The sequence below is a fragment of the Pelobates fuscus genome, chromosome 6 (assembly GCF_036172605.1).
Source record: "Pelobates fuscus isolate aPelFus1 chromosome 6, aPelFus1.pri, whole genome shotgun sequence".
In the NCBI taxonomy this organism is placed as follows: Eukaryota; Metazoa; Chordata; class Amphibia; order Anura; family Pelobatidae; genus Pelobates; species Pelobates fuscus.
The window spans coordinates 295,473,665-295,540,885 of NC_086322.1; the positions used below are offsets into that span (position 1 = coordinate 295,473,665).

General features: G+C 40.3%; 1 protein-coding gene across 2 annotated transcripts; it reads left to right on the plus strand.

Annotated features, from left to right (window-relative positions):
• Positions 1 to 4,468: 4,468 nt before the first annotated feature.
• Positions 4,469 to 60,694, plus strand: PMEPA1 (prostate transmembrane protein, androgen induced 1). 2 transcript variants are annotated; one of them, XM_063425643.1, is made up of 4 exons: positions 4,469 to 5,280; positions 55,403 to 55,557; positions 57,624 to 57,677; positions 59,233 to 60,694. In XM_063425643.1, the coding sequence occupies exons 1-4, from the start codon at positions 5,178 to 5,180 to the stop codon at positions 59,776 to 59,778; spliced, it is 858 nt and encodes a 285-aa protein (XP_063281713.1). In that variant the 5' UTR covers positions 4,469 to 5,177; the 3' UTR covers positions 59,779 to 60,694. The 2 variants fall into 2 exon arrangements, with proteins under 2 accessions (XP_063281713.1, XP_063281714.1); XM_063425644.1 differs by having other exon boundaries at positions 59,236 to 60,694.
• The last annotated feature ends 6,527 nt before the right edge of the window (positions 60,695 to 67,221 follow it).

Below are 67,221 nucleotides of genomic sequence, written 5' to 3' on the forward strand. Positions count from 1 at the left end.
ACTTACTGTATAATGTATCTCTTACACTCACTCTGTGGGTAGGTGGGTACTTACTGTATAATGTATCTCTTACACTCACTCTGTAGGTAGGTGGGTACTTACTGTATAATGTATCTCTTACACTCACTCTGTGGGTAGGTGGGTACTTACTGTATAATGTATCTCTTACACTCACTCTGTGGGTAGGTGGGTACTTACTGTATAATGTATCTCTTACACTCACTCTGTGGGTAGGTGGGTACTTACTGTATAATGTATCTCTTACACTCACTCTGTGGGTAGGTGGGTACTTATTGTATAATGTATCTCTTACACTCACTCTGTAGGTAGGTGGGTACTTACTGTATAATGTATCTCTTATGGTCACTCTGTGGGTAGGTGGGTACTTACTGTATAATGTATCTCTTATGGTCACTCTGTGGGTAGGTGGGTACTTACTGTATAATGTATCTCTTACACTCACTCTGTGGGTAGGTGGGTACTTACTGTATAATGTATCTCTTACACTCACTCTGTGGGTAGGTGGGTACTTACTGTATAATGTATCTCTTACACTCACTCTGTGGGTAGGTGGGTACTTACTGTATAATGTATCTCTTACACTCACTCTGTGGGTAGGTGGGTACTTATTGTATAATGTATCTCTTACACTCACTCTGTAGGTAGGTGGGTACTTACTGTATAATGTATCTCTTATGGTCACTCTGTGGGTAGGTGGGTACTTACTGTATAATGTATCTCTTATGGTCACTCTGTGGGTAGGTGGGTACTTACTGTATAATGTATCTCTTACACTCACTCTGTGGGTAGGTGGGTACTTACTGTATAATGTATCTCTTACAGTCACTCTGTGGGTAGGTGGGTACTTACTGTATAATGTATCTCTTACACTCACTCTGTGGGTAGGTGGGTACTTACTGTATAATGTATCTCTTACACTCACTCTGTGGGTAGGTGGGTACTTATTGTATAATGTATCTCTTACACTCACTCTGTAGGTAGGTGGGTACTTACTGTATAATGTATTTCTTATGGTCACTCTGTGGGTAGGTGGGTACTTACTGTATAATGTATCTCTTATGGTCACTCTGTGGGTAGGTGGGTACTTACTGTATAATGTATCTCTTACACTCACTCTATAGGTAGGTGGGTACTTACTGTATAATGTATCTCTTACACTCACTCTGTGGGTAGGTGGGTACTTACTGTATAATGTATCTCTTACACTCACTCTGTGGGTAGGTGGGTACTTACTGTATAATGTATCTATTACAGTCACTCTGTGGGTAGGTGGGTACTTACTGTATAATGTATCTCTTACACTCACTCTGTGGGTAGGTGGGTACTTACTGTATAATGTATCTCTTACAGTCACTCTGTAGGTAGGTGGGTACTTACTGTATAATGTATCTCTTACACTCACTCTGTGGGTAGGTGGGTACTTACTGTATAATGTATCTCTTACAGTCACTCTGTAGGTAGGTGGGTACTTACTGTATAATGTATCTCTTACACTCACTCTGTGGGTAGGTGGGTACTTACTGTATAAGGTATCTCTTACACTCACTCTGTGGGTAGGTGGGTACTTACTGTAAAGGGATGTCTTTTACACTCACTCTGTAGGTAGGTGAGTCATTACTGTATAATATATGTATGATACTCTCTAGGTAGGTGAGTAATAGATACAGACAGGAGAGTTGGGAGTACTATATTAGAGTATGGGTGTAGGGGCTCCTAGAAAGACCATTATTTGGGGGGGGGGATGACCCTTCCTTCCTGTAGGTTACTAAATGGGGGTTCAGTAGGTTACCCCACATTGACTAAACTGAGACCAAGCTACTGACTGACATTGTTTAACCCCTTGTGAGGGTGTGAAGGGTTAACTGGTCCTTCCTTGCTGTTCTGTGTGTTGTGACTACATAGACTGAGAGCTACATTGTAACTTCTACATCCGATTCCTGACAGAGGAAATGACACTATTAACCATGTCAGTGCCTCCACAAATGGGTCACATTCCAAACACCACCCTTCTTGTAGCAAATCAAATTCCGTTTATATTATTGCCAACACAAGACTAGCCTGTGGCTATTGGATTTGTGTTCACTTCCTTGTTCTGGTTAAGTGTTTTGGATTATTGAAAGTACCTTAACTCACATTTCAGAGACTCTCTGTGAATATTATATGGGGGTGAATCTCATTTAACCCTTACCCTGCTGCTTTGTTATACCCATAGCAACATGGGGGGTTAAACACTGGTGTTTGGGACAGTTACAATATATGTTTTCTATAATAAATTAGATGGTGGTTTGGATTGCTTTTCTAACTAAATTTAAAAAATAAATCTATATTTGTGTTTTTAGAAGACAAATCACAAATTATCCTAACGAATTTTCTTCTAATGCATTCTTGTTAGACTGTTCATTGAAGAAATAGTTTTTTTTCCCCTACAAACCCTGTAACAATAAACCTCTAATTGACACCAATAAACAAGGGGGCATGTGAAACATGCCTGTCTTTACTTAATATTTGGAAATGTAATATATTCTAACCTTATTCACCATGGCAACTAAATACATATCAGAATCATTTAACGTGAAGTGATATGCTGGTTTAAGTTAGTGAAGGCTGGCACTGCATTTGTTTTGTGGACTACATTACCCATAATGCTCAGTCAGCCTACAGGCACTACAGATATCTGTGAACTATACTGCCCATGGTTCTCAGCAAGCCTACAGGCACTGCAGATGTCTGTGAACTGAATGTCTCTGTTAATCCTCAGGTAGCTTGTGAAATGTAGGTCACCTAACACATGCAGTGCCTTTAGGCAGCTTGAGCATCATGGGTATTGTAGTTCTCAAACATCTGCAGTGCCAGGGGGATTTGAATGGTGGAATGACTCTGCAGAATTGTCTAGCTCCCTGTGTTGGGTGAGTTACCTGCTGTAAACTGGTGGAGCTATTTGTTCAGCGATTTTATGATAGAGTTCCTTTTTTTAATTATTTAATTTTTTTTTTTCCCCCATTATTATTTTTTTATTATTATTATTCATAATAAGACTGTGATTTCTAATCCTGCAGTAACATTTTTTTTATTATTTTTTTTTTACTAATTACAGAATAATTTAGACTTGTCACATTCTATAATGCTTATGCTTTTATTTTTTAATTTTTTTTTAAAGTGGGTTGCATTTTTTTTTATTTGTTAATTTATTATCCTTTTTTTTTTTTACAAACTCGAGTTAAATATGATTTTGACAAAGCCATGGCTATTTTTTTAACTCTTTGAGTGCCACAGTTTTGTTATACCCCTTTCTAACACCCTGTAGATTATTATTTTTTTTTTTTAAAGAATAAATAAATAAAAGGGGATTCATTGTTTTTACTTTATTTTCACAAGTCTCTGATTTCTTTTGTTGTCGTGGAATGAAACCCCATAATATTTCAGTTGGGGGCAACCTTTGCAATGCATGGCTGGCAATGAAGGAGTTAAATGATCCATGGTAAGGGAGGGGGGGTTGTCTAGCATAAAAAATCCTAATAGATATGTCTAGACAAGCTTTGTAAATTCCTGTTACTGCAGAATGAGAACAGATGTAGGGGAATACACACTTTGTTTGCTACCTACACACACACACAGAGTCACACTCACACACAGACACACTCATCTGACCATCTATTACACATAGGGTTTTACAAGAAGTTACATTTATTGGAGTGATCACATTTATTGGAAGTGTAACCTATGTACCCAGCACTGTACTCAGTCTGTACATCCACACATACACACACTGACAGATACAAAGTATCACACAGAGCTCTGTAGGACAAGTTGTGACAATCAGGACACTTCCCTGAGTTCTGATGGCTGGGATTTAGAGGTAATTTGAATACCTGGTAATCTGTTCTGTTTATGTAATAGGTTTTACACACAGCTCTATGTTGTTGCATAACAAGCAGATACATGCATGTGTCCCTGTTGTTCTGAATTTAGTGTGTTTAAAAAGTTTCCCTCATCTATAAAATTACACAAAGTTTATATATATATATATATATATATATATATATATTAAGTGCAAGGCAGTTTAAAGCCATATTCCTAGTATAATTTAATACATACACATCACACAGCAGATATATAATAATATATAAATAAAAGGATAATGAACCCAGTGAGCTGTCACTCTCTTTGTATCACTGTTAGACTGCTAGCAGTCTCTTTCCCTGCCCCCCCCCCCATGTGTAGCTGTGACAGCTTGTTACTGTATTTATAGGACAGCAATCACTGTGCCCATTCTCCCTCTGCTGGGCTGTCTCAGGGTACTGTCCCTTTAAGAGAAGTGGGCGGCTCCCTCCCGCCCAGCAGCGTCCCTTGATTGTGCGGCTCCGCTGTCAGTCAGGCTGGCCGGCCCCGCCCCCGTGCGGTGAAGGGCAGTCCCAGTCTGGCGCTGACGTCACGGGCTGTCTGGCTGCCTGGGGTTGGATCCAAGTGAAATGCAATCTCCTTGGACTTGAGAAGGGGGAAGGAAGGGGAGGCTGAGTGAGTCCTCACTATTCTCTGCCTAGCCTGGGAGAGTGAGCACAGCACAGCCTGGGACTCAGAGCTCTACTGCCTGAGTGTGAGTGACTGAAAGCTCCACTGACTGAGTGTGAGTGACTGCTCAACAAGCTGAAAGCTCCACTGCCTGAGTGTGAGTGACTGCTCAACAAGCTGAAAGCTCCACTGAGTGTGAGTGACTGCTCAACAAGCCTGGGACTGAAAGCTCCACTGAGTGTGAGTGACTGCTCAACAAGCTCTGGGACTGAAAGCTCCACTGCCTGAGTGTGAGTGGCTGCTCAATAACCCTGAGACTGAGGGGGACTGCTCTACACTGTGTGAGTGACTGTTTTACAGCCAGGGACTAAGAGACCACTCCACAGCCTGGCTGCTCTCCTACCTGGGACTGAGTGCTCACTCCACACCTTGAGATTGGCTGACTGTGAGTGTGGTCACTCCATTCTCTGTGAGTGAGTGTGAGTCCTTCAGATCCTAGCCCATCCTGGGACTTGATACAAAGTAACCAGCCCAGACAGCAGCTCCTCTCCCCCTCTCTCACCATGCACAGCAGCTCTCCCTGTACAGCTGGACTCCAAGCGCGTGAGTGTGAGTGAAGCACTTTCTGGAGGAGAGTTTCCTATTTAATGTATAACTTGATGGGTCTGAATAGCACAAGCGGAGCTCCCCAGTCCAATGTCTCCTGCACATGTAACTGCAAGAGGTCCTTATTTCAGAGCATGGAGATCAGTGAGTATCACTTTAAATCTTATTGTGTACAAAATACTGTGAATCCCCCTTCTCCCTGCTGGATTCTATCTACTTTTATTCCATGGAGGGTGCAGGGGGAAACTAAACTCTCCAGATCACTCCCACAGAAGAACTGTGTAAAGTTTCTGCAGACTTTGCTGTACATTGTGAAGTATAGGGAGGGAGGAGGAGGGGGGGATGCTGGCTGTACATTAAACCCCTCTCCCCCTCTCACTCCTCCTAGCCCAGATCCTCTTCCAAAAACTGTTCAGTGAAGGCACAATGAAATGATACATTGTGGTTTCTCTTATTTCATTTTTTTTTCCAATAATTGCAATACTAGGCATTATTATATACTAATAGATCACTGTGCAATTCATATGTGTCTACTGTATTGCTGAACAATTCTGTCTATTGTTTGATGCTAGGAGCACAACACTGCATTGTTTTTTTTTTTATGCTTGATAGAAATGAATCAAAAGTGTTGCTTATTTTTCTTGATTACGGATGAGATATCTGTATATGGGATTTGGGGAGGGGGTGATAAAGGGGCTTTGTAACCCCCACATGTCACTTTAAACTAACCACTTGGGTGTCTGATCAGAGGATCATTATTGCACTTTGTATATTCCTCAATGTCTCAAGAGTTAACCCTTCACAGTTGTTTACAGCTCTAATGCCAGCAGCGTTCAGAGTTTAAAAAAACAAAGCAGATGCTGCTTAAAAATGTAAAATTTAAGAGTTGGCAGTCTGATTTTAGGTTTTTCTCAGAATTGAACGTTTCTGGCAGTGTCGAAAAGGGAGAAAGTGCATTTTCTGCATTGCTTAACGTTTACGTTGTCCTCTAAAAACTGTCAACGCAGTTCAAACTCTCTGTAATCTTTACCCAAGAGCTTGCAATCTACCAGTTTGTCTAATGTGCTTTGTAGCCTTCGTCACCATCAACAAAAAAGTGTTATGTAAAATGAACTCTGTGTGCTTAAAATGGGTTGCCAATAAGTCGAACGTAGACCTTTTTATTGTTACTTGTGAGTGTACAAATAACAGTTGTACATTTTCTTTGATTACTTTTTCATTTTGTCCCTCTCGTACCACCACGTATAGACATCTCGAAGACTGTGAAGAATTTGGGGTTCTTTATTCACCGAACTGAGGATAATTGACGGGAAAATGTGGACATTTTAGTTCAAAATAACTATCCTTTCAATTAGCCTGTTTTAGCTTAAAATGTGCAGTCCTGTTTTTGGTTCTCTTTAGTTCCTGATTTAGGGAATAAACCCCTTTTGCCTCTATGCTGAAACTTGTCTGAAACTTTCGGTGCTTTTCTTCGTACTTGACTCGAAAAGTCCCCTCCAGATACGCAGTATTACTCAAATTCTGATTGTCTTTTTTCCCCCTTTTTTATATATAATCCCATACTGTTTTTATTAGAAAGACACCCTAGGGATTTCCTTGCATACCTTTTCCACCCAAATGCAATTAAAAGGTTGCTCAATATTTGTAACAGACTCCTAGCAAACTCTTGCTATTATCCCTTTCCCCCCTCCTATGCTCGTTTCATTTTGGGCTCCGAAAATGCGTCCCTTTGGGTTAAATCAGGATTTAGTACTGCTGCACTGAGGTGCATAGTGACTGCACCAAATATTTTGGAGCTGAGTAAATGACTGTCATTGTCAGTCTTAATCAAAGGGGACAGGAGGCTGTAAACCCCTTTTGGCAATGTTTAAACTCTTTTACTTGAAATGGGTTTAAGTAACCTTGAATGTGTGCATCTAAACAGCTATCCTTACTACTATTGAACTTGCCATTGCCCTAACAAGCTTCTCAAAGTCCGTGATCCCTTTAACATACACAGTATGACTTTATTATGAATTTATTAAAAAAAATATATATTTTCTGAGCCGGTCACAATTTGAATACATTTGTCTCCCTACATACAGATGTCCTTGTAATATATATATTTTTTTCTTCTTTCTTTTTGTTGTCATTTTTAACAGTGTTCTTTAAACAATATGAGGTTAGATTAAGCTTGTTGGCTTCATTTTTTTTTGTTCTAAATGGGAAAGAACCAAGTATTTATTTAAGTTGGAACTGTAGCTACCTTCAGAGATGTATTTATTTATTTAGAAAATTCTTAGCAACGCACATGAACCAGACACACTGGGGCAAGAGTATAATTACTGTTGATTTTAATAGGGTAGCATTTATAAGAATTCGGTAAAAGACGGTTATGTTGAAGAGTGTTTTGGGGTGGGGGAGAATGTCAAGAATATACAATTTGGCTGCATGTAATGTATTACATACATTTTTTTTAATATCAGACAAAAAACACCATTATTTTAATGAGAAGTCATTTAATTTGGAAATGTTTAACGAAATCAGTTGCGTCTGTGTAACAAGAGCAGGCTATAGAGTTTGAAAATTGGGCACATTTTAAGGTTTTTAACTAATTTCTCATTTTTTGGGGAGGGAGGGTTGGGGGGGGGGGGGTCTGCAGATCCCATCGCTGCATGTGTTACCTAGGCAGTATATATTTTAAAACTGTATGTAAGGTTCTATAATTTCCCAATTATTTGTCCTTGTATTGGTCTCTTTCAGTCCCTTGTATGTAGCCTATTTTGTCGTCTGAGCCTGCAAAGGACCAGCAGCTAATAGGTTAAGCTTGACAGTGGCGGTGAGTCGGGAGTCTAGACTTGCTTAACCATTTCGCATAAAGAAAGGACACCTTCATTGTATTGTCCACTGATGACATGTTATGACAAGAGTGATATAGGTATACTTAATGTCCAAAACCCCAGTTGTTGGTTTTAGTGCATACATCTATTCATTAGTTATGTCTAAGTCTGCACTACTTACCTTTCTCAAAATATTGATGGATATAAGGAGATCTGCCTATATAGTTGTTAACAAAAAAAAATGCTCTAGACTGGTATTTACTAACCTTGGCATCCCAAATAGATGGAAACTACATTTCCCATAATGCAAACTAAGGATCCTAAGCAATATAGTCCAGAGACACCTATAGTAGCAAGTTTGGACATTATTGCACTTTTTATTTATTTTTTTTTTTTTTTTTTTTTTTGTTAAGCAGAGTCTCATCTCAGGTGATCATCAGAATCGGTTAAGCCAGTTTTCTCTCTGCTTTGTAACTGGCACAAAAAAAAAAACACACCTAAATGTGTCTAAGAAGCACCTTTCACAGTAGTAAAAAATAGATGTACTCTGCGGTGGAAGTGATGATGACTCCACATTTTACTTAGTAAAGACGCAGGAAAAAAAAAAAAAAACAGCCCAACCATATTTAGCAAAATTGAACACTGCGCAGCACAGTCATTTAATACTTGTTCACTAAATTGTTGGCGTTTTTTGTAAATATTTTCTGAAAATACATAGAAACAATTCACAATTCCAGTTGTCATCTGATTTAAATGTTGATTTATAGAACTTTGCTGCTGTTTTATGAACTGATTTTGGTGTACCCAGGACACTTGCTACTTGTACCCCTCAAGAACTGTAATTTCTAACTGTTGTTGAAAGGTTATCACTATAGGGGGTTTACATTTTCTGACTAATGCTGAATAAATGAGCCATGTCTGGGTCAATTTTTGCCTATACCATTAACCAGAGGACAAGAACTAAATATCATTATGCCTCTTATCTGCTGTGTTTAACCTCTGTTTAAAATCCTTAACTGCTGTTTGGGTTGGCTATGTACTCTGTCTTAGAAATGTCACTTTCGTTTAAATTTTATCCAAATTGAAGGATCTGGGATGCTAAAATGCATGTTACATGATTTTGAATTTTTTTTTTTTTTTTTTATATGGGTCATGCGATGTATATATGCCCTGTGTACCCCAAAATCAACCAGCTCATTATTTCTGTTTTTTGTTTCTCTGTTCTGCTAAGGAATTTAAGTTCCTGTCCTGTTTTCTGTCGAATAAAACCCAAGCATAATCTAGAAGAATAAACATGGATTTTGTGGCACAGTGATCATATTTGATATGACTATTAGATTGTTTTATTGCATATGAGAATAATGGTTCTTTATTTTGATGACTTTGGATGTTCAAAAGTTTTAAGGCTGGTCATGATTCCGGGCATCTTTGGAAAATGTATTGTTTTTTGTGGCTTTGTTGGTTAAAGTATAATCCTGAAGAATGTAGTTATTGATAGCCATCCTTTAAAATGGAGATCTCTCATCCTTAAACGCTAAGCAGGGATGAGACTTCTTGCTAAATGCTAAAATCTTGCACCTTACTCAATACAAGTATTGTTCTGTTGAGCCTTCCAGCAGGGAATAAGTAGAAAATATGATTATTCTCCCTCAAAAAGAAAATGGTAAATGGATTCTAAATATCAGATTCTTTTATTTTTTTATTTATTATTAATTTATGTATTTTAATTCCACCTTCTCTGGAGACATGGAGAGCATCGTAGTCTGATCAACTCCTCTTTGACAGTCTCAAAATCTGCAGTGCCCTAGTTTACCGTCAGACCTCTTCTAGAAAATTAGTTTTGTTCTTTAAGTTTTTTGCATTTTTTTATTTTTTAATATTTTTTTTTTATTTTCCTTGATGCCCCAGACAAAAATACTCCAGACATTCTTAAATTCTTCAATAACATTTGATCCAATCACCTTTGCTGGAAAGCTATCCAGCGCACCCACGCACTGTTCCATAAAACATTTTGTGTTTACATTCATCTTTCTCAATCCGATTCTCTGCATTTTTCCAAGCCTGGCTTCTCTCTGATTGCAACTTCCCAAGAAAATGTTTACATTTTGTAAAAATCTCTTTAAATGTATCTCTGCTCCGAGACGTCGAGGTGAACCCTTTCAGCATCTGAGTTCCAGGTGCTTGGAAACATCTGGGCAAAATCTGTCTCCAGCCCAACTATGCCGTTTTTAATCTTTTATATAATGCGAACACTAAAAACGAGACAATGACTTACCCCCCTCGCCTTCCCCTCCTGTGACCAGGCAGGTATACCTGTCTAATGTGCTGTGTCATTGGGCAGTTAAACACACACCTTTGCTCTAGAATAAAACCCTTGTCAATGTGTACACAATCGTGTTTGATAAACCGTTTTAAAGAATGATAGGTAAGTCATAACAAAAGATTACACTGGTCCAGATATTTCCCGAATCCCATCTGGAACTTCATGTCTGATGGCTTTGAATGGGTGTCGGGTCCCTTTAAGTCTTGCCTGATCCTGTTTCATTATTCAGAAGTTGCACCGTTTTTCATAGGGTTTGTTTTTCATAAATATGTCTGTGGTCTGGACAGGATTAAATCTTTAAATGCAATTTGAGGTTCCTTGCTGAATTATTTCTGGTCTTCCTACTTTCATTTAAGGCTAACTATCTCCTTCTGCATGACACCTCTTTAGTTAAAGGCAGAATCATTTTTTGTATTTTTTTTTTTTAAACTGCTAAGAACATTTTATAAAAAAAAAGTAAAATAACATAAATGGAATTTTTTTTTTTTTTCTCTTTCCCTTCTGAAATCGAAAGGGACTGTATTTTAGTTGAAATAACTCCTGGGGTCAGACGATTACTGATCTCTGCTGTGTGGTAGTCTATGTGTCTATGCTATTATAGCTGAGACAAATGTTCTGTGCACTGTATAAAGTTTCAGAACACATTTTTACTGCTTCTTGCTCAGATTTTAACGTAGCCATTTATAGGAGGACCGGCTAGAAGTTTCAATTTGGTTATATCGGGATGGCGATCAGTACTGCTTGGTACTGTGCAGTTACATTTATTACGAGGTACCGAATCCAATTTTTAAATCTCTGGTTGGACTGTGATCTTCTAAGATGAGTTTGGACAATCTGACCTTGTTCTAGGAACCAGCCATGGTCTTCAAAATTCTACAGAAATCTTCTGTATGATAAAACGTCTCTCTTTCAACGTATCCTCGGGAAGAATATCTTCCTTCCCAGTTTCTTGGAAACGTGTGAGCAAAGTTTGTCCTCAGGCCCAGAAACTGTGCAGATTCTTATCCTAACTCAACCAGAAAACCAAAAGTAATACAATGATCGACCTCACCTGTAGCCAAGCAGGTATATCCTTGAAATGTTCTATATCATTGAGCATTGGCATATATACACTTTCTATTGCGTTATAATGAAAGCATTGTTAATGTGTGCACAATAGAGCTTGGTAAACGATTTCAAAGATAGGTTATAACTGTGGCCAAGACATTTTCCAGACTACTGATGTCTGTTGGCGTTGAACTGAGGTCAGTTTAATCTTGCTGGCTCATACAACTTTTTATATACCAGTTTTGGAACTCTGGAACTAAAGTCCCTTAAGGCAGTTTGTGTGTACTTAAAGGGAAATTCCATTGCCAAATAATTTAATTAAAATAACTGTTTAGTAGATATACCAAACGAAAGCATGTATGCATTTAATTATGCTCTTTTGTATTGGGGGTTTAAAAACAGCTTGAAAAATCTGCAGATCTCTTGTCTGCTGCCTTTGCAAGCCCACCCAGACTTTCTATGACTGTCCAATCACATACTTCCCCATGCAGCTCAATGAGAAGTCTTTGCAAGGCAGGTTCTCTGGGCAATTGCTGCCTCTTGAGTTTAGCTCCACTGAGCTAAACAAACCAGGAAGTAACAGGAATGCACTTTTAAGCTAAAGTGCTCTAGGTGTGTGGAGTGTTCCTTTACGCACAAGTCTGATGCAGAACCTCTTGAGAACCAGCAGTGCCAGTTGCCATTCTGTGGCACCAATTTCCAGTCATGTCTCTTTCCTCGTCACCTGACCTGATCACAAATAATAGAGGTGGCTGAAGTCTCCTGCAGTGGAAGATTCTATGTCCTGTCTCTAAGCCTGTGCCCAAAACCAAGGAGAGATTGGCAACCCTAGGAATGACCTGTTCCTACGATAGACTAGTACTCCCATTACGCTTGGGAGCCTGCAGTTGCCTACTGTTACAGCATCCCCGAAAAAGTATGGTTAAAACCAGCAACAGACTTTTCCCTGTAACTAATTTTTTTTTTTAAAAGCCTTTCGTTATCCCTAAAGTTCTCCTAGGGAATGTTCTCTATTCCCCATTCAACGAACGCCACCGATTTTCTATACGTCTTGTAAAGCACAGCATGTATAAGATGATGCACGCGGCTTGTCCCGGAAAGCCTTGGATATTTTCATCCTGGCGTCCTTTAGAAGCTGTGCTTCAGTGTCTGTTCTGCAGTCTAATTTTAACACGGAATGAACACAATTTGGAACAGTGAAGCAAACAAACAACAAAAAAACAAACCTGATCTCATTAGGAATGCGTGAATATGTTCTTTTTTTATTTTTTTCTTATTTTGAGACTTGTGCCGCGATTTGACCTATTGTTACATAGTTATTGCGATAAGCTGTTATTTTGCCCGATTCTGAGAAACTGAGGAAGTTTGCAGGCAGTAAAAGTTGTACGGTCACACACACACACACACACACACACACACACACACACAAAAAAAAAATTACGCTAATGAGATTCGATACAACCTTTGAAAATACTTGTATTTCGTTAATCAAGAAAAGATGCATTTAAAAAAAAATCTAAAAAAAATTAAGTTCAGTAGCGCTTATGTGTGAATCGAACTGTATTTACCACACTGACTTTCCCAAAATAGTTTGTGTTAATGGCACTGTCTCTTTAAAAGTACAGCAGCTTCCTAATAGTGTTTGCATTTGTAATTCTCCATTGGATTTATTTCCAGCGCTTTGCGTGCAGTAGATACGTTTTGTGGGTCAGGTTAAAGTGTTGCTAGGAAAACCCTCTTGTGCCCACAATAAACGAGCGAAACCACTTCTCTGAGCTCATTGGCTGCCGCTCAGACCTCCGATACCTGCGTACAGCCAGGATACAATTTGTATTGGTTTTTTTATTGATTACCGGCTACCCACCAACTTGATTTAACCGCTGCTGGCTAAGTAAAAGAGACGAATGATAAATGCACTGTGGGCCAAGCTGTTCTTGGCACACAAAGGTACAAAACCTGGTTAATTTAGAGAGAGATGAAAGACAGATGCCCGTAATTAGGATTATTACCCTGACTATCAGAACATCTCTGTGCAATAAACATCGTGGATGCAAATATCCTTTAGCTTTATTTTAAAAATACATCTTATTGTCTTATACAAATATTCATATTTCCGTCTGAAACTTAGGTTATGCAGGTCGTTGTCGTCCCCCCGTCCCAAGCTTGACTCGAGTCTGATGACTTGCTGAAGCTCCCTGTTTAGTCCATAAGCCTTTTTTGTGTTTTTTTTGTAAAGCCCTCTCTGCCAGTGAAAGAGGTTAAGGCATTCAGCCATGGTCTGGGACGAGTTATAGCTTGTAAAAGAAACTAGCCATTCAGTAAGGGTAAATGGAGTCACTCTGTCTCCCCCCTATTTTACTTCTCCATCGAAACTACTAAAAACAGATTTTCTCTGCCAGTTTCCATCTGACAAAGACTTCATAACTTGATTTGACCCTTGGGGGGGGGGGGGGGGGGGAGGAAATGGTCTGATGTCCTAGGGTAGGGAACAACTAAAGAATAAGTTGCTATTTTTGGGTCAGTCCAAAAAAAATATTTGGATTTAATACAATAATGGACTTTTATAGTTCATATCAAACCATTGATATTTTGATGAGAAAAACAAGAAACCCAACTTATAACATATACCACAGTAGGGTACAATGGAAATTAGCAGAGAACAAGGTAAAGGGGGGCCGTATTCTATGAAGTTTGCTATCTTGTTCCCAAATCTTAGAATCTTGAGAATCTAACCTTGTTGGATCTTTTATTTATTAATTAATACATTTTATTTTTTGCTTAATTTGTTTTGCAAACATTAGTCAGCTCCAGAATTTCCATTTTTTTTGGTTAAACATACATCTACATGGAGATATGCCGAGACCTCGAAAGGTGTAGATTTCCTTATGATTAGGAAGTCCAACCTACTACTAGGTACACGCAAGGAGCACGGATATATTAATAAATTAACAGAATTAATTATTAGCTTAAAAATCACTCACTGTTAAGGTTAGTCTAGACAAGACAACTTTTAATGTTGGAGAAAAAGAAGTTTGGTATAACATACAGTTTTCTTTCTTTTTTCTTTTTTCTTTCAATATTCAACTTTTTTTTTTTTTTTTATATATAATTTTATTTTTTTTTAAACCCTAGAAAGCTGTGTAGATACATGGTACAGTTGTTCAGCAGAGGTGGTAGTCGATTTACAATGAATCAATGTAGTCAAAAGGACTTGGGTTGATACACATCTGTTGTCTGCGGGCAACAAAGTCAAGTATAAAACCTTGTGGTTTTAAGTTGGAAATTGGCAGACTTGATGTGGTCCTATTGGTATTTATTTACCCTTAAAATCTTTTGGTTCTATGTATTTTTTTTTATTTTTTTTTTTCTCTTCCTTTTTCTCTCAAATCCAGTGTCTCATTTTATTGAGCCTTGCATCTGGCCTTTTTATAGGGGCCCAGTAGACTAGTAAAAAGCCTCCAACCGTTACAGCTGTTGACCTCTCTGGCTGGCCCACATGTCCTCACTTTATAGACATTGCAATCACATCTGTGAGAAGGTTGCTTGTGACGTTTAAAGGTCACAAGGGAAGGGCTGCAAACCAGCTTCCAGCATGCCTTGCTTTCCTTTTTTGGAGGATAAATATTTCACAGCATGCATATGGTCCCTTATCACTTCTACAGCTGGAGAAAAAGTTGAACCTAGCAAAGATCCGAGTTGGACTGGCAACCATGGTCTACCTTGGTCTGGGCTTGTTCTAGTTGTGTACAATTTATAGATTGACATATTCCCACAATGGTGCTTAATGCAATTAACTTAAAGGGACAGTATAGGCACTCATACCACTTTATCTCTTTCAAGTAGTGTGGGTGCAGTATTCCTTTCTACTTAACCCTGCAATGTAAACCGTTTTAGAGAAACGGCAGGGTTAAGACAGCCTCTAGTGGCTGTATACCAATCGGCCACTAGAGGCGCTTCCTGGCTCTTCACAAAGTTGCATGTCCAGCATCTTCAGAATCCCCATAGGAAAGCATGGATATATGGCTTTCTTATAGGGAAAGTCTAAAGTGTGCGCGGTGCTAACCGAGCCTTGGGTTCCTTCATCGCATTGACATTGGAGGAGGAGGAGACGGAGTCGGGGGATAAAAGGGATTTTAACCGTTTTATCACCAGGTGGGGGGCCGAACCTATAGGTAACTACAGAGGGGAACACTATAGAATTAGGAATAAAGTTTTGTATACGTAATGCTATAGTGTTACTTTAAAGTGTTTCTGATGATATAAGCCAATCCAAGTGCACACGTGCCTCATAGAGCTACAGTGACTGAATCTTTCGAGGTTCTCAACCAGGAAGTCCCTCCAGTGGCTGCTCGAGTGACAGCCTCTAGAGGTGGAGTTAGGCAGCAATGTTAGCAATGACTTTTTTCAGCTTGCAAGGACAGGCTCTATGCCCCAGAAACACTACTTTAAAGGGACACTATGGGTACCAAAATAGCTTTTAGTTTAATGAAGCAGTATTCGTGTATAGATCATACACCTTCAGTCTCACTGCTTAATTATCTGCCATTTAGGCACATACAGCCTTAGTAGCACCTCCCTGTATGTGGCTTACACTGCCTTCCTAAACACTTCTGATGTTTAAACTTTTATTACATAGTCTGTTTAATCTATACTTTTTTTTTTTATCTCCTGCTATTTTCATAGAGCAGGAAACAAAACACTTCTAAAGTAAGTTAACATCTGACTGGAAATGTTTTTTTTTTAAAAAAAAAATATATATTTATTTTTTTAAATGCAGGCTGTGTCTGTCACAGCCAGGGGCGGTGTAGTTAGACTGTCATAAAAGTTGTGAACTTTGTGGAATGGGGCTGTTGTGGAGTGCACTGTTCTTCATGAAGAAAAAACCTCCTGTATTTTGAGGGATTCTGAAGAAATTCTCGACAAAGTTTGTCTATAACGGGCGATTGAGGGGACACCAGAAGGTGTTTTCACTTCATCTCTGTTTTTACAGAGTAGCAGTGTGAGTGGGCATTACCATCTATGGAAAACCTTACGATGCACCTGGCCTTGTAAATTGACCTTATGTTCCTTGGCTGTTCTATGACCTATTAAATGGATGGCTCCCCAAGATGTCTTCTTACAAAATTGTGGATTGCAACAGACATTGTGGGTTGAAGATATCCTTTGGTTTGTCCTTATGTAAACACATACAGATACATAAAACGGGTTGAAAATGACTCATCTGACCTTATTGCATTTCCACTGCTCATGGGTCTAGATTCGTGGCTTCCTACTCCAGGTTGTAGGTCTGTGTTTGTTGACCTTGGATAAAGCGGTTTCCGAATGTCAGCCCTGCCTTGAATTCCAGCTTTGTAAAGTTAACAATGTACAATTTGTGTCTAATCTCTTCTTGTTGGTGAACTCAGACTTGATATCATTTGCTGAGATTATTGTGGAGACTGTTCCCACTAATGCATTCATTTTGCTTTTTAATTTGTGAATGACGTTTCTGCACTTTTTGATCCCAACTATTATTTGCTTTGTATTGCTTTGAAAACTTGCATAACAAAATGCTTTTACAGCTGATACATACAAATGCTAACTGGTGGTCTACCACTTGCCTCGCGCCTTCTGCAGCTGCATTTGTAGTTTCTATATAATTCAAAATTCATAATCTGCTTTTTGTTCTTTGTCAACCACCCAGAACAGTTGGAAACGGACAACATAACTACTACTGCTCATTGTTTACCTGTACAGCAAAGACCGTCTGAGAGTGGTGTGGGTAGGATAGCTCAGAGCTCTCTTGCTGGGGGGGCAAGAACAGACCAAGATATATCCATCTCCCACCGCCTGCATTCCAAGCACAGAGGGTTTAAATTTCCAATACATTTGATGCAGTGTAACTAGACAACTCAACACACTTACTGCAGAATATGTGGCAAGCTGCTGTCACCCACAACTCCTCTTTTGCTTGTGGCCCGGGGTGGGCAATTATCCCCCTTACCAGCCTTCATCTGCAGATGTTCATTTAAGTTCTACATCTAAAAAGATGACTCTGCACCTTTCCTGTTAGATCTGTTCGGAGTTTGCAAACACCCAGGAAATTACTCGATTTACCCCATGGATTTTATCCAATCTATGCTCCCAAAACAAGAACGCTCACCTATTCTGTAAGACGAGCCTTGTACATTCCAAAGTAGAATCTACACTCTTCCTACCCAATGGGTGTGATTCTGGCAACACTAAAGTCTGACTAATTCCCTTTTTTTGTGAATGTGCGCTAGGTTTATTGGATATAAATAAATGTAATGTCATGCGGTAACTTGATTTTCTTTTATTTGCATGGTTTTCACTATTCGTCTAGTTTTGTAAGACTAGTCTGACGTTCATGCCCTGGCAGACCGATTAATTAAAAGACTTTATTGTGTAGGATTTTTTTATTTTTTGTGTGTAAATAAATGTAGCTTGAAGTACCAACTTCGAATTAGTTCATGGCCTGCCCAGGAAAGCGAGTTTAAGAGAGACCCGTTCTATAGAGTTACAGTGCGCTGTGCGTTTTTTTTTTTCTTCAAATGCCATGGGATGTGTGTTCTGAGCATTGATCCAAGGGCCTTCTTTCGTCATCTTAGATAGGAGCTGTGTGAAGGATCCCGCCACTAACAATCAACAACACTATATTGAAGAGAAACCCCTGCTTTGGTGCTTCTGGAGCAATTTAATAGTTGCCAATCAAATAAAGTATGGGATGGTCTGCCGACCCCCAAAGGAAATTTAAACAGGGGGTTCTACATGGACCCAAGTAACCTATCAACTACACACAACCACCCACCCACCCACCCCTTTACATTTAATGGCATTAAAGTTTTGGGGGTTGTGATCCTCCCCTTCCATTTTAATGGGACCTCCCAAATATCTGTTCTCTTTCATTTTTATACAAAAAAGTGGACACAGCTGTCCTAAAAGTAAAAAGGCTGCCGTAACAGTTAAGTAATGACTTGCCACCCCCCCACCAACCGTTGCTTGAACTGTAAAGTTCTATGGGTTTGTTGTAAAAACAGGATACATTTTAGATTTGGATTTCTGCCCCTCGGTGGACTAATAGCAGGTGAGAATGTTGGGTGTGGTATGAAATGGTGAGTTAATTCCGCTCCATTAACTGTACATCCGGAAGCACGGTCTTAATTTCAATAAATTTATTATCTTTATAAACTCAACCAATCGTAATCAACATTCATTATTTTCACAGCAACGTCTTTGCCGCTCAACTATTTTTTTTTTTTTTATATATTTTTCTTTTATCAGATGTTTCGATCACGTTTTATGAGTCACAAAGGGTTTACAGAACACGTAAGAGGTTAAAGTGACATGTTACATATACTATAAAATCTACAAACACTGGGAAACAAAAATACACACATACTAAAGTGGGGAGGAAAAAACAATCTCTTAACTCTTGGTATTTAATGAGTTAATGGTCTAATTGGGACATTAAAGGTTTCCGATATCATTTCTAAGCCTCTAATCACTTTCCTCCTCACACTTCTCATTCCCTCCGCCTCGCTGTCCTACACGAGCCACTGTATACTGTAGCACAGAGCAGCTGTATTCTGTAATAATTCTGCGTCCCCGTGAATCAGCTTTACATGACTTTGTACAAACACGTCTGCTTGTCTTTGTTCCTAATACTTTGTTTTCTAATTGATGTCTGCAAGAGCCCAAAGGTTTCTTCTTGCAGAAAGCAATGATTCATTTATTGGGTGTCTGCAGCAGGCCCCAGCTATCTTCTCTAATTCCAGAGCTTGAGATACAAGCCAAAAGTGATTCACCCTACAACGCCATTGGTTGGAAGCTGAGTCCGCTCTGATTTGGGGATGGGGAACGAAGTTTCTTGTGGTGAACTGGCCCACGTGCACTTACTTCTGTTTGTGTTTGTTGAGAGGAAATATGGAGTGTATTGGTCACTGGAATGGGAGCAGACATATAGGAGGGGATTCGTCAAAAGGTTTATTATCCGAAAACTGACGCAAAGGTTGTGCAATCGGCAATGGAATGTTTGTTGATTAATTTAGTTTCCACAACATGCACCATATACAGAGCTGTCTGTTAAGGTTTGTTTTTTAAATCTAGGTTTGGATACTCTACACTTTTTTTGTATTTAAAAAATAAAATAAATTTATTTGTATATTTTAATTATCAAAACCGCACTCTTTCTTAAAAGGCGTAGACGAGGCATATCATGCAAATTAACAAATTTCCTTTGATCCCCTGGTAGCATGAAATGTGGGCGCACATGTTTTGCAGAGGGGACATGTGAGTCATACACCCCATCTTTTGAAACCAGAACATGGGTTAGGAATGTGGCTAACTGTAGCCATCTGTAAACGCGGTGTTTGTAGGATTGGAGTTATGGGATAAGGGGCAAGCTCATGCCCGAAGTGGAAAAAACAAAAAATATGCCAGAACAACAAGATATATTGGGACTGTTCTCACAGATTTGGGACACGTGGGAGGTATGATAAATGGATTTGCATTAAATGCCATCTGAAAAGCACGAAGTGAAATTTTATTAATTATTGTTAATTAATACCCGTATATAATAACAAAAAAACTATTATTAAAAATAAATAGCACAAGTAGATATGTGATAGACTACAAAGGACGTGTGATGAGCGGTCCTTCTCAAACTGTGCTCATTCCGATTTGTGCTAATTAGTATGGATGCCTGTTGTGTTTTTGTCACTGAGAACCAATCGGGTACTTGCTCCTCTGTCTACAGAAACTGTAGATCAGCTTGTCCTCATAAATAAAAAGTTCTCTCTTTAGCTTTTAAACTCCAGCCTTCTTGTGGCAGCTTTCGGAGATTCGTCAAAGCAAATATCGTTTTCTCCTATAATTATACCTTTCAGTCTTTTTCTAAGTACAGGACATAATACAAAGCTGCCGTCTTTCCTGTTTTTGAATGTAGAGTCAGACAGGCTTATTACGTGACCATTTGTAGATCGTTTAACCCCTTAAGGACCAAACGTCTGGAATAAAAGGGAATCATGACATGTCACACATGTCATGTGTCCTTAAGGGGTTAAAGGAATGTATGCAGACTGCTTGTTCCTTTTTAATGCTAGTTTTTGTAATGCAATCTCTAATATCGCTGCTTGTTCCTACGATAGATGATTAGCCAGTGCCAATGTATGGCCAACCCCCGTGAGCTATATTGTTAGTGAAATGTGAAATGCTCTGTTTGAAGGAATTAAACCTTGTCTAGGTTACTATGTGCCCATCTGTGTATTAGGTCGGTGTTTTGATACAACACACATCCTACTTTTGCCCAAATGATTTATCGCTTTGAGATGATTAGTTGGTTTGTTTTTTTTAACACTATTTAAAGGGACACTGACTCCACTACCCAAATACAAAATAAATAAACAGTGTTTAGTAGATATACCCCAAATGAAAACATGCATTTAATTATGCATTTTTTTTCCATTGTAGGTATATCTAAAAACAGCTTGCAAAAGCTGCAGATCTTTGTAAGCCCTCCTCTTCTAACCCCGCCCAGACTTTCTTTGGGTGTCCAACCACAGATTTCGGAGTGCAGCTCGATGAGAAGTCTTTGCAAGGCAGGTGCTCTGGGTAATTGCTGCCTCTTGAGTTCAGTGTAAATAAGCGAACCAAACCAGGAAGTAACAGGACCGATTGTCTGCTTGAAAAGCCAGGGGGGTGTAACCAGTATAATTTATAAAAGGGCCAATTTCTATTGAAATCTGCACTTTTTCCAGAATGTAAAAAATAGGTCACACATAAAGCTTTTCAGCAAGATGAAGTGCTTTAGGGGTCTGGAGTGTCCCTTTAAGATTGCAAGTGTTCTTTCGTATGCCATTTACTTTCATATTTTATACTTTAATTTTGAATTCAGCAGTTGTTTGTAGACTCTATGCAGAACCCTAAAGGCTTTCCACAGACTGCATTGTGAAAACTCTAAATTTTTAGACCCCACTCTAAACTCTGAGGTTCCATATAGTCTCTATGATAAACTCTGCAGATCTCTGTAGCATCCGTGATGAACTCTGCAGATCTCTGTAGCATCCGTGATGAACTCTGCAGATCTCTGTAGCATCCGTGATGAACTCTGCAGCTCTCTGTAGCATCTGTGATGAACTCTGCAGATCTCTGTAGTATCCGTGATGAACTCTGCAGATCTCTGTAGTATCCGTGATGAACTCTGCAGATCTCTGTAGTATCCGTGATGAACTCTGCAGATCTCTGTAGTATCCGTGATGAACTCTGCAGCTCTCTTTAGTATCCATGATGTACTCTGCAGCTCTCTGTAGTATCCGTGATGTACTCTGCAGCTCTCTTTAGTATCCGTGATGAACTCTGCAGCTCTCTTTAGTATCCGTGATGTACTCTGCAGCTCTCTGTAGTATCCGTGATGAACTCTGCAGCTCTCTGTAGTATCCGTGATGTACTCTGCAGCTCTCTGTAGTATCCGTGATGTACTCTGCAGCTCTCTGTAGTATCCGTGATGTACTCTGCAGGTCTCTGTAGTATCCGTGATGAACTTGGCAGCTCTCTGTAGTATCCGTGATGTACTCTGCAGCTTTCTGTAGTATCCGTGATGTACTCTGCAGCTCTCTGTAGTATCCGTGATGTACTCTGCAGCTCTCTGTAGTATCCGTGATGTACTCTGCAGATCTCTGTAGCATCCGTGATGAACTCTGCAGATCTCTGTAGCATCCGTGATGAACTCTGCAGATCTCTGTAGCATCCGTGATGAACTCTGCAGATCTCTGTAGCATCCGTGATGAACTCTGCAGATCTCTGTAGCATCCGTGATGAAATTTGCAGCTCTTTGTAGTATCAGTGATGTACTCTGCAGCTCTCTGTAGTATCAGTGATGTACTCTGCAGCTCTCTTTAGTATCCGTGATGTACTCTGCAGCTCTCTGTAGCATCCGTGATGAACTCTGCAGATCTCTGTAGCATCCGTGATGAAATTTGCAGATCTCTGTAGCATCCGTGATGACATTTGCAGATCTCTGTAGCATCCGTGATGAACTCTGCAGATCTCTGTAGCATCCGTGATGAACTCTGCAGATCTCTGTAGCATCCGTGATGAAATTTGCAGATCTCTGTAGCATCCGTGATGAAATTTGCAGATCTCTGTAGCATCCGTGATGAAATTTGCAGATCTCTGTAGCATCCGTGATGAACTCTGCAGATCTCTGTAGCATCCGTGATGAAATTTGCAGATCTCTGTAGCATCCATGATGAAATTTGCAGATCTCTGTAGCATCCGTGATGAAATTTGCAGATCTCTGTAGCATCCGTGATGAACTCTGCAGATCTCTGTAGCATCCGTGATGAACTCTGTAGCATCAGTGATGAACTCTGCAGCTCTCTGTAGCATCCGTGATGAACTCTGTAGCATCCGTGATGAACTCTGTAGCATCCGTGATGAACTCTGTAGCATCCGTGATGAACTCTGTAGCATCCGTGATGAACTCTGTAGCATCCGTGATGAACTCTGTAGCATCCGTGATGAACTCTGTAGCATCCGTGATGAACTCTGTAGCATCCGTGATGAACTCTGTAGCATCCGTGATGAACTCTGTAGCATCCGTGATGAACTCTGTAGCATCCGTGATGAACTCTGTAGCATCCGTGATGAACTCTGTAGCATCCGTGATGAACTCTGCAGATCTCTGTAGCATCCGTGATGAAATTTGCAGATCTCTGTAGCATCCGTGATGAAATTTGCAGATCTCTGTAGCATCCGTGATGAAATTTGCAGATCTCTGTAGCATCCGTGATGAACTCTGTAGCATCCGTGATGAACTCTGTAGCATCCGTGATGAACTCTGTAGCATCCGTGATGAACTCTGTAGCATCCGTGATGAACTCTGTAGCATCCGTGATGAACTCTGTAGCATCCGTGATGAACTCTGTAGCATCCGTGATGAACTCTGTAGCATCCGTGATGAACTCTGTAGCATCAGTGATGAACTCTGCAGCTCTCTGTAGTATCCGTGATGTACTCTGCAGCTCTCTGTAGCATCCGTGATGAACTCTGCAGCTCTCTGTAGCATCCGTGATGAACTCTGCAGCTCTCTGTAGCATCCGTGATGTACTCTTCAGCTCTCTGTAGCATCCGTGATGTACTCTTCAGCTCTCTGTAGCATCCGTGCTGTACTCTTCAGCTCTCTGTAGCATCCGTGCTGTACTCTGCAGCTCTCTGTAGCATCCGTGCTGTACTCTGCAGCTCTCTGTAGCATCCGTGCTGTACTCTGCAGCTCTCTGTAGCATCCGTGATGTACTCTGTAGTATCCGTGATGAACTCTGCAGGTCTCTTTAGCCTCTATGTTGAACTATGGAGTTGTGCATTAAACTCTACAGCCTTCATTTTAATGCTGAACTCTATATTGCTCTATAGTCCCCTTGCTGTTCCCTTCGCAGGTCTCTGTTCCCAATCTGTACCCCACATCGTTCGGCTTTTAAGTTTGCTTTGCTCTATATTTTTGATGCTGAACTTGACAAAGGCTACATAACTGGAGATCCTGCCTAGTCGAGAAGAGTTGCTGCTTGTAAGAAAATGGGTTAATAATTTTAAGTGAACATCGCTACTCTTTGGGAACTCAGCAGAGCAGATCTTCTCTAAATGTAACTAGTGCAGAGACTGAAAATGCCGGTTTGGAAAAATCAGGGCTCCCTGCTGGCATTTTGTGTACATATCAAAGTGTTTTCGCGAGAATGTCCACTCAAGAATAACAAACTTGAGTTTCCGCTCACGCGCTGCAACAATTCTGCTTTTGACGGCGACATTGTTAGATCTGTCGGAAGGAATAGTACTATTATAATTTCAGATTTCACATGGCTCCTTTCTAAGGCTCTCAGTGTATTTACATCAATAACTCGCATTCCTGGCTTTCACCCGCATTGTGAGCAAGGAGAAAGATTGAAACGGGACATTCTTGTGCCAGTCTGTCCCCTCCCACGGGTAAATAAGAGAGCCTGGGAAGATGCTTTGGGCACTGTGAATATAATCTTGAGTCTTTTATTTCAACCATGATGCGTCTTTCTGTGTTATATTGAGGAGTTAGGATTTACGATTTAAACTTTAAAACGTTAAATGTTTGCCTTCGGATTAGGTATTCCTATGGATGCATTACTTCCCAAAACTTTGCAATTACATGTTCAAACAGTACATGGGAAGGGAATGTGTTCCTCTAAGACACTGATGCCTCCGCACTGCCTATATCTGGAAACTTTGTTTCCCATAAATTTTCATAGGATTTAAAAAAATAAATAAAAAAAATGTGTGTCTCTCAGAGCAGAGTCCTCTTGCAAAGATCCAGATTTCCTCGGTAGGGGTTATGGTGCCAGGAGTGCGCAGACGGCCTACAATGTAAGTATTCAAATTGTTTTGACTTCTTACCTTAAGTTTGCCGGGTGCCACTGCCCAACGCTCTCCTTCCTGTCTGAGAGCCAGAAGCTCCTGTCGGGAGCCTTTATTAGCTCTCTTGAGAAAATGCATGCAGCGCAGGACTGGCTCATTGGCCGAGAGCATCAGGTGATCATTCGTAGCCAATGAACTAAGCCCTGCACTGCAGAGAAATTCTAGCTCCATATGGGGCAGGCAGCATTGCCTGTGGAACCCCAGGTATGAAAAGGGTTCTAAAAGGTTTGAATGCTTATATTAGAGTGCACCAAATCAATCCTGGCACCATAACCACTACAGCTGTAGTGGTTGTGGTGTCTGCTCTAAACTATATAGGAAAAACTAGGATAGTGAGTCTGTATTTCTGATATTGGGCTGTATTTCCACTCATTTTTGTACAGTTTCAATTTGGAAAAATAGCATGGTTGAGCATTTGTCTTGAATTGAAACAAAAACGAGGTGTCTGGGTCACTGTCGTTCTCTAGCTGGACTTTATTCTGAGGCTCTCCTGGGATAAAAGTACTTACATTTGTGAGTTTACACAAATATTGATGACTTACTCCACTGCATGGCTGGTGCAAACTTATTGTGGCTGAGCGTTCCTCCAGAGCGATTAAACTGTGTAGAAACCAAAATGTATTCTTCAACTTCTGTCTCTTTAAGACGCAGCACGGAATCTCATTAATTGCTTGTTCCTCTGTCTTGAATTTGCAAAGTGTAACATGCATTAAATAGCTGTGGTTTAAAGTCCAATTTTACTCCCTCACAATGTTTAATTATCAGTATAAAAATAAAAGCTTCCCAAACGACATTAAAAAAAACGGCGTGAGAGAGCAGGATTTGTTTAGAGGTTGGTTTTAATGACTGATGATCAGTGGAGCCAGTTATTTTTTATTTTTTTTTGAAGGGTACCAAACATAGGACTTGATTTTCACTGATTTATTTTAATGTTTCAAAACCAGCACAAAAAAAAAAAAGGTAGCGACAAGCAGGCATTTGTCAGAAAACTCCACTAAACTTCAGAGAACTTACAAGTACCCTAACTAAGTTTTAAAGTTACGGAAGAAGACCACCAACTATAAATTACAAATAAAATCCCATCTCCACCTTATCCCGAGCTATGCATATAAACCAAATGATCAGCATGATCAGCACCCGCAAATCATTGTATCACATCATCGATCATGTCTACAACATTGAAAGGTCTGTGCAGGTTTTTTGTTTTTTCCAAAGTATCTCAGAACCCTCAGACCCCTGTAAAATGTGAGTCCTGTAAAGTCCGGCAGTGGTCAACATTTCAAAATGTTCCTGCTGCTGCAATTCTCCTGAATTCTCCTGGTGATTGTGTAAAAATAAATGAATCTAGTATTTCCAACAGACCAGTATTTGTATATTCTTCACTCTAAGAGAGATTTTTATTTAACGTTATGCATTGTCCCCTTCTGCGATTTCAGTATGACTTCTGTTTCAAGATTAGCCGCCCACACATCCTGCATTTAATTTTGCTTTCAATTTTGCCATCACATAAGCATATTTTTCGTTTCCAGAAAACGGAACCTTCGTGAAACACTTCTTCCTTGCCGATAGGCATCTACCTACCAGCCCCACTCCCTTTGCTCCATAGCGGTCACTACGGTTGAGTGTGCATCTCACGATCAGTCATTGGTCCAAATTCCCTAGCAAGCCTTTAAAATTGTTTATATCCACAATTCTTGTGCTTAAAGCCAATCTATTTTGTCTAGCAAAGAAATGTTTACATTGCCCCATTATCTGTAATATAGACTTTGGATCGAGTGATATCCTAGTGGCATTTATCAAACACATGGCTGAGTTGAGTCCCTCCAGTCTATTTGGGTACAGACTGATCACAGCCTCAGTTTTTGGAATTGAGGCGTGTATGCCTTTCTCTGTTGATCTTGTAATAGGGTTATAGAGGCTATTGCTGGATAATCCATTGATTGGGCTCTCTCTCTTCTCAAGGTAGTGTAGCAGAAGGTCCACTGTGGAATAGGGTGGTGCTAGACCTTCCGGTAGCGGAGATCTTTCTTTTAGTAATTTAGGGTTTATCATAGGGCTAGGTACATACTATAAATGGTTTCTTTTCAAATAATTTTTATTAAAGTTTTACATATTTGTATAACAACAAGAATATAAACATTGTATTGGGGGTAGGAAGGGAAGGGGAACTTGGAAATATAAATGGTTTCTGTTACTCTAAATGTTTAGATAAAACCCGCTTCCAATAAATTCCTTGACCTACATATTGTGTCTTGCTTAATCACCTGACGATGAATAGGTGAAATCATAGGACTCTTTTGGTATTTTAGGTAACTCGTCCCTCTAGTTTTAACCCTGCAGCTGAAAATATAGTTTAATCCAGCCCAGGGATAGGCAACCTTCGGCTCTCCAGATGTTTTGGACTATACCTCCTTTGATGCTTTGCCAGCATTATGTGTGTAAGAGCATTATGGGGGATGTAGTCCACAACATCTGGAGAGCCGAAGGTTGCCTATCCCTGATCCAGCCTATCGTGGCTGTCTCACTGACAGCCGCTAGAGGTGCTTCCGCGATTCTCACTGTGAAAATCACAGTGAGAAGACGCTGGATGTCCATAGGAAAGCATTGAGTAATGCTTTCCTATGGGCAGTTTGAATGCGTGCGGGGTTCTTGCCGTGCATGCGCATTGGGACCTGACGTCAGCAGGGGGAGGAGAGTTCCCCGGTGCCGAGGGAGCCCGGTGCTGGAGAAAGGCAAGTGGCTGCCTGAAGGGGTTTTAACCCCTTCAGGCCAGCAGGAGGGGGGGCCCTGAGGGTGGGGAGGACCTAATGACCATATAGTGCCAGGAAAACGAGTTTGTTTTCCTGACAATATAAGTGGACCTTTAATCTCTGTTTTACCCTTTGATACAGCAAACATTTGTATTTCTTAAGGTAACATTGTATCGAACTTGTATCCCTATGTATAATTAAACAAATTGAGGATATTTAGTTTCCCTACCTATTTCGGTGTGTCCCTCCCCATGAGAGGGTTTCAAAAGATAGTTTTACTTCCCTTTACGCCCTCGCCACACTGGTCTCACCACAGCCACTCCTTCTTCCTGACCTTCCACAGGCCTTAGATAGGCCGGTGCACATGCGCGGCAAATTTCAACACTGTTTTCTAAGAGCAGGATTTGATTGAGAGCCGAGTCTGACTGTTCTCACAGTGAAAGCTCCTCTACTGGGTGTTAGAAGGACAATCTCTAGAGGTATGCCAAGGAAACATTGCAGTTTCCACAAAACTGAAAACGAAGGGTTAAAACTGAAGGGCCTCTGAACCCAGACTACTTCATTGTGATGACTTTTAGTGGGTCCTTAAAATAAGAGCTTTAGGATAGAAAAGGGAGTCGGAGGACTTTGGGTCTGATCTAGTCTTCTGGCCGTTTTGCTTTTACATACAGGAACATTTTCCATAAAACACACAGCCATCTGTTTTATGCATCATCTTTCCAGAATCCTAAATTATAACTGGGTCACCAGCCAAAATTCTTAAATCCTCTACACACCTCAGCCTGGCCTGACGCATCCCCCACTTCGCTGTCTGAATTCACTCCCCTGTCTTCGAAGGGAGGGGAGCTGCATTCTCTACCACTACCTCAGCCAAGCATTCAGTCATATACTTTTTTTCCTTTTTTTTTTTTTTTCCTCTCTCTCTTTTTGACTGGAGCACTTTGTATTAAACCTCTCTGTGTGACTGGGTTTGCAAGTTCAATGTCCCAAGCCTACTACAAAGCCGTCTTGCCAGCCTTCGTTTGCTGCTGTGTAAAACATTGGGAAAGTACGATGAATCGCAATTAACAGATACATTCGCTTTACTGGTTTTGTTATTTTATCGTTCATTCGTTCCCCAGCTAACACTTTTGAAGCATATACTCAGATAAAATTTCAGGCAGAAGTTTTAATAAGATTAGCTTACTGCTGGTGTTTTCATTTATGTTAATTTTCATGATGGCTCATTTAATCTCCTGTGTCGGTGCTGTCACGTTTTCAACGCAGCAGTTGCTCACCACAGTTTTCGCCAGTGACTTGGCTCGCAACGCCAGTTTGTACACAAGTTGCAAATGCCCCATGCAACGATTTTGATAGACTTGAAAGTGGGATATGGGTGAAGCAGTTATGTCACACTTATATGTACAGTAAAAACCAAAGGGAAAAAACCTGCGCTCTTCCCAAATCCTTATGTATAATTAAACAAATGGAGGTTATTTAGTTTCTCCAATGGCCATTAGAGGAAATGCCCACCTGCCACGTCAAGGCAAACCTCTCAGGTGGGTCCTACACTAACCATTCACCTTGCTTCCTTGAGCAAAGATATCTCTAATGAGCAAAAGATATCTCTAATGAGACAGAGAGGGCTGCCGCCCAAGAGTAGTGGGAGTTTGAGTGCATTACTATTTGTATTTGTATTCACTTTTGTATCACACAGCTGTTACAATGCTGCCGCCCATCCTATGTCTTGCCTATTAAGGGTTACTAAGCATGTAGGGGTGTATATAAAAAATACCCCTCTCTCTCATTAGAGATATCTTTGCCAGAAGCTCAAGGAAGAAAGGTGAACGGTTAGTGTAGGACCCACCTGAGAGGTTTGCCTTGATGTGGCAGGTGGGCATTCCCTCTAATGGCCATTGGAGTAACTATTGGAATAACCTCCATTTGTTTATTATACATAGGGATTTGGGAAGAGTGCAGATAACTCTTTTCTTTGGTTTTTACTGTACATATTAGTGTGACATCACTGCTTCACCCCTATCCCACTTTCAAGTCTATCAAAATCGTTGCATGGGGCATTTGCAATTGGCTCACGCTGTCTAAAACTAGTAAATGATTTTGAAAATATGCGCGTGAAATGCTCAGTCTGCTATTCTCTTAGAAGGCGACCATGATATTTTAGTCTCTCTAACTGATACTGGTGAGAATGACGTAATCTGTTAATCTTTGTGTATCAGAATTCAAAGTATTCAGTCAGCTGGGCGGAAGATCTAATCGGAATTGCTGAAGTAAAAATCCCAAAACAAAAAGCGTAAAATGCACAGTTACCACAGTGTGATTGGGATTGGGTCAGGCCAAAAATATCCTCCGCTTGCCAGCCAATCGCATGCTGAGCGTTAAAGCAGTTTAAAAGGGACAATGGCGGTTTCTCGGGATGTCGTGCTCAATTGCTTTTTGGACTTTTCTCTGAGCAGAAAGTCACTGCTGTGAGGAAGGAGGATGTCTTATTCTGGCGCCGGAGCCCTTTCTACAATTGCAATTATTTATATAGCACCAACATATTCCCCAGCGCTGTACAATGGGAGGGGGACGACGTCCCTGGACCATGAACACTGACTGCACCACAGTCTATTAGGTTTGTATAGATTGTGCGTCTCGTAATGTAATCACCAACTTCAATACTCCGGGTTAGCAAATACTGGTTCTGTCTCCAAGAAGTTTCACTGTGTTTCCTCTCTCTTTTCCCATGGCTGTATTTTTGTTTTTTTGCTGGGGATGCTTGTGGGAGCAGGACAGCTGGAGTGGTTATGGTGGTTATGGATTCAGCTCCCCATATCTTACCGTTATGGAAGATACAAGGGGACAAGATTACTTATTCACTGGGGGCATTTTATGCGCCAACCGTTCCTCTTCCCAACAAGTGCACGCCTGATTTTACAGTGTACAGATTCCGTGTGCCATCTGTGACAGGAATGTGTATGGAGTAACCAGGACACCAAATCAAAATGGTATCCGATCAATTTACATTTGAATTGATGATTTTTGGCATAAAAGTTGTAAACTTGAATTGTATTTTCACCAAAAATGTGCACGAATAGTCGCTGATTGGTGGATAAAATCCTAATTTGACAAGTGATGGTATCATTGAATTGACGGTATCCTCATTACCAGCAGTATACCTACTAACCTTTTAGAACCTTTAGAATAATGGCCTTTGTACCGTGGGATTCTAAATATAAATGTAACTTTATTTGAGGTAACACTACAGAGATCTGGGGAGACATTCTATTATTTTTTTATTTTTTTTAAATTCTTTATTTTTGCAGTGCTTATACTGGTTACAGGCATACATATGGTACCCCAACGGCATTCCATATGCTGATTTCTAAACATTAGTTACAGTGGGGGGTAGATAGACAATGCACTTTTGATATTACATAAAGATAACAAGCTGATAAGTGTCGCTGTAGTTTTGAATTGGCATTTTTTTCCTTCTTTTCAGTATTGGTTACTGTGTAGCGATGAAACCTGATTGCTGACTCTTGCATTGAGCACATTAACTCTGCTTTTCGTCCATGTTGCTTTGAATTACGTCTATTTTGCTCTTTCATGATTCTTTAAACTAAGAAAAGAATCAAATCTTGTCTTGTGAAGGACTGGAAGTTTAGATTGATGAAACATTGTGTAGATCATTGTTTGGAGGGAATATCGCTGATTTGCTGTCATGATGCACGGCTAACTCCTTTTCTATTAGGATGGTTGCTGAGCATCATGGGATTTATAGTTCCACTGCAGCTGTAGATTTTTCTGATTACCGTCGATTGACAGCCAGTTCAATTAAAGTTTAAAACCCGCTTTGCCTTTTCTGTTTGTACTAAAGGAACACTATAATGTTAGGAATGCAAACCTATTATTTACCTTTTCCCAGCGCCAAGGCCCACCTCTCGCGGTGTCATCAGGGAGGCATGGCTTCTGGCGATAGCATTGGAGACGTGATGCGCATGCGCGCTGCGTGCAACCAAACCTCTCCATAGAGATTCCGCATCACGTTTCCTCGATTAAAGGAGCACCAACTAGTTTTCCTGGCATTATAGGGTTATTAGGTCCGCCCCCCCCCCCCCCGCTCCCGCTGGGTTGAAGGGGTTAAAGCACCTTCAGCCTCTTACCTTAATCCAGCGCCGGGCTCCCTCGGCTACAAATGTGCATGCGCGGCCAGAGCCGTGCGCGCAGTCAAACCGCCCATAGGAAAGCATTACTCAATGCTTTCCTATGGACGTCCAGCGTGAGTGTAATGAGATTTTTGCATTGAGGATCGCGGAAGCGGCCTCTAGTGGCTGTCAGTGGCTGAATGAATGCTTACTGTGTTCTCATTTTATACACTGTAGCTAGATCCTTAATCCTCCAAATAAATTGAAGAATCCATCTGTACGCTACGTGCAGGTTAGAGGGACGATTCATCAGGAAATTCCAAGTGAATGATCAAGGGCAAGCTTAAGGCCTGTGTACATGGAAATATAGGAAAATTCAATCAGAACTCATTAAAATCCAATCTGGTTGGCCATAAAGGGCTCGTTAATTTACTATACGGGATTACGTTAATTATTTCCCTCCTTTTAAATATGTAAATATAAATATATATCTGCAGACACTCCGTAACCACCTGTGAAATATTCTGTGACTCTATGTCCATCTCTCAATGCCCTTGCCCGATATTACATGGCGGCTCGTTTATACGGGATACCCGCACTGTAATTTCGAAGGAGAGCCAGTGCCTGAGAAATGTGTAAACTAAAATGAAGATTTACTGGTTTTCGGCACAAAGAACATTTTTCACTTCTCCTATGGCTGTGCGCTATGCAATTCTACGGGCACTACGCAATTGCTATGGTAACTGTGGTTTGTTCGGCCTATAGATAATATATATATTCTGAAAACATTTTAAATTGCAATGACTGCCAAGTGAAGATGGGGCGCAATTTCTGAAATTAAACTTCCGGCCATCAGATGCGCTGCATGTATGAAGAAGGTCCGTCCAATAAACTGTATATGGACTGTGCCATCGGTTGGATTTTCTGCGTTTGCCAAGCATTTACAGGCTAAGCCGAACTAGCCACTTAGCAGATGAAACCGTTGCAGGAGAAGGGTGAAGCTTTAAAACTCATGTGTGGCTTTCCTGTGGGTTTAATTCTATTCAACTGCCTGTTGTGTACCTTTCCCCCAGGGTAGAAACGTGAATACTTTAGTTTGTGAAATTTGTGGCTGCCTCTTCTAATTTGCCATATTGACACTCCTTTCTGATTGTGGTCTTGGTCTCACAAGAGATTTTATGAAATTTCTAGACCAGTTCAGCAGTCTAGCAAATGGAAAATGAGATTAAATTCGCCCTACCACCACCACAAAAAAGACGAGTAGTGTCTTTCATTTTGTAATATTTTTGTCTTTAAATATAAATATTTTTGTCTTTGTCTCTAAAAGCCAAGGCTTTTTTTTTTTTTTTTTTTTTTGCATTAGCTGCACGGATGCAGCTCGAGAGTCGTGGGCAGCAAGGCCACAGTGCGCAAATCTGTCAGCATCAGTTCGCTGTGTGTGTAAAATAGGCGCCGGCTTTTTAGACTGGTGGAGTAAAACCTGGTCATGTGATGTAGCAGTCACATAGGAAAGCATTGATTCAATACATGCCTATGGTGGAAGTTTGAATGCCCACACCGCGCATGTGCATTGGGTCCCCAATGCTCCTCTGTCATCATGGGAGGCGGAGAGGTGAGCAGCGACAACTGAGCCTCAGTCCTGGGAAAAGGTGAGTAAATCTCTGTATTTTTATTTTTTATCTCCTAATTTTTATGTCATACGGGGGGGAGGGGGTAGGGAGCGTTATTTAGAGCTAGAGAGAGGGAAATTATAGCATTCGGAATACAGATTTTCTTTTTTTTTAAACTTTTGTTTTATTTTTTTTATTCCGAACACTAGTGTTCTTTTTAAGGTTTGTGCAAATGTTCTTATCTTTACTGTTTTTGTTCCATTCTTGTGCTAGATCTGTTTGTATAACTGTCTTCAAATTGCAATGACTTTATCGTAACCCTTTTGCATACTACGGGACATTACATGGTCAGTAACCTGTATTATGCTTGATATCTTCGGAGGTTTGGGATTATGACTTGATTCAGTTCCAATAAAGGGACTAAATGTCTACTTTAAAAAAATAAAAATAATCTGGAATCCCATTTGTCACTCGCTGCCCAGTTCTGTAAAATAAAGCTGGATTGAGCTGTCTGATTTTAAATCGTTCCTCATAACGGCCCCCGATACAGAAGAGCACGTATTAAAAATAACTGTTTCTATTACTCACCGTTTGGCTTTGTACTAACCCACCGTAAGCTGCTGCTGTTACGTGCAACCCACCTCCAAATTTTAGGAATGCGTCAGTGCGATTTGTAAAGCCTCCTGCTGTTTGCTGCCTGTCTGCTTTGTCCCGTGCCCCAAATTCAGCAGGCTTCCTTTCTGCTGCAATTCAGCGTCTGTGGCAACGTCGCAACCTAGAATTTAACGACGGGTTGCTATCACTTTGTCTGCCTGAGTCTGCCAGTTAGTACCTGCTGTAAAAATCCACATTCTGCTCGAGCCCTTGGCTTTCTGCTCTCTTTAAATGACCTTAAACTAGCCGCACGCAGTCTGACACCCCCCCCCCCCCCCCCCCCCCATCCCTTTTGTTATGTAAGCCTATGTACGCTTGGATTGAGGCTCTCTGTGAAACTGCAGGTTTTTGTCAGTACAGAACTATTTAATAATTCCTTGGATTTTGAGACTGTTCACATGTATTTAGGCTTAGGGTCTTAGAAACCCCCCCCCCCCTATTTTTTTTTTTTTTCCAATTCGAAAACTTTTTTAAGGGTAAATTCATTACAGATGTGAATGTACCAAAAAAAGGGCATCTAGTGTCTTTGCTGACAGAGAACGGCTATAATAAGTATTCTGTTCTAGAAAATTACTGGCATGGGTGCACTCCGCCCTTGTCAGAGTTTTTTTTATTTATTTATATAAAGGAACCACTAACCGGAAGACAAACTAAAGTCGAGAAGAGTTTACTTTCTCTTTCTAGACCCTTTTTTGTTCGCTTTTCCATTCGCTTTCTATTTAATTCGCATTTTCTCAGATTTTATATATATGTGTGTGTGTGTGTGTGTGTGTGTAGATATACATATCATCTACTCTCTTACACCATTCAACCAGTGTACGAAAGAAAATGTAAAAACTGACTGGATTTCCTTGACTGTAGTTTTGGTCGTCTTGTGAGTTCTTCTCTCTCACCATGTTGACTTTCTTACTTCCTGCTATCAGCCGTGCAAGACATAGGATGTAAAGTTGTGTTTGTGTTTGTTTTTTTTTGTTTTGTTTTTACGGACGATGACTGGTCCTTCCAAATAGCAATGATGTCATGGCATCTCATCACCCAAACTCCAGACTGACAGGACACACATCTTTTCATGCTCCCTGAAAATGATTAATTAAAAATTGCCTCATCTGTCTGGTCAATGCTGTACTGAATCCCGAGGACAACGTGTCCCTAACAAAGCACTGAGGCCCTCTTTGTGCGGTTTATGGTGACGATGTGTCTCCTGCCACGAAAGATTAACCCTTTTACGTAAGGCCTTTCAGAAGATATTTTAAAATTACAGTAATGTTGGCCTGTGTGCGGGCATAGTTATTTTTATATACAAAACAAATAATCACGGAAAACATATAAAATGTTAGACTTATCAGATGATTCCATTCAGATTGTCGTGATGTTCTGTGTGAGAATCTGTGACACAACGGTGAGTGCAGGCAGTGGGCACCACTTCACTTGGCCGTGTGTACGCACCACACCTCCACCATCTTATTTTACGCTTTACCTTGATGCTCCGACTGTCTGGATCTGACGGGACAGTCCGGCTAGTGACCCATTTTCCACTGCCCTGTTTTTCATCTGGTATCCCAGAATTCTCAAACCGCACAGTGCGAGAAGGATGTTAAACGCAATTCTGGACATGCAATGCCGCTACAAAGTACCTCTGCTCAAGTATTTCTGCGGCTTTGCGTCAATGCCAATCACTCACCTATCCAAATGACCAGCGGCATGCAAATCTTGCGTGTGTTGTGTGGATTACTCGAATATAAGGTGTTGCAAGACCAGATAGAATTGTTTCTGTCACTCCCCCTTTCTTATTTTATGGAACACGGCTCACAATTCCATTGAAAGAACTCTCTAAAATCATTTTAATTATCTTGTTTATGTTTTAGACACGAATTCATGTGGTGTTTTTTTTCATTTTAACTTTCTGTTCATGCAGATGCTAATTGCATATTACCCGGTGTTTTTGCCAGCTGTAGTCTTTGAATAAAGTTTGCCATGTGACAGAGTTGGCAATTCTTATCTTACCAGCCCTCTACAATACGGCTTTATCACCAGTCTGTTTAACTGCCGTCCAAACAGAACAAATCTGTGCGATGGCTTGTCTAACACAGAGTGATTAGTGCCTTGTGAATTCTGTTTTTTTGGAGCAGTTTATTGGGCCAGGGACTGTCTCATTCACTCCTTGATGGTGTGCTAAAAAGGGGTGTGGGGAACCTTTGGGACTTAGGGGGTTAATGTAAATGGCATGTTGAAACACATAAGGACAGGCCCAGTAAGTAAACTCATAATACCCCTTTTTCTTTGTTTGTGGTACAGAGCATTTTGGATCTTGTGCAAGGCAAGAACTTCCTTCCTGTTTTCGATAATCCAAATTTAACAGACTGCAGCAACATGTTGTTACTATTTAATTGTTGGTATGAAATGCAATTTCATCTCTACAGAAAGCGATAAGATTGTTACGTTAGAGCGACCTTGTACTGCAGAGAATTGTACAATATTTTCCTGTGATGCTACCATAGCAGGTTAAGCTATCAGAATTTAAGCAGATCAGTCATTTTTGTTTGGTTTGATTTTGGGTTTTATCCATTGCTATTCTGAAATATCACGGAGACCTTTTATGAAACTTTTTTTATTCTGCTGGTATAGCAAAAGTCTTTCAGCCTATCTGTGCACTCCCCTGGTGTCACATGACTGTAGGCTAGGTTCTGTGTGACCCTTTAGGGTCATAAGTTTGATTTGCTCGTAGAACTTGCTTCCTAACATTGTGTTGCCCTGTATATTAAAGGAACACACTCGCCTCTCAATGTAGTGGGCTGGGTGCAGTGGTCATTAGTGCTACTGTAATAGGTCTTGTAATGTTATGATTGCAGGGTTAACACAGCCACTAGAGGTGATTCCGCAGAATAACCGAATCAGACTTGGGTATTCCGTCAAACGACTCTTATAGAGAGTATAATTGAGTTGATTGGCATAGCGCAGTACTTTCCTGCGCATGTGCACTCGTCTCCCAATGGGAACGAGATTGGCTGAGATTGATGGGACTGGTGTGATGAGGACTACAAAGTGAGAAAAACTTACTTTTTTTTAATGTGTATATATATATTTGTTAACTTTTTTTTTTTTTTTGAATTGCAAACATAGGGAGAGAGGGAAGGCGGAGATCTGAAAGCATTCGGGATACAAATTTGTTAGTAATAAGCAGATTTTGTCATTCACTATGGATAATTCGCACCACAGAGATGTATTGCAATCAATTGTGGAGTGTTGTAGATGTGATTATTTTAGAAGGTTCCATTTTTTTAAAATGTGTTTTATTTTTTTTACATTTTTTTTTTTTTTATCGTTTTTACTTCTGTGGCTCGATAACGTTAGCAGAATGGCTCCTTGTGTTACGCCTTTGCGTATTAATGCATCTCACTTAGCTGGCTGCTGATGGTTTATTTAAAGGAACGCTCCAAGCACCATAACCACTGCACGGTGTAGTGGTTATGGTGCTTAGCATTCCCTGACCCTCATGTAAACTGCTGATGATATGACAACTTATCTGGTGTCCGCCGGTCACTTTCTCCATTGAAAGTCACTTAATAAGCTGATTGTTCTAATTCCAATGAGCTAAACACTGCACTGCTGGGCTTCCAGCTCTCTTAGAAAACATGACTGGGATGTAGTGGTTATGGTACTTTGAGTGCTCCTTTTATGGTAGATGATACAATGCAAAATAATCTAATTGTATTTTACTTTCTTCTTTTCCACAACATTGCACCAAAAATACCTAAACATTTTCACTATAATACCCTCTGACAAAACATCAGTGAAAGGAGCCTTGTAGCCCATCGACTCCTATGTCAGCCAGTCTTGCGCTGCCTTAAATGGCCCCTCTAGTGTCTAGACAGTGCAGCCGGAGTATTTGGGCTGAGAGATGGAGAGGTTTTGGTGTGCCTTAATTATTCTAAAAGACTATTTAAAAAAAAACAAAAATCATATTTCCTAATAATAAACAGCTTTCTCTTCGTTGTCTGTAAGCTTCTTACGCAGAGAGATATGCTGTGCTCAGGAGCGCAGGACAATTCAATGCGTCTATTTCGATGTCTAGACAGTTCACAGATGTGAGATCGTAGCCAGGGGAATAAAAGGCACCGTGCCCTCTCTGTCACGGGGGAAGGGATTTATTTTATTTTTTTTTGTCTTTTTTTGCAAGATTATTCTGCATTACAATATATTTATTATATAATATTTATGCAAGTGTGATACTGCATGTTCGTGCTCGATCCGTCTTTGTAAGCTGTGTCTGCAGATTCCATTAATACAGGTTACAGATAATATTGTCTGTCCTTCTGTCTGTATACTCACTTATTCACTTATCCTGTTTTGCCAATAAGCCATTTGTGTTCATTATTGTAGCTGTTAGTGACATTATTATTATTTATGATTTATAAACTCTTTCTATGTACAATATGCATTTGTTCACTTAAATCATCGAAGCAGATTTGAAATACTGAGTTTACACTCAATTTTTGGAAAATGTTCATAGCCTATTTAATTATATATATATATATATATATATATTATAATATACCCTTTTTGGGGTAGTTGCAATGCACCCAGGACTTTAATCTTTTTCTTCATTCTTGTTTTGACTTTGAAACATCGTATGTGTGTGTATAATATATATATATATAATCTCTATCCTTATGTGACTGCGATCATCTAGACTGAAGTTCATGTCACTGGAATTAACACTTTGTTTCCTGCCCGGCCAATAAAGTAAAGGTTTGTCTAGCAATATATCAGACCCCATTCCCCCTCCTCCCCTCATACACCAACAGGCGTGGGTTAATATGATTTTATTAGGAGATTGGGCTCTTCTGGGAGTCTGTGAATAACTGAGCAGAGTATTATCGTATAACATTGCCCCATTATTTAGTTATGTAAATTCCCTGAGTCAATTATCATCTTCGTACACGGATACAGGCAGTCTGCGATAAAAGCACTCTCTGTGTCCGTCTTGTCAATACGCCCACGCGTGGATGTCGGCCCTGTGTTGTCCAAAGGACAGATCTTTTGTATAGCCCAAATGTCTAGTCTAGGAGGCTGACTGGTTGCCACAGTAACTGTATAAAGCTATGTTTTAACAGGTAAGGTACCCCAGCATAAAATAACATTTATGAAACCCTTTTTTTTTTTTTTTTTTTTCAACAAGAAACTAAAACCATAAAAAGTTGTTTTCCTACAGTTGTGGTTATATAATGGAATATAATATTGACGTATATTCTGGAAAAAAAACTTTATGGCATGTTGATACGTGAGATATATATATATATTTTAATGAGATTCTGAAGCACCTTAATCCGTACTGTTGGTTGTTGTGGTTGTGGTGCAAGGAGTTCTGGGGTACAGCCCTTCTATTTTTTTTTTTTAATTTTTATATGTCAAACTGTTTGAGTAGTTTCACAAAGGCCTTGGCTCTCCTCATACCCCACAGCCCTTCCCTCATTTCCCAAACAAAGTTTAAAAGTCAATGGATGGCGGTGACAGCTAGAGGCAGATTAGCCCAATACACACAGAGTATCATCACAGTCCAAACTTGGACGGGTTTTGTACGGGTAACACTGAAGTAAAGACATTATGAATTAGAGTGGCAAAGGATGCTGGGAAACATAATTTACTTTTAGGGACCTGTCATGCCCCACGTGTGTGTGTGTGTGTGTATATGTATATATATATATATATATATATATATATATATTGTGCTAGCAGATTAGGAGAAAAAAACTATTAAAAATAGGTTTCAGTCCCAGGGAGAGTAAAAAAAAAAAAAAAAAAAAAGATACCTCCCATAAGAGGGTTCTCCTGCTCTCCACCAATAGCAGGTTGCCATGGGAACTCCCAACCCGTCACTCTATCTCAATGCACGCACACTGGCACCAAAGCCAGCGTGCTGGCGTCACTGACGCAGTTTGTCATGTTTGGGGATGTGTCAAGGTTTTTGATGTAAACGGAAGAAAGTGGTTTGTTGTTTTGTTTGTTTTTAAAGTGAATGATTTCACTTACAACAGTTTGGCGAAAAAACAAACAAACAAACTGGTTAATTGGTTGTTTAGAATTCCATTTTAACCACCCCTACCGGACCAATACACAGGGTCCAGCCTTTGCGTGGTTTGGCAGTGATGCGGTTAAGTTCCAGCGGAGAGTACATTAGGGCACGGTATGGTCAAAGGGTGCGGTGTGGTCAGATAGGGGGTGGGTGGGGGATTGACAGTTCGAACTGGTTTGGGGGTTGAGAGAAGGCCGGTTGTCTGAATGCCTGTGTTCAGCGCTCATTGTCTGAAGTTGACAGCTGAACGTTTTCCACAGGAAAAGCAGCCATCAATCCTCAGTCACTTTATGGGCCGGGAGACAGCAGGACAGATGTGAATCATATTGATCTTAACAGCCAAATTCGCTGAGGGATTACGCAATTTGTGATCACAATATATACCTAATTTTATTTTGAAGAGCCCATATCTTCCTAGGGGAACGAGGGGTAACCCTAAATTGCACTTAAAATTGTGATTTTTAAATAATATTAAATAATATAGTTACCTAGTTGCCTGTTTTCAAGGACGTCCTGGGTTCTAGATGTTATTACTACCCAGTTAAGTTGTTCATAATTTATTGAGCTCGGAAGAATGAAAGGCTGAGTTCTAACCCTGTCTTCCTCTGAATCTGACAAACCCCATACGGTTATTTACGAAGGTGATATTTCAAAGTGAATTTCAAGTTTAAGGCCAGAGTAGTCCAGATCGGCTATTTTGCCTTAAGTTTGAAATTCACTTTGATTTGTACTTTTAGTGAATAACCCAGCAATACATCTGGTGTGGTAGCAGGAGAGGCAGACAAGGATAAAAACACAATCTATGAAGTTGTCCATCTGCGCACCACTCCTATGGGTCAGCCAAGGGGCCGAAAGTTTGCCTGGCGCCCCTCCTCCCTCACTTTTCTAAATATTTAACTTTCTTATCCCAGAACAGATAGTTAAGTGTTTGCCTTTTGTCTGGAATCCAAAATATAGACATGTCTGATTAGCGAGGGATGTGATTTCCTGAAAACGAACAACACGCAAATAAAGGCCTGTTATGTTTGGGGAAATTTTAAAATAAGAAAAAGTGCAATAATGGATGTTTGGCTGCGGTTAAGGTGGAACTCCAGCATTTATTTACAAATTGTATTACTTGGAAGAAATTATTGACATACCTCCCTACAGTCCTAGATTATACAGAACTGTCCAAATGTTCAAAATATCCCTTAAACGTACAGATTAACGCTCCCATATTCTGCCCAGAAAATTCAATTTTGTCTATCTCCCAGACACGGACCTTTGTTCCAGTATCTGACGCTGGATGTCCTCACGCTCTGCATGAGGACATCCAGCGTCAGATTTATTTATTCCCCCCCCCCCCCTCCCCCCATTGGAAAGTATTGGTTCAATGCTTTCCTATGGCGAGGTCTAATATGCGAGCGACATTTGCATTAGCACCCGCTCGTCAAGGGATGTCGGAGGAGGGGACGGAGAAGCGCCCCAGCGCCGAGTGACATTGGCGGTAAGGTAAGTAAATAAAGGGGTTTTAACCCTTTATTTACTGTGGTGGGGGCCCCAAGGGAGGCTTGTATTCCTGGCACGTATCGTATCCCTTTAACTAAATGATAAATTAAGACCATTGGCCATGCTGAAGTTCTGTGTAAGTTTAGGGCCACAGTAAACAATGGCCTTGATTTGCGTAACTTTTGAAATGATTTAATATTTTTAGATAAACCTTTCAAAATGATTCAATATGTTTTGAATCTCGTAATCCCTCTATGTATCAACTTCTCTTGCTTATTTGAAAGTTGAATTGGTAACTTTGATTGTAAATCCGCATTACATTGAGTTTCTTTTTTATACATTGTAGGATCTTCCCTATGTTTTGTTTTTTTCCTCCTGTAAAATAACTACAAAGTATCTCAATAGTATTCCACCTGTTTAACCCCTTCACCTTTTGGACTGCTCTGTCTTTGACCTCTTTGTTCTTTAGAAGATCTATTTTCAGTATTTAAACCGGAGTTCTTCATTTAGGCTAGTCATCAAAAAAACCTAAACAAGAAAAAAATAATCCGCCCTAATTTTGCTCTGTGGCTTCTGCCGGTTCATTCAAGGATTCTTTACTGCTGATCTGATTGTTTGTTGCGAGCCAGACATAAAGGAATCCGGCCAGGCAGCTTTAACCCAAACTGGCTTCCGCTAAGACCCAGCATTTCCACTCAGGTGAAGGAAAGGTAGAGGGCAAGACCCTGAGGCACTGTCTGCTAGTCTGTGTCAACTGACAACAAGTTATCGGTTATCTGATGGCAAGAATCCTACGGGTGAAGACGGGTCAAGTGTCATATTGAAACTAATGAATAGACTGTAGACCTCTGATTTCATTATGTTGTCTGTGTGCTGTCTGGGGGAATGCTGTGTTACTGTCTGTGCCCACCTCAATCTTCCCTGCTTTAACTCTTTGAATGCCAGCTGTGTACCCCACACTTCTCCATAACTCAATAGAGCAATATCTCGCCATGCTTGGCCCTTAAACGTAGCACTTTTTGCCCCTTGGCTAATACCGATCTGTTCTAGAATTCCCTTGCTGTTACTTAACCACCATAATCGGTAAGATGTTGTAAGGACAAACTACTTCTCGGATTGCTTTCCAGTAATCATGTTCACTCTGGTAATTTGGCAAAACCTTTGTGACCTTATTTTCTTTATATATCCTCTGCCGCTGTCTGGGTGTGTGACGGCTGTGCTGGTGTCCGTGTGTTGTCATCTTGAGGTAGTCAGTCATTGTTACTGTAATTAGTACTGTGTTTCTGTCTTGGTACATTATACAAGAATTGACTTCAAAATGTCAGAAATCACAATACCCAAATGACCTCAATACACAAATAAAAACTAAGCAATGGCTTTAATTGCAATTTTACAGTGTATCTGCAGCGGTGTCACGCCAAGTTACCCATTTAGGAAAGAGGTGTAAGTTTCTATGCTGGCTGCAAGCAATGGGAGTTAGAGTTCAACGTATTCTAAGGGCATGCCCGCCGCCACAACCCTTAAAAACAGTGTTCTATTGGCAATCTAGTTGTCTAAAAATAAAAAAAATGTTTTAATCACATTGTTGCTCTATCCCACATCTGATGTTGCTTGTGCTCTTTGAAAATGAACAGTTTTAGAATAAAAAGTGTTGATTGTGCCTTTATTGCCCCCCCCTCCCTGTATGTCTGACCAAATAGTGTTTGGCATTACAAATATCACTATTAATACTAATGCCTCATTACGTCACTCCTTAAACCAATCTATGACTTGTTTGTTATTCTATGTCCCACGGGACAGTTTTACACTACGTTAATTTACTTTTTCCACTTTTTTTTTTTTTTTGAATATCTTAAATACTTTAAATTTTTACTACTTTTTTGTTGTTGTCAATTTCATAAATAATTTTTGAAAATCCTGCTTCATGGGGTGCCTTGGGGGACGTATGGCCATAAAAGAGTTAACCGTGGGATGTAGCGTACAGCGGCACGGGATGCGCGCACTGCCTCGGGCTGGGAAAGGGTTACGCTGCATTCAGCATCTCACCTGGCGCTTTCTGTACAGGTGTCTGCGAGCTTGTGTTCAGGGATCTCCCATTTATTTTGCAAGCAGCAGCTGCTAGGACAGTCTAGACATTATGCAAATAACTCGCATCTCCTGCTTGTCTGAGAGTGACTGGGCCCTACCCGTGCCTGGCTGGTATAGTCACATTTCCCCTTGTGCTATAAATACTCCTGCCATTAGAAAGCACCCTGTAGAATCACTTCAAACCGGGCACACACACCAGGGGCGTCAGTGGGGAAAAGGGAGCCACGTATCCAAAGTCCACAGTGCTAAACCCAGTTGTCACTGAGCCAAATAATGCAGATATGCGTGCGTCGGCCGAGACCGCACAGAACATATTTCTATATAAACACCTTTCATTGTCCCTGCAATTAATTATTACTGTATACACACAGTGACTGCCAGCAGGTACCTCCTGCCTTGTTCCACCCAGTCTGCCTTCTACGTGACCTCAAATCCGGCTTAATTTTTCACATGGATTTTTTTTCTTCTTTTTTTTAATTTAATATTTTTTTTTCTTTATTTATTACATTTTTATTAACTTTTTTGTGTCTATTAATCACTGCCACCTCTGATGGGAAGCCTTTCCATGAGTGGATTACTTTTTTTGTTTTCTAAAACTATTACTTTTTGTTGTTGTTGCGGTTATAGTTTCCAACCCGTGACTGCAAACACTTAAGGGTTTGTTCACTAAATGGTGAATCAGTGAATTGACCGCTGAATTGCACAGTTTAGGACAAAAATACAACTTGTGTTTTGTTTATATCCGTTTGCACCATTCACCCTCTAGAATAAATCAGGCTTTTAATATTTTATTTAAGAGGGGTAGTTGTCAGTGAATGAGGTCTCACTAACTGTTTCCCGGTATGTGAGTTTAAGCCCAGCTTATTACAAGCCTCCAGCATCCCTACATGGTATCTACCATGCCTTATACAAAATGGCTCTCACAGGAAACAGCCATGTTGTATTCGTTTACATTGTGTGCTGTCATTGCCATTGCAACAGAGTTCAGATCACAACAGCAGGGAGATTTATAATCCTGTCTCCAAATAAAATAGAGAAGTAAAGTTTGTCTAAGTGGAGCAATTGGCCGGGACGTTCCTTGGTTTCCAAGGTTACTGCTCCACGATCTGACACTTTCCTTACTTTTAGCAACCCTTTACACGTGGCTTTTTGTTTTTTGAGCATTTCATTTTCGTTGCCCTCGGCTGTCTTGGCTCAGTTGCGTTTGTTAATAGTGTAGTCCAGCTATTTCCTATTGTTACAGACTGTTGAGGGTAATTGGAGGGAGTTGTAAGGCCGCAGTCGGACAGTTTTGTGCCGCTGTCAGTTTGAGGTATTTGGTAGCTTGTGACAGTAAAATTGTCCTTATGAGAGATTTATTAAAGCAGCACTGTTTCCCCAGCCCCCCAACTCAAAAATGAGTTTTCCATAAAGAAAAAATCGTTCTGAAATACTCAGTCTATTGAGCCTCTCTAAGCATTTCCATAGACTTCAATGTTTTATTCTTGCGCATGCATGAGAATACAACACTGATGTGGGCTCCTGGCAGGTGAAGCAGTTGAAAAAGACTGGCCGGAAGAACTTGGCATCGGCCGTGAGTGACAGGTTCAGGTAAAATAACTCTCCTTCTTCTGCACCCTGTGGCCAACAGACTCCCAGCGAAGTAGACTCCATAGATGGTCTTTGCATATTATTTCAAATTATGCAAGAACCCCAGACATTGATAGATCTGCTTTAAGAAGTGCTAGTTTTCGAAGAAAATGTAAACTTCAGGGAATCCCCTAGCGCAAGGATGTAATTTATTTATATTGGTTCTCTAAATGTCATATTTCCTGGATCTTCTGACCTCCTTCCATCCACCAGTCTCTGTGTACCGTCCCTTTAATGCTGTGTTTAAAAGTAACGAACTAGAATCATACAGTGTTCTGGGGATTCTTAGACTCACTTGCTGCCTAGAGGGGAATGACATGTTGTCACAAAGTTTAAAATATCTCATTGTACATCGAATCGTTGGTTTTTTTTTTTTTTGTTTTTTTTTAGCGTGTTTCTAAAAAGGGTGTTTGTCATAATTTTTCGAGAACAAAATGTACCTTGTGGTTTAACTGACACCTGTATATTTTGAGACTGGAGGAAGCAGATGTATCTTTAACGCTTGCAGATATCAAGAGTTGCTCCAAAACATATTTTTGTATAATTTGTATTGATTCCTCTTTTTTACTCCTTCATATAAAAAGCTCCTCCAAAATCCATCCCAGCATCTCCAACGTGGGTTAAAGACATCTTCCATGTACTGGGGGAAGACCTGCTTTTTATGTGTTCCCGTTTTAGGACCTGCCTAGTCTTCACACTGGGGTGAAAGTTTCCAGCAATCATTCTAAATCACTCAAGCAAGATTACCACTTAAAACTCCCTTCTGGGATTTCATCCTTAACAACCAGATTAAGATCTAAGCCGAACAGTACACACCTACAGAGTCACAGTGCCAGAGAGCCTTCACTATGCTGGACGCTCAATCGGTGACCACGAAAACCATTTCTGAAATAGTTCCTGCTCTCTTGCCCACTGTAACACCACCCACCTAAGTATCTGCAATATGTTTCCAGAGGTGTGTTGCTCAGCTGTCTCCTTATCATGGAGGAGTAATGGTCAGTATCTCCGCCAGCCCATTGACCCTCCTGCCGTCTCCAGAGCTGATTGCCACTGACTGCACCACTGCTAGTCACATCCTTATCAGATACCTTGCGCTGGCACTTGTGTCCCATCAGTGTGGGCATACTGGCTTCTGTGATCACGCCAGCCTTTGTCAGCTCCTCCTCAAACTGGAATATTGGCATGATAACGTGAAGGGGCTACATTCCTGCTGCGATGTGGGAAGTGGTATCAAGGAGAAAGGGCCTCCCTTCCCTTCACATTAATTAAAGGCTCCTCTTTAGGGACAGGGAAGGAAGCCCCACTAGCAGCTACCAATCAGTTGGGTTTACTGGACAGCTGCCTAAATGTGCCACAAGGAGAAGGGGGGGGATCCCCCAAAGTGTTGTGCACTGCGCTGGTCATTCGTGGGATGTTAACGCCAGTACAAAAATGCCCCTGCTCACTGTAAGCTCGACTAACAGTCGTGAAGGATGATGCATCGCTCGGTGCATAGTCTGCTTGAGGGGGTCAGATAGTCAATCAGGGACAGGCCCCTTTGCCAGACTGCTCAGTCCTTCTTCAGGTGGGTCTGCCCACTTGCCACCGCGACTTGTTCTCTTCCCTGCCGACCTTTATCCTGAAGTAGGGAATATTGGCAGGTTTATTAATGTCAACTTTTTATGCGTAGTGCACCCTGCGTGTAGAACATCAGGACTTTTTTTTTTTTTTTTATCTAGAATAGAAAATGTAAAACAATTTAGTGGGGGAAACACATCTAAATTAAAAAACGGTTATTGGAATGAAATGAATCGCTGTATTACACTAATAAGAAACCTGTTGATTAATTATATTTTTATTTAAGAAAAAAGTCACCGCAACAGACTGTTCCATCCAACCTGCTCAGTTTATACCGCCCCCCTGTTCTCGCTCTGATTATGAAACTGGACAGGGAGTTAGAATGAGGGCAGAGGGGTGGTGTGGGGGGCAGATAGATTGGCACTAGCTGCCTGAAATCTTTAATCGCTTGAGATAAATGGCATGGCAGGATTGAATGCTGGTGGCAGAGAGCAGACTGACCGGAATCCCAATGAGTCTTCAAGTCTCTGTTCACGGGGTGACACGGCTAACAAGAATGCATTTTCTGTGATTTTAGGATGTTTCTGATGGCCTGGCCATGAATTTTACACACTTACTACAGTGCAAGGTGACCCGTGTCGACATTGGAATCGCTAGTGAACATCCACAAATACTTGTTAATACATTTTATCCTGGAAGACAACACTGACGAGTATTCGAATAGGCTGCAGGGCTAGGCAACCTTTTGGCACTGCATTTCCCATAATTCTATTACCATCACAAATGCTAGCAAAGCGTTGAGATAGAGTCCAAAACATCTGGAGTGCCGTTGGTTGCCTACCCATGGAATGTCGAGCCCCACGAACGTTTTACACACTTACAGCACACGGAGGGACAGGTTGTTTTAGGAATAGCCTAGAGATCATGTAGAAACGTTCCATACGTTGCAAGGTGAACCTGGCTTCTCATTTATTTTTCCACGTACAATCCCACGGGCCTTTATAGAAATAGACCTAGTGACCCAACTCCTTTATTCCACGCAATTTGGGTTGTTCAGTAAACTAGGAATCTTTCTAGACTCACAAGGGAATTTCCAATTTTTGGGGCGAACTATCTGAATTGGAGAATTACTACTATATTTTTATTTTTCGGTTCTGTGATTTTAAGATACGGTAATTCATAATTTCCTGGTTAACTTTTTTTTTTTTTTTTTATTCCCAGTTTTTAATAATAATTAAACCATTTTTCAGGTTACGATGATATAGTCTAGTGTGAAAACAGTTTACAAAGTTTACAACAGGTCACAAATATGCTACGTTTCACACGTACAATGTACATTGACCCAGGCCAGTGTGAAGATCCAGTTTATCGTATTACAGTGATTTCTGGGTTAATGGAACAAGCTCTGGCAGGTTGTAGATTTGTGTGTGTGTGTGTGATCTCTCATTTGAAATGAGTCCAGCAGTCAGTACTTGCCAGATGAAGTTACTTTGACCTTATCCTGCCTTTGGGAGGTCGTTTTGTCCCAGGAGCTTCTGTGTAGGGGAGGAAGCGAATGTGTGTAGAATCAATAGGGCTCCCCTTAATCTGGCCACACTGTGGATTACAGCATTTGTGTATGCTCTATGCTTTACTGTATCATATGTTAAAAAAAAAAAAAAAAACTGTCTGAACTTTGTTGATCTTTTTAAATCTGTTTAAAAAAAAATGGCTTTCTAGTCAATTTTGGGCCCCGAACCGCATCATAGAGTTTAAAGGGTCATTCCCTGCTTCCTGTTCAGTGTAAAGCTGTGAGTTTTTTTCTGCAAATTAGACTGACTGCTGCCATTATAGTTTTTGTTTTGTTTTTGTTTATTTTTCTACAGCCTTGTTTTTGAGGGATTGATAATTTGAGATGCAGTTTCAAGATGGCTGCCTCCACGTTAAAACATTTGCCAGACCAACAAGCCTCAAATCCAGCTGAACGAACACTATCTTGTTTAGTTGAAAAAAATAAATCTATCTGCATTAATGTTTTAAACTGATTTACGGAAAATACATTTTCAGGTGACTGTGCTAGTTTAAATGCCTGGGAAAAAAAACACAAACATGCGGCCATCGATTTGATAAATGCTAATTAGAATCATTAATCTGAGCAGTAAATGTTTTATTTGTTTATGACAAACTACTCTGTGACCTTGAAGTAAACACAGACTAAGGTAAATACAATTAATATGAACAAATATATATACATTTTATTTATTTATATATTTTAAACAAATGTTAAAGTAACATTTGCTGGGTTTTTTTGCATCGTCATACTATGCATCTTGACAACGTGAATTCCTTTTGAAAATTGAAGGATGTAAGGAGGAAACTTGACAGCCACTAGAGGCGCGTTTGAGTCCAAATATAAAATTGCAGTCCAAATGTAAACATTGCCGTTTCTCTGAAACATTTTCTGAGAAAAGAGACTGTCTGTGTTACGTCGGAACTTTGTGCGGCCTCTGTTAGAATACAAAACCGATGCCGGTTTCTTCAAACTGGCACGTCGAAAACAGGAGCTGTGCCCCACCAAAACTGAAATATGCAACCTTGTTAAATAACACTTTTTAAAAAATAGGTGCGATAAAAATATGATCGCCTAAACCCACGGACGTCTTGGTGCTGTGAATATGTTGTGAGGTACTTTTCCCACGATGCTGAGCTTGTAGGCTGGATAAGTTTCTTGGGGGAAAATGGGTCCCGAATATTTAAACTGTCTAGATTACCCGTCGGAGCCCTGGTCATTTCAGCCCTGTCCGTAAACATTCTGCTCTTAATTTTTTGTTGGTTGTGAAGCCGTAGTTGCATGATCGGTGTCTCTGCCAAGCCATATGAATGGTTTCTACTTTGCCGTGTCTGTTGGTGGTTTGTTGTGTACGATGCCTTCTTTAGCTGGGTGTCGGATTGTGTAGGACCCTTTTAATGTATGTGCCAACTTCAGTCCCTCCGATCGTCTCCAAGAGAGCTGGGTTATGCAGAAGGAGGGATTTTGTGACTCGTAGCTTTTAAAGAGCTCTTTATGTCCCTGCCAGCTCGGAGTCTGTGAATCACTGGTCATCTTGACAAGGTCGGGGCAATTACAGCTGAAATGTACTCCCCGAGAGCAACATACTGGACACTGTGCCAAAATTCAGCCACAAGGTCCGTCTTTCATGGCCACACTACAGACCTTAACCCTTTGTGTTCCAGATTTCTTACCGAAAGATTTAACATGTTCTCCTAGTGGTTTGGAAGAGTATGAGTAAATAGGACAAATATATACATTACATCAAACCGCTGTCTTTTTGTAGGACATCCCAAATGAATAAACAACTTAACCATTCGTAGTCCACCATGTGTAGAACTTTGCAGTGATGTGATTGGTGCTGTTTTGCTGCATCATCACTTTACGAATTGGGCAAAGAACGGACATTAAGCTACACTTGATGCTCAACTTATGGGAAAAATCTTATTTCTAGTTGTGAATTGTTTGTAGGGAAAAAACTGTTGCTTTTCTTTTTTTATAATTTTTTTTAGCATAAAGCTTTGATTTGTATAGCCAGCGCTCTAAAAGGCTCTTGCAATTTGTGATTTTATTTTTACATATTGAAACGTGCAATAATTTGATGAATACCACATCCCTTTCGTAACTGTGAATTTCCCACCGCCTGGTACAGCCAAGCTCGAAGCGCGTTACGTCATCATGTAGTGAGTCTTTAAACTCTGCTGTAGAATGGCTCATAAGATAGTTATGTGACTGTCAACACATCTCGTCTTCCTTGGGACCCTTTATTACATAAACGGGAGGCCTGTTGAGCAAAAAATCCCTTTACATGATGAGGTTAACTCAAGGGCAAGGGTATTGTATGTGGGTCCCTCCCCCATTCTTATTGCCATCAACGTCTTTAAACAAAAAGCGAAGTGTAGAGAACAGAGGTTCATGGTTTAAAAAGCCAAAATCAATCCGGTCAGGCAGTAAACATTTGAATAAAAGGCCTTGAATTTCAATGAGGAAACATTTAAATGAGGCAGTGTTTTTCCTCTGGAGTATCAATTTATCCCTTGCATGGCTTCTTGACACTGCTACACCACCAGGCAGAGGCGTCCTAAGCTGAATAAAAGATGTCTGTTCATTAAGATTTGGAATCTGTTACATCACAGCCGCCTCTGGTGTGTTCCTGGGCTGTGAGTGAGGCTCTTGGTGGGTCACTTCTCCTCTGAGATATTAATATGATCAGGCTAGATCATTCTTTGACACACGAAAAGACAAGGCTTGATACATTGATTGAATTCTACGGTGATGGTTTACGGCTTCCATCAGAACAGTAAAATAAACGAACACAAAAATAAAGAGTGTTAAAAATAAATGTATCGGTGTTTTGTTTTTTGTTTTTTTTCTCAATTCTTTATTTTCATTGTGCATTAGCGGTACATTCATGCTTGCATTGCCCCAACAGCTGGTGCAAGTCGTTCAATCAACAGGATAAACAATTGTCAGCATAGATAACATGGCACATTTTTAAATATATAGTAATATGTTGAGTAGTAAGTAGTAAAGTTCTGTAATGCAATTCCTGCCTAGATGTTGCAAGGCTAGTGAACAATAGGTAAGTGTAGGGCAGGGTGCATTAAGTGCCTCTTTTCCAAGGAGTTGGCTAGAAACCGTGGACTGAGGGTAAGTGAGAGAGGCCTGTGTCCCCCTGTATATTCGTAAGATGGCAATTACTATTGTTCCTATGGTGGAGGAGGGGGGGGTTAAGTGGAGCCAGGACAGTGTGTGGGTATTTCCCTAAGAGGTGGTGCTACATGTCATAACTGTAAAACAAAATCAACTTCAACTTTCTAACAATGTTCATGTAAAATTATGGAACTGTGAACTATACATAATAGCCACGGCAGAATTAAGTATTCACGGGAAAGTTCATGGCACCGAAGTGGATGCAGTTCCTCGCCGTTGAGCTGCCGGTATGAACGGGCGTGCTGTAGCGGGATTCCAGGCAGTGGTTGTCATCTGTGGGTTATCTGCAGCTCCGCCAGTGCAAGTTTCTGTAGTGTGGCTGGGATTTTGGCTGCTTCTCGTACTGTGAGGTTGCCAGTCTCCCTGGAGATGAGCAGGCTTCTGGGTGGACACCATCGGTAGGGTATATCATGGGCAAGGAGCTCTGTAGTTAAGGGTCTCAGGGACCTTCTCCAATCCATGGTGGCTTTGGAAATATCAGTGTAAAAAGTCAGAGAGTGCCCTTCAAAGTGTAGGGGTGTTTTATTGCGCACTGCCGCCATGAAGGCCGTGCGGTCTCTGCCTTGTTGGAAGCGCACAATTGCATCTCTCCCTCCCTCTGAGGTACCTGTCTTAGGTTTAGTGATCCCATACCAGCTGTCCAGTGGCATCCCTTTGGCCTGTTTGGCTGGGAAGAGCGAACCCAGCATTCTGCGGAATAGGTGCGGTAGTTTCGCTGTCTCCACAGCGTCAGGTAGGCCGCGGATCTTAACATTCTTCCAGCGTCATGCTGTCTTGATGTTGTCATTGCGCTTTTTGTAGGACTAAGAGTTGTTGTTCTACCGTTGTTAGTCTGCTCTCCTGTGCGGCAGTGTTAAGCTCCGTGTTTTGCAGGCGGGCCGACACTCCGCTGATCTCTTCCCGGAACATGCCGATGTCAGCTGCAATATTGCGGCGCAGCTCACCGAGCATGTCCCTCAGCTTCTCCTCCGTGATCGGAGGCTTCGCAGGTATGTGGGTCGGTCTGCTCCCGGCTTGGGTGCCGTAGTCACCCCCGTTAGATCCAGAGGCTTCGCAGGATGAGTTATAGAGGCCTTCTATCTGAGACGCCATTGCGGGCCTCTGGGAGTTTTGAGACCTCCGCAGGAGGACTCCTATATCCGGCTTCGGTTTCTTGTTTCGTCTCCCCATGTTGTCCGGAGAGCAATCTGCTACTAGGAGTGCCGTTAGGGTAGGTTTTCCACCGTTTTTTTAGTTGTATTAAGCGGTTTTGGCTCGGAGCTCGAGGCATGTGCGTCCTCTCCTTTGCTTGTTTTTTTAATTTAGATTTTTCATAATTTCTAAAATTCAGACTGAAAATAGTAAAGTGCATGCGACCGGTCCGATATTAGAATTTATATGGGCACTCTAAAGACCATAACCACTGCAGTTTTCTGAAGGGGTTTTTAATGCTTGGAGTCTTGTAGTATATGTGTGGTTTTTTTTGGTTTTTGTTTGGTTTTGTCAAACGTGTATTCCTGACGCTATAGTGTTCTAGTGACTGTTTAGAAATGCAATCCACCCAAATGAAGTGGGAAGTTTTACTTACCGTGTTTCCACTGTTGTTCTGGTCTCTGTGCTGTAGCCCTGCATCCACTGGCTGAGATTATCAATCTTGATGTCGGCCAATTCAGTGCTCCCCCCCCCCCCCCACAGGGATGCATTGGCAGGCTAGTGCACGTGCGCGGCAAATCTATGCTCTGCGCCAATTAGCAACTCCTTATCGAAGTGAGCGTGGAGACGTCTAATTTGCCGAAACCCATAAAGTATTTCTAGTGGTGGTCCAAGTGACCGTCATTAGAGATTGCGTTAGGCTGCAGGTGCAGGCTATGTGACTCATAACTACTATATTACTACATTAAGCTGTAGTGGTTATGATGGCTATAGTGACTCTTTTTAAGATCCAGCAGTTCCCATATTTTCAGTGGTAGTTTCCCAGAGGATGTTACATGTAACTGTTTTGGCCAGTTGTGGCAAACTATATTTACCACAATGTTTAGCAAGGCAATATAGGCGACGAGGATCCGTCCGGAGGATCTGTAGACTTTCCACCATGAAATCCAATAATCATTGAAACCTTTTCATTGTATAAACAGAGCAATATTCTGCTTTATTGATCAATACTTCTTCTCTAATAGAATGTATTGAAATGATTGATTGGGAGCGAAAAAGTATTAACAGGTTAACATAACAATAATCTGTCCTAATTAGGCCAGGAGCATCCTGTTGTGCAAACTGATTAGCTGTTCTGTTAACCCTTCCATCTATCTGGCATATGATTATAGAAAAGGTTAAAGAAACACTATAGCGTACATACAAACGTGTATTCCTAACTCTATAGTGTACCAGTCCCTAACATATTATCCCACCTCCTCCCACTGTCTGGTGAATAGTTAAAAATCCTTTATACACTTGCCTCTTTCCAGCCCTGAAACTCCAAAACTCACTCGATGCTAGCTAGTTCTCCTCCTCCTGCGATGTCACCAACGATTGTGTGACCTAATGTACATGTGTGATGCTCTTGCATTTAAGCTTCCTCATAGGAAAGCATTGAATCAATATGAATACGTCCTCACTAAATAAAACTTGGTTAGGCACCAGCGAGCTCCTCTAGTGGCTGTTACGGGACAGCCACTAGAAGTGGACTTAACCCTACAATGCAAACATTTTAAACACACTGCACCCAGACCACTTCGATGAGATGATGTGGTCTGGATGCCTATAGTGTCCCTTTAAGAAATACTTTTTTTTTTACTGTATTGGTATTTTGTAGATTGTAGCTTTGTAATGTTTGCTAAGGGTTAAGATAACAATGCAATATCATGCAAAGAATAACCTTGCAAGTCATTTAAACAAAATTTGGACCTTTAGGCCCTCGTGAATTCAACACCCATCAGGAATATTTCATAGATACACAATCATCGGTTCATTGTGAACCTCAGGATTCTGATTGCTGTTATCATGGGAGTATTTCAGAATCCACTGGGTAGCGCAGGCATTTATCAGAACATTTGCACAGCGCACGTGTTTAGATATGAGCCAGGAGAGAATCGATTGGTTCTGAGTCTGCGTTTCGGACCTGGAGTTTACTAATTAGCATTATCTGCTCTCTCTAACATTGTTTCAAGTCATTTCCTCAGGGCCTCTTCCTGCTGCCAGAGTATTACGTCTGGTTAGATAATGTCACACTTAATAGCGTAATCAATTGGAATGGGCTGTTTTATTTTTATGGCTTATGGAAGGAAAAAACTTGGGTTTCCATGATCCTTGATCTCCTAGATGTGTTTCTGTTACGTATTTTCTCTTCCTGCAAAAACACTTAAAGGGGACTTAAACACGTGGAATTTCTTTTTAAAGATAAATGGTTATTGGAAACAAATATCTCATTACTTTAGATCCACTCCGTCATCTCTCAGCCCTCCAAGAGGAAGTGGTGATACTCCCAGATGAATAGGAACTGCTGTATAATTCTCATAATCCTATGTACAGTGAATTGGTATTAGAATAGACCCTTCCAGGCTTGGTGATTGTGGGTAGTTCCTTATTACTTTAATCAATAAATCAAAAAAAAAAACAGGACATCCTGGGTGACCACTAGAATGTCCTTAATCTCATTGTATATTAGAAACCTCTGAAAGAATTCAAAGGGGTAGAGCATATATCCTCATAGGGGGTCAGATTAAAATATTTTAAGGGACAAAAAAGGCAGGAATGCTTCAATAAATGGTATATATCTCTGCTTTGGAATGTAGTAAACTATTCGTATAAACACAAACATTTTAACTTCCTTTGCTGTTAAAAAAATATATATATATATATTTTTTTTAATGTTGATATGTTTTTGTACAATGTACATGACAGAGGTGTACTAATGTACTAACTTTTTTTTTTTTTTTTTTTTTCTTTTGCAGCGGAGTTGGAGTTCGTCCAGATAATCATTATTGTAGTGGTGATGATGGTGATGGTTGTAGTAATTACATGTCTCCTAAACCACTACAAGCTTTCAGCACGGTCCTTCATCCACAGACATAGCCAAGGACGGAGAAGGGAGGAAAACCTATCCTCAGTAAGTTTTCTAGCGGCACTGTGTGGGATGTCCACTATTACCCTTACTTGATCAGACATGGTTTATAGAATCCACACATCACCGTTGGATACAGAATGCTATCCTACCTCGCACCCCATAAATGGAGCAAAAACTAACCTTGGCCTTCCCTGAAACCAGCCAGATGTGTTTGGAGTTTATACACCCCCAACCACTTTCCGATTTGGTATATATATCTTGGCAAGGAAAGGTGCACGAGATACCATTTTTAACGTGTGGCTGCACCCGCACCTTTCTTTGCCAAGATGAAATATTGCTTTCCTAAAAGTTATTTTATTTTTTTTGGTAATAAAGAATTAAAAAAAGGAAAAACTAAACAGCATATTTTTATAATTTTGTTTTTGCTTTCCATACACTCTTGGCATTTCTAGATTAGTTTTTCACAAGTGTTAAATTGATCAATATCCCTTTTCTTTCAAAACCTTCATTTCTGGCAAGCATTATATCTGGCAGAAATCAATGGTATTGCACTTCCACAAACTTTTTGGAATAGGACTTCAGAGCATTTTTTTCCCTTTTTATTTTTGTATAAATTAATCCCTTTGTGTCTGTTTTTTAAAGAACACAATTATAAATCTGTTCTTGGTTTGTTTTCATTCCTTTATTATCCTCTCTAATCCTTTTCTCAGTATTATTTTACATGCAAAATTCTTCCAATAAGCTGATAATTAAAAGCTGTTGTGTTTGGTTTTTTTTAATTTATTTTTTTTAAATTTTACATTTTTTTTGTTATATCCATCCCTCTACCCTTTTTTTGGATCTCCTAAGTGAGGTTGATTTTCTAAAGGACCCCTGATTGCCAAACAAGTCCGATTACGTGATGTGCACCGTTAAAAAGGGGGCGAGCATGTGTTTGCAAAAACCCTGCTGTAGAACCACATAAAAAAAAGATCAAAAACAGCAACCGAGTGAATGTGTTTTATGAGTCATGTTCGCCTGTTTCTGGGCAGAAAGAGAGAAAAATTTGCAAGTTAATAGTTTCTCGTGTGAGAGGCTGAAAATTTCTTGGCTTGTGTGATTACAATTCTAGAGTGCTTCGGAGCAAACCGCTAATTAGGCCAAAGGTCTGTCTCCCTCTCCCTGTACCTTGCTTTGCATCATGGGAGTTGTAGTTTAAAGGGAAAAATAAGCAGACCTCTCCGGCATATTTTGTCTGCGTTATGACAGCCCGTGTTAGATCAACGACAGTTCCCATTCATTTAGTCTCCTCTTTCAAAGTGTATGTCTGGATTTAGCACTAATCCTAACTATGTTTGTATTCTCTTATTTAAATTAGGCTGGCAGATCAAAGACCACATTATCTTTAATTTTTTTCTTTTTTATTGAATATATGTGTGTAATTATAGACTTCCCTCATTTGGACAGGAAAAGAGGTCTTTTGTTTACAAGCTCATCCAAGCCTTTCCTATTTAATGAAACACAGATGCTGTTTTAGCAGAGACTGTGTAGTTAATTTTGATGTTGCTACGTAGAATGCGTCAGAGTATCTCTAGAATTTATGCAATGAGAAACATTTTTGTGATGCTGTTTGTGGTGCCCTCCTACTGCCTATTCAAGATTGAGGTAGTTGGTTTTTGCCAGACGTTTTTTTTTCTTTTTTTTTTTTGTTGGCAGCTACCACCTCTGCTGGGATGCAGTCCAACAAGTCCACAGCTCTTAAAACTTTTTTTGCATTTTTATTTTTTGTTGTTGTGCAGTCTGACCTGATTTTTCACTCTTCAGTACAAGCTTCTTCCACCTTTTATATGTTGGGGTATCACATATTGTTGGCAATTTTTTTTAAATTGCATTTGGAGAGGTCTAGTGAGAAAAATGTACTCAAAAGTACAAAAAACTTGCTATGGAGGAAAGAAGAGAAAGTAAAAAAAAAACAAAAAAAAAAAAACGTTTTAAGGTTCAGGACTGTGCAGGGCATTGTGGGAGTCTATAATGGTAATGCTAATTCTGTTGATGGTGGCCTGCTGGCGGTTGAGTTGGCCTTTGTAGAGAGCCTTGTTTCACAGCTGTGCTCTTTCTTTCCATCTTAGGAAGGAAGCTTATGGCCCTCGGAGAGCACTGTGTCGGGAAATGGAGTAACAGAGGTAAGAAATCAGAATGAGCATCTGGAATTTATTAGGTAATGGTGGTTATAGTCTTCTTCAAAGCGCCTCTTTGCAATTCTACATCTAGGGTTTTCCATATTCTTTTAGGTTTCTATAGTTCGTTAAACTCAGAATCTCTGACTGGGGTGATGGTGCCAAGAGACGTGTAGGGGAGAGAAAAACAAACAGAGTTGTTTATGGGTAGTTGCATGTCAGCTAGGGTGGCGTCTATGAGCATCTAGGAATTAGATCTTTGCTAGCCCTGTAATCTTCCTGTGTGCTACACACCCTGGTTATTTACATAAAAAACATGTTTTTCCTAGGAGCTAAGAACGTACGGTAAGGGTACATGGTAATTTTAATGCTTTTATAGCAGGGGTGCCCAAAAGATACATGCCCAGATGTTCTAGAACTACAATACAACTCTCATGATGCTCTGCATGCCTTAAGAATGGCAAAGCATCACGGGAGCTTCTCGTTTTTAAACATCTGGGGATCTACCTTTTGGGTACCCCTTGATTTATAGGAATGTTGGGCTTTATATTGGTTATACTTCGCCCCAGCCTGTCTGACCTAACAATGTATGTTTTCATTTATGTAGTTTATCTGAACATTTTGCCTTCGTTGAGTAAAGGAGGTGTATATAGGTCCCCATACCTTGACCTTGTTATAATAAGCTTTCTAAATGATTCAGGAATGTTGGAAAACTTTTTCCAAGAGATTTTTTTCTACAGAAGTCGCCATTAAAGTCTCTGGGAATTTTGTGTTGATAAAATTATTTGGAAATTTTTCTAACCGTATTGAATCGTTTGGAAAGCTTGTTAAAACGAGGCCTACGTGTGTTCTAGTCAAGGATAGAAGGTAGGCTGTCATGAACGGTCTACGCTGGGGCCGATGGTGGTCTGATATGATCCCATACACTCCTGTTCAGCAGACATTTATGGGATAAGTATTAATTCCCTAGCAGCAGTTTGTCTCGGCACATAGGATGAACGGACTGTATCAAGTTGCTATCAGTTTATTATACGTTACTGAGTTTCCAGTTCTATGAGCCCGTCTGTGTGCAGCTACCCGGCGTGCCAATGTTCTAGTAAATTTAAAAGTAATAAAAAAAAAAAGTAAATTTAAAATGCGGCATTGTGTGGGGGGGGGGGGGGGGGGGGGGGGACGTAACACAAGTTATAGGTGATTTTTCAATGCTGTAACTTCCAGCAGTGACCGTTCTCCTTTTACATCCAGATCAGAACCAAAAAACCTCTCTGTGCGGTTTTCAGTTGGTCTCTGTTGTTTAGAATAGGCAGCCATTGTTCATTCGCATTATATTATATTACATTATAATCAGAGTTACAGCTGTAGAATGAGCCCTCAAAGTTAATGTAATGCAATAAATTTAGGTTGCTATCGAAAAAATGTAATCGCCTTAGGTTATCAAATTAAAGGAAATCTCAGATCAGTTTTTTTTTTTCCCCTCTCTTTTTTGAGAATCTGTTTGTGAATGAGTATTCTTCTTTTTAAATCTCTAATCTATTAAATCTTTCTCTCCCTGTGGTTTCAGCAGCACATTTACACACCAAGAGCCTCGGACCGACTCAGTGTCCCAACTTTCCTGCAAAGAGATCGTTTCAATCGCTTTCAGCCCACCTACCCTTATATGCAGCATGAGATAGACCTCCCACCCACCATCTCTTTATCCGATGGCGAAGAGCCTCCTCCTTACCAAGGACCCTGCACCCTACAACTGCGGGATCCCGAGCAGCAGATGGAGTTGAACCGAGAGTCTGTTCGGGCTCCACCTAATAGAACCATCTTTGACAGTGACCTAATAGACAGCTCGGTCTACGGGGGTCCTTGTCCACCAAGCAGCAACTCTGGGGTAAGCGCCACCTCCTACAGCAACAACGGGAGGATGGAAGGGCCACCCCCAACCTATAGTGAAGTCATTGGTCATTATCCCGGATCTTCATTTTATCAACACCAGCAACAAAACATTGGCACACCAACCATAATGGAAAGCAACAGACTTCACTTGCAGAGTAATGGCCTTGACAGCACAATTGCACGGAGCAAAGAAAAAGACAAACAAAAAGGGCAGCCGTTTTAGAGGCAACAGATGAAACGTAATTACTTATCAATAAACACTCTGCACTTCTAGATGGCCCCTTAGTTCGTCAGAAAGGCTTGCACTGCCAAGGTGTCGTGTGCCTTGTCTGACAGCAGAGGGCACCAGAGAGAGAATTTACTAGCGGAAGTAGGGGGAAGGGGAATTAAAGAACCATACCCTATTTCACCTCTTGTTGTATAAATATTTACTTGTTATGTCTGGTTTGAATGCACAAGCAGACTGAGCTAGAAGTTTAGTTTATTTGTCTAGCCTTGTCTTGAAATTGAATCCTACGAATTGCTTTTATGTTTTGTTTCCCGGTCTAAAAGCCGAGCTGTGTGCGTGAATGCTTTTTCCAATATTCCCCCTACCCATCCTATATTTGGAGGTTATTTTATTTTTTTTTCCCCTTTAATATATCACTTAACTTTAAGGAGAAAAATATTTGCACAAAATTATTTGTTAAAAGATCTGCAATATATATATATATATATATAAATATAAATATCTATATATATAAACTAAGAGGGGCGTATGTGTGAAGGGGGAGTGTATTTTTGTATTAGCAGAGGCATATAAAATTGGAGTTTTTGTTTGTTCTGAAACAGAAAAGAAAAAGAGCAAACGGCAATTTTTTTTATTTTTTTTTTTACATTTTATTTTATTTTATTTTTTTCAGTTTGAGTGCCAATCTGGAAAGTGTGTTGTAAAAATGTTTTAAAAAAGCAGAGGGGGGGTTAGAATTATTTATATAAATGTTGAAATTTTGCACTATTTTTTGATATGACTATACCAGTGCTTGTGTTAGCAAAATGTATCATGTCTACCACAAAATCTAAAAAAAAAAAAAAAAAAACGAAAAAAAAACACGAAAATAAGAAAAAAAGGGATATGTTCAGCATTAAACATCAAATTTCAAAAAATCCAAGTAAAACAGTTTTTCTGTGTTTATACGTTTTATTATTATTTTTTATTTTATTTTTTTTAGTGGCTTTGGGTCTTCAGTGATTTTGTTTTTGCTTTCAAAATGTTTGAGAATTCATTTTTTTACATTTTAAAAAAAAAAAATGTATCTACACGTTGGCCTTTATTTACTAAATATTACTAATCTTTAATATAAGGGGGCTTTTCATGCCACTATTAAACATTTCTGATAATATATTATACTAAATTTGGGTATGTGGGAGATCATATTGTGCACGTGTGTGTGTGTGTGTGTGTGTGTGTGTACATGTATATTTAATTTATTTTGCTTAAAATTATTTTATTTTTTTCCCTAGCTTATTAAAGTGTAGAGTATTTTCTAAAGACACAAAACTCAATAATGGAGGTTCACGCGCTTAACGCATGCTAGTGAAGATGCATTGCTTTTATTTGAGAAATGTAATCATGATCGCAACCGATGTATAAAACAATTTAGTGTGTTAACGTTGATCCCAAAATATGATGAATGCATCTTTTAGCGCGCGCGCACACACACAAAAAAAAATTACTGGTCAAATCTTACTGTTCGCCAGTTATGGTATTGTGTTTAATACATTCCCTCTTAGACCAGATACAGTATTTTGGGCCAATTAAACATTAATTGGGTGAATAATAAATTTTTGAAAATAGATTTATGGTTTATTTTTATTTTATATTGTTTTTTGCTTTTACGTGTTTTTGTGTTATTATTTATTTACATTTCTATGTGCATTTAGTTCATACTGAATGGAAGGATTGACAGAAGATCTATTTTAATGCCTGTTTTGTATGTAAAATGTTAGGGGACCTCTAATTATTTAAAATTAAAGGGGCACTCCAAAGTTGTGTTAGCACTTTTGAATCCATTATAGAGAGAACCCATTTTTTGGGGGGTAGGGGGGAAGGATAAAAAATTATTGATTATTTCTAATTTTTTAGCAATGTCTGCAGAGACCAGGAAGTGGCTGACCTCTTGTAGCCAATCATTGCCCTAGCACTGTTTTCTATGTGAGCTCTGTTTGATTCCTATATGGGATCTATATACAGCAGGGAAATTAAGGGTAGAATCTGCAGTGCGGATTTGTACAAATGAACCTACTTTCTGCTACTTTATTGCTAAGTTAATAAGAATTGCTTGTGTGCGAATGGAATCGGACAACCCGCAGGTCCGTGCATATTGCTGTGTGTATCAGTTCCCCTGCCGAATACCTGCAGATTCTGTTTAAGTTTCTGGGTACTGTGCAAGTAGGTCTATATTTCCTAGCTTGTCTCACTGTCTGTAAAACGGCCGGAGACTAGGGGTTGGCGCTAAAATGTACATGGATTTTGTAACTGATTAGCATGAGATTTTGCACAATACTCCTTGCAACACGGGTGCCTGAAATGTCCCTTTAATACCTCCATTATTCCTTCCCATTGAAGGGACACATATAAAGTTATGGCTGGTGAAACCTTTTCTTTCTATCACGAAACGAAACCAGATTGATTGAGAACAATGTTACCCATTAATGTTTTTAGTGTTAAACAAGAGTATACAGTGGCCCATCCCTCCCTGTGCTACTTGGGCTACTGAGAAAGTCCTAGCTTAAGCAGCAACGGATGTCTGTGATTGGCTGGCTGAGAGTGTCAGCTGATTGCTTTCAGCCTATCATAGCTGACATTGTTACGGCTTGAAGGAAGTGCCATACTACCAGTAGGGGCCGGGCTGTGGGTGGCCTTATTTAATGTTAAACTCATTGAATATGGTTTAACACTGAATTGAGGGACCGCGCCAGTGGAATCCAGGTACTATAACCACCTCAATGAGATGAAATGATTATAATGCCAACAGTGTCCCTTTAAGGCACCAGTATTATAGCTGCTAGGGACTGGTAGTGCCATGATGATATACCACTCAGTGGTAGTCCAACACCAGCACAGGACAAAGTAAAGAGGTGGCCGAGCTAGCACAGTTGGTCTTGATGATGCAACATTCGTCAAAGTGTCACTGATCAAATGAAATACTACTTTTAATAAAATGTTATCCCCAGAAGCATTGATTAACCGCTTCTGTCCCGAAAAAGCAATAGTTGTTTCAACCTGGCGCAACTGTGAATTTATTTAGGTGACATTAATACTGCTATTAATAAAATTTTTATGTAAAAAAGAGATGTTAAATATTTAATCATAGCTTCATTCCCATGATTAGAATTACAAATAAAAAGATAAATGTTTGTTAATTGTGTGTTAAATATTTACATCTCCCACCCTCTGTACACAATACATGGTTCCTGTGCATTCCAATTTATTTAGGGTTTGTTTTTGTGTTTTGTTTGTTTGCTTCAGTCACAAATCACCTGCATGTTAGAAAGTTCTTTGGTTCCGTTTCTCATTAAACCAAGCTGTATAAACCTGGATCAACTAAGATAGCACTTTGCAGAGAAGGTCCGGCATTCCACAACCTCCCTTCCTCTGTGATTGATGCCTCACGAGGCTAGAATTTCCAAGTTACTACAATCTTCCTTAGTTACACATTATTTCTACATTAAAGGGACACAATAGTCACCTAAACAACTTTAGCTTAATTTAGTGGTTTTAGTGTATAGATCATGCCCCTTCAGTCTTGCTACTCAATTCTCCGCCATTTAGGAGTTAAATTACTTTATGCATCTTTAGGCACACCTCCCAGCATGTGACTTACACAGCCTTCCTAAACACTTCCTGTAAAGTGTTGTCTAATTTTTACTCTTCCTTTATTGAAATTTCTCTTTAGTTTAGAATTTCTTATCTCCTGCTTTAATAGCTTGCTAGACCCCACAGGAGCCTCCTGTATGTAATCAAAGTTCAATTTACAGAGCAGAAACAAATGTAATTTAATGTTAGGTTACAGTTATACTGGTTGGGTTTATATTATTAAGGGACACTCCAGGCTCCCACACACGTTAGATGCACTGTGTAGGTTAGGTTACAGTTAGTTACACTGGGTGGGTTTATATTATTAAAAGTTCAATTTACAGAGCAGAAACAAATGTAATTTAATGTTAGGTTACAGTTATACTGGTTGGGTTTATATTATTAAGGGACACTCCAGGCTCCCACACACGTTAGATGCACTGTGTAGGTTAGGTTACAGTTAGTTACACTGGGTGGGTTTATATTATTAAAGGGACACTCCAGGCTCCCACACACGTTAGATGCACTGTGTAGGTTAGGTTACAGTCAGTTATACTGGATGGGTTTATATTATTAAGGGACACTCCAGGCTCCCACACACGTTAGATGCACTGTGTAGGTTAGGTTACAGTTAGTTATACTGGGTGGGTTTATATTATTAAAGGGACACTTCAGGCTCCCACACACGTTAGGTGCACTGTGTAGGTTAGGTTACAGTTAGTTATACTGGGTGGGTTTATATTATTAAAGGGACACCCCAGGCTCCCACACACGTTAGATGCACTGTGTAGGTTAGGTTACAGTTAGTTATACTGAGTGGGTTTATATTATTAAAGGGACACTCCAGGCTCCCACACACGTTAGATGCACTGTGTAGGTTAGGTTACAGTTAGTTATACTGGGTAGGTTTATATTATTAAAGAGACACTCCAGGCTCCCACACACGTTACATGCACTGTGTAGGTCAGGTTACAGTTAGTTATACTGAGTGGGTTTATATTATTAAAGGGACACTCCAGGCTCCCACACACGTTAGATGCACTGTGTAGGTTAGGTTACAGTTAGTTATACTGAGTGGGTTTATATTATTAAAGGGACACTCCAGGCTCCCACACACGTTAGGTGCACTGTGTAGGTTAGGTTACAGTTAGTTATACTGGGTGGGTTTATATTATTAAAGGGACACTGCAGGCTCCCTCACACGTTAGGTGCACTGTGTAGGTTAGGTTACAGTTATACTGGGTGGGTTTATATTATTAAAGGGACACTCCAGGCTCCCACACACGTTAGGTGCACTGTGTAGGTTAGGTTACAGTTAGTTATACTGGGTGGGTTTATATTATTAAAGGGGCACTCCAGGCTCCCACACACGTTAGGTGCACTGTGTAGGTTAGGTTACAGTTAGTTATACTGGGTGGGTTTATATTATTAAAGGGACACTGCAGGCTCCCTCACACGTTAGGTGCACTGTGTAGGTTAGGTTACAGTTAGTTATACTGGGTGGGTTTATATAATTAAAGGGACACTCCAGGTTCCCACACACGTTAGATGCACTGTGTAGGTTAGGTTACAGTTAGTTATACTGGGTGGGTTTATATTATTAAAGGGACACTCCAGGCTCCCACACATGTTACACGCACTGTGTAGGTTAGGTTACAGTTAGTTATACTGGGTGGGTTTATATTATTAAAGGGACACTCCAGGCTCCCACACACGTTAGATGCACTGTGTAGGTCAGGTTACAGTTATACTGCGTGGGTTTACATTATTAAAGGGACACTCCAGGCTCCCACACACATTACATGCACTGTGTAGGTTAGGTTACTGTTAGTTATACTGGGTGGGTTTATATTATTAAAGGGACACTCCAGGCTCCCACACACGTTACATGCACTGTGTAGGTTAGGTTACAGTTAGTTATACTGGCTGGGTTTATATTATTAAGGGGATACTCCAGGCTCCCACACACGTTAGATGCACTGTGTAGGTTAGGTTACAGTTAGTTATACTGGGTGGGTTTATATTATTAAGGGACACTCCAGGCTCCCACACATGTTACACGCACTGTGTAGGTTAGGTTACAGTTAGTTATACTGGGTGGGTTTACATTATTAAAGGGACATGCCAGGCTCCCACACACGTTAGGTGCACTGTGTAGGTTAGGTTACAGTTAGTTATACTGGGTGGGTTTATATTATTAAAGGGACACTCCAGGCTCCCACACACATTACATGCACTGTGTAGGTTAGGTTACTGTTAGTTATACTGGGTGGGTTTATATTATTAAAGGGACACTCCAGGCTCCCACACACGTTAGGTGCACTGTGTAGGTTAGGTTACTGTTAGTTATACTGGGTGGGTTTATATTATTAAAGGGACACTCCAGGCTCCCACACACGTTAGATGCACTAGTTTGGTTGGAGCTTATTGCAGAACCTGCATAGCATGCAGATTTGCTGCAAATTCCAGAACATCAATTATATAACTGATAATGCATTCTTAAGAAAATACATTTTGACTTTATTCATGTCTGAAAACTTAAATTGACCTTTTGACTCTTAAATATAGCACTCCAGTTCACTGTTCTAAAAGTACCCATTGATTAGATCCTTTTTAGCTTTAGATGTGCTTTCCAACTCGTGTCTCAGAGAGAATTTCCAGCTCTGTATTTTCCGACTGGCTGGCTGTCTGCCTGAAAACCCTTATCTTCAACTGCATTAAATGAACAGCCTGCAGGGTGATGTGTTGTCCAGCCCTTTAAATGCACCGCAGACAGAGCCTTGACAGTGCTTGGGTTTGAGCCAAAATTCTCATACTTCATTCCTTAGCTAGGCCTTCAGTTCAGATATGCTTCAACAGGCTTATTTATATGAAGTCTAGATCATGCATTGCCTTGGTTCCTGAACACAACAATTTATGGAGGTCCTATTCCTCAGCCTACATATCTGATGGCTGGATGTCCCTCTCAAACCATGTCCAACTGTAGGCTGATCTGTCACATTGTAATCAGAATGACTTGGACTTTGGGTCTGCGTTAAGTGTAAACTGCAGTTTTTAGTCTTCATTTTACTTTATACAATACAGTATATATTTTAATTTAAAATTGTAAGCATCCCTTGTTCAAATGTTAGGTCTTGTAACTACTCTCCAATGTTGACCCCTCTATCAAAACCTGCTTTGATACTAACATTTATTCACATTATAGTTACCGATAAAACAATCCTTGTTGTATGTGTTTTTCTGTCTAAAATAAGAGAACCAGATATCACGGGGCCATACAAACGTGTCCTTAACTGTATGACCCATGTAGCATTTTTTTCATGGAGTTCCATTTTCACTTTTGCAAGCAGACCCTCTAAAGGCCACTTAAACCAGCATGACCTCTGCTAATCAGACTGATAATCTAAACTACAAAGTATTAAATGGCAATAAAACTCACATTTTAGGCAACTTTTTCTATGTCTCAAAGAGAATCAAACCATAATTCACGATTTGCTTGTAGTTTTTTGGGGTTCTTTGAGAATTCCCAAGGACTGAAGTTTGACCCGACACAGATTTTCTACACATCGCATTGTTGAAAATGCTAATTTCAGCTTCCGTTGAACAGACTCCAACAAGTCCTTTTGTGAAAGAAGGACTGCACAAGTCTTGCCACGATATCTGATAACTGGTATGACCAGAGTCTTCTCAGTTTGTGATAGGGGGAGCAACAGTAATTCCACCAGCTCATTTGAACTACATCTCCCACAATTCTCCTCAGCCAAGTTCCAGATGATAACAATGGGACTTAAAGTTTAAGATCAGTTTACGGGCCATTAGTGACCCAAC

Excerpts from the sequence above, each read along its gene's own strand:
- PMEPA1 (XM_063425643.1), top strand. The coding sequence starts at position 5,178 with ATGTATAACTTGATGGGTCTGAATAGCACAAGCGGAGCTCCCCAGTCC. Across the intron at positions 55,558-57,623 it reads GGGAGGAAAACCTATCCTCA|GAAGGAAGCTTATGGCCCTC; the intron begins GTAAGTTTTCTA and ends TTTCCATCTTAG. Across the intron at positions 57,678-59,232 it reads CGGGAAATGGAGTAACAGAG|CAGCACATTTACACACCAAG; the intron begins GTAAGAAATCAG and ends CTGTGGTTTCAG.